Below are 72,089 nucleotides of genomic sequence, written 5' to 3' on the forward strand. Positions count from 1 at the left end.
CAATTCTGATTAATGTTTATCTTTACAATAAAACAATAGATTAGTTAAGGCAAATATAAGATTAATTCGGTTTATTGAATGAAACCTTTTATTAAAATTAAAAGTCGTTTAAGATTAAAGAATAATTTTGGACTGAAATTAACCAGTATTAAATTTTTTTTATCCTACCATGAAGTTTTTCAGAGCAGCTTATATTTCTTGTATCTTACTAAATTCAAGAAAAAGACTACTCACACTTTTAGAGCATATTATTTCTATCGGTTAAGTGATCTGGCGCGAGACTAGTAGGTCCTGGCTTCGAATCCCGCGAGGCGGGATCGTGAATGCGCACTGCTGAAAAGTCCCACAATGTAACGAAACGGCCTTCCAGTGCTTCCAGGTTTTCCACGGTGGTCTAGCTTCCATCGAATCATGATCTTAACTATATAATATTTCTGGAGACCCTAAAACTAAATCAAATAAGTTTTATTGTCGTAAGAGCTATGCCATTAAACGACATTGAATCATCCTCCAATGATACAGTTTTTCTATGAACATGAAGACAAATGACGAGGCGATATATATAGAGTATATAGCCTCTACCAGGGAAGTCCTACTCACTGCTTTCTCGTGGCATTACTGTTGTTTACGAAATTGAGAGGACGAAAAGCGAATGTTCGGCGCTTCAACCGGGTTGGTGGACACGACGAGTCCACCTAGGGGAGTTGGAAAACCCTCATTCCAAACCAATGGTGCACATGGGCTGGCTCCAGTATCCTGAAGGAACAAATGGCGTATGAATCGATCGTTGATCACCGGCTACCATGGGACTGCATCTCCTCATGTTGCTCCACTGCCTTGTGAATCAGACATTTAGGTCAAAGGCTCTGGGTGTGCCCCCCTAAGAAAACCACCTGTTTCGGTTTGGGCACGCGGACAGTATCACAGCACTCACACAAATCAAATGAGATTTGTGTGGCGCATATGTACCTGGTGCCCCTTTGTACCAATATTTATGTGTTTGAATAAATAAATAAATGAGTGAGGCGATAAAGCTATATTGTACTGTATATTTTCCAAAGGTTGTTATCTTATCATTTATGGTAGTGTAAAGATAATCTTCAAATATACTTCGAGCTGTTCATTTTGTTGAGAATAAAACTTTTTTAATAACTGATACGTTTGTTAATTATCAATACAGTCGGCATATTGTGTCGTCTAACATCTAGCATATATATGTATTTATTGAAGAACTTTGAACCATTTACGTGAGAAATCGACTTTTAAAAGTAACAAGTTAAGCAACAAATTAACCAGTCATTATCTTAAAAGTAGATTGTTAAATTCAATCCGATAAATCATATAAATATTCTCTCCATATTGGTTAGTCATCTTATAGCAGAATATTGGCTGTGATAATTAAAACAAAAAAAAACGTTGTTGTTTAGACTAATTAGAATAAAATAATCGATATTTTTCGTTTCACTTGGTATAATTAGCTTTATCAACGCCTTAGTAGGACTAATAATGACGGAAAAAGAAACAATGTTAATAAGATTACAGTTTGGTAAGGACAAGAGAATAAATTAGTAATCTACCTATTAGAAGAAAGAAAAATATTAAATGAGAGTTTTTTTTTTATGGACAACTACAATTAGGTGTTGATATGAAGAGTGAAAAAGAATACTATGAATATACTACTCTTAATTTAGACAGTAAACTAAAAAAATTTCACTGTTTTAGTGAGCTACTGACACTTCTTTGTTTTCATGTAAGTTTCTTCAGATACACTCACTGAATATATTTTTGGTTTAAAAGACAGAATTATTCATAAGTTGTGTTTTTCACACTATTATCTCAGTTGAGATACCACTGAAAATCAGGAAGCACTGGACAGCTGTTTCGTTTCTAAACAAAGGCTTCTCATCAGCGGCAACTCAAAACTCATTCAGGGATCAAACCAAAGACATTTGAGTCTTGCAACATATGTTTAACCTTTAAAACCAATGAGTCAGCGACAAACGGTACACTTTCAACTCTAATCAATTTGTTATCTAGAGTGACGATCATCTAACTTGACTGATTACATATATAAACCCTACCGGTCACGTATTCTCACTTGAATTTCAGGGAAATCTTTATACAAATCGCTAGTGGGCTAACTAATTATTTATTTCGAAAAAAACATTTGGAAAAAAGTAATTTTATTGAGATGTCTTATAATTCTGTTTCTTGTTTATAAGAACTATGGAATAAGAGATATAGTCAGTTAACACAAAAGTCAATTAATTATAAGCATTATCTAAGACGAGTTCAAATAAGAAAAGAGTCATATGAGCACTATGATGTTCGGGAAGAAAGTTTTCTGAGATTAGCAATAATTACAGTAGTAATATTTCTAGCTACAAACCATCACAGCAACTATGTCTAAAGAGAAGTACAATCTGTAATACTGAGAATTGTCTTTATGTATAGTAATTACTGCTTATAGTTATTTGACTACACAAAAGCTGAACAAATAAATTATTCTAGAATGATACGAAACAGCTTAGCAATCTAACACTCATTTAAACGGATATAGTAATCGAAAACATAGTAATTTATTTTAGAATAGATAGACTGTGACTAGCAGTAGAATCCAGGCGGTTCATTTCACCTTATCTGGGACTCGTCAGTTGGATATATTCCACACATTAAGATTTGAGTCCAGTACCTTTTGTTTCAAACCCCAACACATCATATAAATAGGCACTGAGTCCAGATAGTCACTTAGTTATTCAACGAGTATGATGTCTACGTCATTATTGGTAAGGGTCTGAATTATCATGTTGTTAATATTCACCATCGCATAATAGTTTCTTTTGAAAATACAAGCTAGATGCTCATTAGCAATACAACGTACATTCATAAAGACGAAAAAAATAGTGTGAAAATAGTTAAGTACGATCTGTACCGGTGGCCACATTGTAACTTGGTCGATAAGATTCGATCTGCACTAAGAAGGACCTGACATACATGACATTGATCACCACCCAGTGATCAATCAATTGTAAAACGATATTTACTAGTTATAGATCAGAGGAGGTTTTGTGGAGAATTTAGTATTTTCACAGTTGAAATCATGAGTCAATTGAAGCTAGACCACTGCTGAGGAGTCCCATAATAGGACGAAACGGCCGTCCAGTGCTTCCAGGTTTTCGATGGTGGTTTAGCTTCAATTGACTCATGATTTCAACTGTGAAAATTTACTAGTTAGTCAAACAAAAAAAACATTTGAAATCAATTATTTCTTCTGGATACTTTTATACATTATTCCTATTGATCCAAAGGAACTAGCCTATCAAATAAAAAACAGTTAGTCAGACAAAAACCGACAAGCAAAAAACAATAACAATTTTCGGTATATGAGATAAAATTCAAATTAAGTTTTGTTTTAACGACCATTAAGTCATTTCAACAACAACACAAAAAACGCAATGAAGTGAAAAAGCTTATGGGTAAAACATGAGTCATCAGCGTTATGGACTAAATGTAAATAAAGGTAAAGAAGAATAGGATATGTGTCTATCAATTTGTAGCGCATCTGATTTATGATGTTGAATAAAAGTTCAATATTAAGCAGTTTTGCCGTTCATTTAATGGATGAGTGTTTCATATAAGAGTATAATTCCTACAGAGGAGTTCATTTCATGTTCTAACTTTCATTTTGTTTGCTTTCTTCATCTGGTAAATTGGGATGCTCTACAGTAACATGCTTATAGAAGATATATGTAAACAGCTTTAGATGATTAAAGTCTCCAGTGAAAATTACACTCTTACATGTACACTGACCAATTAAGTAAACAGAAAAATGTTTGAAAATGTTAGATATCATACTATTGAACATCAAAAATAGATCACTAATCTCATACTAAAGAATCATAGGACTATTATTCATCAACGTAAATTTGAAGTTTTGTGAATAAGTTGAGTAATAACATGTAATGAAACAATCTAAGAAGTTTTGTGATGAAAATTACATAATGTGTGTGGTCATTCTTCAAGCTAGCTACTATTCCTATCTCTAGGAAGAAGACATGACATTAAAATAATAAGATTATACCTTATTGACACTAAACTAGTTAGGACATTGATTACATTAAGATGTAATGATTGTACAATCTCAAAAGGCTAAAGTAAACACATTTACTTTGAGTGAAGCATTATGCAATCTACATAAACTTGTATCAAAGCCATAGAAACTTAGTGACCATTGGTATATCGATAGATATTTTGTTCGTCATGAGAATATAAAGTATGTAATGTAATTTTAAAACCTTACAGTTTTTTTTAAACGAATTTATTGAAATACAAACCATATATAATATGCATCGAATTCATGGATTTGTTGAAAAGCCAAAAACACTCACATTTGTAGTCGCTGTAATTTGATTAAAGTTAGGAAATCGACTATCAGGTGACAACTTGGGGGAGCTTTACAAAACGGATAACTTCGGGCAACTCTCAAGGTGACTCTGTAAAACCATATCCAGTTACTAGCCAATAGGGATACAGGTGATATGAGTGAATAGTTTATTACAGAAAACAAAAGAAATCAGATTGTCTATAAACGTTTTATATGACTATTAGGAGATTCAAAATAGGTTTGGGAGTTACGATTAGGAACTGAGGTTAAGATTGTGAATTACAGTTAAGGTAGAAGGATGCTTTATAGCCCTATGAATGAATACTTAAGCATTTAATTCTATGATTCCGAATTATCACCTTTGAAAAGTTCATAAATCATGTCAAAATGTTAACTTAAATCTGATTGGCTCGTCGGTATAGTATGGTTCTACCTACAAATCAGTGGTTGGGAGATATTGTCCTCGCCTCGATATTTAAAGACCTTGAGTTAAGTTCCATAGGATCTTGTGGGTGTACACCATTGAGTCATTTCAAAACATAACTTTGACGGGAAAAATGACTTGTGGCCAAATGGAAGTGCTTAGGTCATTCGCCTATGATATACATTTGTTATTAGATACTGATCGATTGTAATCCTTAACATAAACAATATAGAAATCCAAATCCTTACAAACTAGGTGAAGTGTGTGTGCCATTAATCCTAATTCACGTGAGTTGATGGAAATTTCTCATTCAGATTGCACTAATAATGTCGTAAAGCATTATTCACCAAAATTTTATTGCTCAAATCGAATGTCTAATGTCCATAACCCTAATTCGCGTAACTCTGTAAAGCCTCCCACTAGTTGGTGGCACTGTGGGGCATGGAATTTCTCCCGTTTCTGTCCATTTAATAACTATAAATGAGCAAAATATGGAGTAACTAGCCATAAGAAAGGATTCTGCAAACAAAGCAAACCAGCCCATTATCGAACGCCGAAAAGGATCAATTTTGTTCCCGCATTGTCAAAATCTAACCCTAAATGCCGAATTAAGTATTTATTCATTAATGTTAGTGATCGTATTATTACTCTGCAGTTGGACTGGGTTAGTGAATCAAAAATATTTGATTATCCATTTAATTTTACTTATAATCCAGATTCAATAATGCTCGATCAGTCAACCAAGTATCTTCCTATCTTCATATGATGCACAAATGGAGACAGAAATTTTCTAGTGACTTTCAAAATGATCACAAGGTGCGAGCACGACCAAGAATAACTCCGAGTCCAGACTCATCCAAGAGTGTCTCCCCTGCTGAGTCAATGTTCGGAAAGAAGATTCCGATTTCACTTGATAGCATGTATTCACAAAGAAGACGAAATTATCAATCCAAGGCGAAGAGAATTAATCGTCAGTTTCCTAATGGGTTAGCAATGTATGTAAGAAACCTTCAACAATGGGTACCTGAGTGGGTAACGGGTGTCATCTTAAGAAGAGTCGGTGACGTGATGTATTATAATGATGTTATTGCCTGACACGACACGTAAACTATCTCCACGGTAGACGAATAAACTCAGATAAAGAACCCCCTAGCTCAAACTTGCCACCAGACTATTTAGTTGATACATTCAGTCTTGAGCGGCAAGATCAGTGCAGGAGAAGTGATGGCTAAATCCAATGAGCAAGACTTATTCTTCAGAAGAGAAAGGCGATATGATGAGCCAATCAGAAGTAAACTAACGAGAAAGTCAATCGATAATGATCGAAAAAGACTTGAAGGACAAGTGTATTTCATCAGCTAAAAATGGGTTAGTTTCCTAAGGGGTGAATTTTATCCAGTAGCCCAATGTACTTTCTTGCTTATTCAGTTGGGGGAGGGGGAGTTAGCGTATTGCATGTCGTGTATCAGTATCAAGTTCAATACACCAGCCATCACAACAGGAATCACCAATCATTTTAAATCATAATAAACATGATAATTTCAATAATTTGATCTACTGATTTTTCAATGAGATGTTTTAATTTTTACAATTGTCGCAAGGGGGTTTTGTGGAGATTTCAGTAATTTTATATAGTTGAGATCATGAGTCAATTAAAGCTAGACCACCATGGAAAACCTGAAAGCACTGGACGGCCGTTTCGTCCTATTGTGGGACTCCTCAGCAGTGGGCGTCCACGATCCCGCCTTATGAGATTCGAACCCAGGACCTACCAGTCTCGCGCCAGAGAGCTTAACCACTAGACCACTGAGCCGGCAGGTTTTCCATGGTGGTCTAGCTTCAATTGACTCATGATTTCAACTATATAAAATTTTACAATTGCGTGTTAACTAGAATTGAAAATTTTTAAATCAGCTTGTAAATTTTAGGATTTTTGCAATTGAAATATATCATTTGAAATAAAAAAAGGTATTCGATTTCATTCAGACAGTATTATTTCATATTACATAATTTCTCCGACCATACATATATATATATATATTTGATAAATTATTCATGTCTATATATGTGTGCATAATTGTCTCTTTTTCAATTTATGTACATCAATGTACTTTAGTTAAGAAGTGAGGTTGTAGTAGTACTAGTAGATAGGATAGAATAGAATAGTGTTATTTTTGCTTGATACTGTTAAACAGAAAGTAATTTGTATGCATACTGAAAATTTGTCTAACAAAGCCCAAATCTACCATTCCCTTTATGATTATCAATATTATTTTTATCGAGTTTATTGACGTATAAGTCGTAGATATATTACTGGTTCCGAAATAAAGTAAACACTTAAATCCAACAAAACGTTCAGTCTAGTATATTTGTTTAGTTGATAAGAAAACGAATTCTTGACATTAATTCAAAATTTTTAGATATCTGAATTAGAAAAGTTCTTAAAGTTGTTAGAATATTTCAAAAATGTCTGCTCTTTGAACAAATGTGGTATATAAGTGATATAACTATAAGGAAATAAATGAATAGTAGTTAATAGGACGTATGCGTTACGCCCTATGTGGGATGCATCCGTTAGATGAATCTAGATTCATGTGTTGAAATCGACATCAAGACACGAATCTAGTATATTTCGCTTCCAAGGCAAACGCATTATCCTCTGAGTTATTGATTTTAGATAACCACTGATTTGTTCAAACTCATACTAAGTAAGATATAATTATTAAATGGTTCATATAACATCTAATAATCAGTCCGTGTCGCAGAAAGTAATAATATGATAACTTACTGTTGTAGATGATGCTGTGACGATTTCCCCTGAATTTTCATATATAGATCGTTTACTTGTGGAATTCATAGCTTGAACCTCCGGGATCTGTTGTTCTGTTACCCTTATGTCATGATTTCGTGATGTAGCACGATACTTATCATTATAACTAGTATTTGTAATAAAATCATTATTTCTAGAATTACGAGAGCTGCTTCTCTGACGATTACGTCCACGTACGTTAGACAGTTCCAAAGGCTTAGACTCTGAATATTCACGTAGCATATCTTCATAAAGAGCCTATTTAATATGACGTAAAAACAGAAAAGAAAACATTCAAAAGATTATTAGTATGAGGGGGATTTGTGGAGGTTTCTGGACTTCAGTATTTTCGTGATTGATTAACCTCAGTTAGACAACCACTGAAGATTCAGAAGGTACTGGACTGGTATTGATGTGAGCTTATTGCCCTGGACCCTTGAATTGGCGAAAAAGGTTTAACTTCATAGGACTTACAGTATTGCATAACTACTATCCAATGTAATTATAAGTTAATTGCCTTCTGCCAGACTCCACTGATCACGGCTAATCACTAAACCTCTGGGATCTACCTCTCTCATTAGTGTGGAAGGTTTATATGGATTGTTTAATTTTAAAATTTACATCACGGACTGCCCTTATTTAGACAACCACTGGGTGCATAGTTCAATATTTTGACTTTTGGTCAAAGAATTTCAGTGAACTCAAATTTCCAAAATGAACCGCTATACTTAAAGATCTCTAAAGTGAACTCATTAATTTCCATAGTTGAAGTCATGAGCCAATTGAAGCTAAACCACCATGGAAAACCTGGGAGCACTGGAAGGCTGTTTCGTCCTATTATGGGACTCCTCAGCAGTGCGCATCCAGTGCGAATTTCGATTCAGATTAGATATAACTATTTCAACCTCACCAAGAGTTGGAGAACTCACACTGATCTCCCATTTAGATTGCTTAGTAATGATGGCAATCGGAGAGTAGTATGAAGCCTGCTGAAATAATCCCTTGAAAGTGTTCTTCTCCTTTATTCTAATCTCTTTGGCTGGTAGTAGACCACTAAAGTCCTGATAAGATCATTCAAAGCATAGTTCAAGTAAATCTTAATACGCTTTATAAACTTAATAACATTATGGAAACTCGTATCATGTAGCCTGCAAGTTGACATGGTGACAAATCAACTAAAATTTGTAAGAAAGGTATAACTCATCTCTTTAACAAATCACAGGACTTTTTTAATTCAGACATATAATGCAGCATATGACAAGCAACAATTCACATTCATATACCCGATGGCAGTGGAGCGGCTTAGTTTAAATAAGTGTATTTATCTAGGCTACTAAAACTGATTCTTAACCATGTCACCTAACATATCCAACACCTTTAACAGTCATCGCGTGAATCCCTACTATTTGAATCCGTGACATTAGGTTATGTCATTCAAATAGATTTTTATAAGTATTATTTAACACACGTCCAACAAGTTCTGTGAAAAACCGATTACTTCGAAACATTATTTGTATACACAGAGTTTTATAGGGTTTTTAGTTCCGATTATTTCCTGAAAGGACTTGTATTTGAGAAAAACAACTTATGAGCACTTTTGACTGGATTTGAAGGAGTAGTTTCATAATAGTTAGACGTCGAGTTAATGGAAGACGTTAAAATGGGACCTATATCTTCTCAAAAATCTTCGAGGTTGAAACTCAGTTATATATATTTATACTACTACCACTACTACCACCATTACTACTACTACTACTACGACTGCCACTCTGAGATTTATCTTGATAATGTCATCTTATTGCTTCAATAGTGTTGTAACTTAAACCTATACATCGATTAGTCAGGCTTCATTTTTCTGATGACTGACAGATTATGACAGGTAGGTCTTAATTTCGTAGGTTAACGAATGACCTGTGAAATAAAAACCTTACATTCGTTTTATTTTTAATCATTTTTATTTCATGTGAAATCTATTTTGTAAGAATACCTTTATTGTCATGAAATAACGTATATTTCTACTGACCAGTTATTCTGCCTTTCGGTATTCATTAGTTAGGGCCACTGACCAATCACTCATTAATTCGCTTTCTTCACTTTGCCACATTATCCGTCACATCATTTGAAATGATCCACTGCACAACTATTATACTATTCCTTCATTTTACCGGATATGAATGGGAAATGTTGCACTTATATTACAGCCGGTGTGATTTTCTCCTTTTCCTACTTTTAATTTGAAGAAAGATCGTTTTTCAACATAAACTTATCGTGTATGATTCTGTACTCACTTATATTATTTTATAATAAAACATCATTCAACATGAATATAATACTACAATTGTGCGGTTGCTTCGAAACAGAATGATAAACACACGCACATAAAGTCAAGAGAAAAAACTCACCTGTAAACGTACAATACCACGTTGTGCACCAGTTTCAGCTGCCTGAAGACATGAAACTCGATCTAGTAAAGCTTTATGCTCTGATTCCAACTGGTCTATACGCATGGCTTGATCATGCAATCTTGTTCGATCAAGTAGAGCAGCTTCCGTTAGAGAAGCATTGGTAGCTTGAAGTTTAATAATCTAAACAACAATTATAAAAGAACATTGAAAACAACCATCTTTTTATTTATTATTGTTGTTATTATTAGCTGATTAGCTAGAAGTGAATACCATAAAGTTTCACAAAGATTATTATCAAACTGTTACTTCAGCATTAAAAGTAGATAACTATTTAGTCAATATTGTATGAAATTTACTTATAAGTAAATGATTACTGTGATAGCTTAGACGTTAAAAGTATAAATTCTTAGATAAAAGGTTGTGGTCGCTAACCCCATGCCCAACCCTCCTCCTTCATCCGGGCTTTGGACCGGCAGTAACCCCAGAGGGTCTCCAGGCTATAATATAGATTATGTTAACTTTGAAATCCGCCATTGATCAGTACACAGACAACTACTTATATTCGTATATTATGTTTATTGATAGTTATAAGATATTGCAACTAACAGGTTGTCATATTCCTAATTATTCCCTTTGAGAACTGAAATATTTGCAACTGCCCGACCATTGCTCAGTGATTAGTGCCACATATTTCTAGCCTTTTAGAGCCAATCTGATTATATTAAGTAGGTTACAATGCGGCCACCGGTCTATTTGACTTGATATTCCGTGCACTGTGTTGTGATGGTGGTAGTTGACAGAAAACCATGGACCCAGGTCTTTTTAAATATTGCAAATAGAAAGTCCTCATTTTTTCTCCATCGAAACTCTCGTCTAACTGGCTTACTTAATGCATATTTAATTATGAATGAAATTAAAGCGAAATGGTTATGATCAATTTTACTTTTACGATTTTGATTGTAAAGTCAATGCAAATAGAATTGGTTTTTTAATCTAAAATCATTTTTGACCTTGATTTATCAAGTTGAATACTATAGAGGAGAAAAATGATTTTTGAAAAAGTTGAACCTAAAATTTATAGATTATTAAGTAGCCGTATATGATAGTGCTTTCTAAGGGTTCTAAACATATTTAAAACTAATAATGCTCACGTCTGCCTGCAACTCCAAAGCATTCATCGTTTCTGAACTTTCGTTTGTAGAGAATTCATGTGAATTTCGTGATATATTCATTTCATAATTTCCATTAGGTGAACCTCGAGAATCCATAGCAACAAGAAGACGTCTTCTTAGTGCAGCTTCAGTTCGACGAGCAGCAGAAAGACTAGTTTCCGCGGATCGGGCTTCAGCACGAGAACGTGCTAACTCATCAGTTAGTTCGGTTATACGTCTTTCGAGCTCACGTCGACGTCGTTCAGACAGACTGAGATGTGCGCGGACTAATTCTAAATCACCAGTTTGACGTAATTCTTGCAACTGAGCGCTGTAGTATGATGGATTATGTAATGAATTAGATTTTTCTTCATTTTGTTTATCCACATTTCCATACGGATCCATTGAGTAAAAATGACTTGGAGAGCTGTGTGATGTATGAACTGTACAAGAAAAGCGGATGAAACATCAAGAGGTTAAAGCTTATGGAGACAACAACGTGAGAGAGAGGATAAGGCAAAGTGGGATTACTTTAAAGTTTCTAATAACACTTAAAGAATTTGCACTTGATATATTTTTGAGAGTTTGTAAAAAAATTCGGACAACATGAAATATCGAGAAACTCGATAACATCTGATTGTTAGTGAGATGAGTAGAATTCTATCGTTAAAAATGATGAAAACATCCGTAATGCTGGACATTGATGATATGAAAGATAGCGGAGAAATTCACTCACTATATTTTGGGATATGTAAGATATCTATGAACTGCAGCAATAGTTAAAAGATTGACTATCAAGTATGTATAGTATGACAGTAATTGAAAAAATAGTAAAAAAGATAATCATCATAACAAATAACTGATTAGGAAGACAAACAAGAAAATTTCAAGTCATTCAAAACATATCAGAGTAACTCAATGAAAATTGTCACCATCATCATAAGCCAAAGTGAGTGATATGGTATCTACGAAGCAAATCATTGTGTCAATAAGCTACAAAAGCATGGAAATAAAATAATTGTCAAACAGCGTTTAGAGTACTAACAATATGTTTCATAATAATGGAACCAAGCATCTTAAATATTTATCAAACATAGGTGAGGCTCGTCATGGAATAACACCAGCTGAGGCACTACTGAAAACCATAGACCATTGGATAACTATTTTGCCCTACCATAGGGCTTCTCAGCAGTGTGTACTTACAATATGATAGTTAACAAAAACTAATAAACTTCAGGCCTTTTAGCGAGCGCTTAACCGTTAAAATGTCTGGGTTGATGTTCAATGGTACACATATCCAACCTTATTCGGTTTGCGACATAAGGAGACAATAACAAGATGCAATTTTTGACGTCTGTTTCACTCCTGAAATGTGTATTATTCAACGATCACGACTTTTTATCTGAAATCCAAGAACTCGTCCTCATGTAAGTCACTAATGAACTGGCCACAACGTGCTTGTCTTCAGGTTTGGCGGTTTTGTGGAGGTGGTTTCAAACTTTGGGTCTACATCCCCGGCTTAGTCGTGGATGCGCAATAGTACTATATGGTCTTCAATGGTATCCCGATTAAGATCATTCCGTATCAATTATTACCTTCAATTTAAAACGATATTTACCAAAACCTTCCATCAGATGTATCGATAAAATAGTTTAACTTAGCAATATCGACAGAATAACTAAGTTTCTCAATAGAATAAAGCTCAGTTAACTTCATAACAAGAAAAAAATAACCAAGTAGGGTTATTAGAAAAGAACAGAACACAGTATTCAACTCACATTCACCAGCATTTCCATTGACAGTTCGTTCTTCAACTGTAGATGCACCACGTTGTAACCTACAGAAAGATAACGGGATATTTTGACGAGTTTATTTTAGCTAGGTTAAATTTATAGTTTGTTTAGTACTAAGAGTGTGAATGAAATAATATAGACTACCTATGAGAGGGATCAAATAAATAATACAATTGCATTCGGAGATTGCATTAGGTAGATCGATTTATTATATGGTTTGAACAAAGACTAAAACATCAATACCTGTGTTTGGTTAGCTAATTTAATTAAGTATGAACAGTTCCTTAAATATATCATTCCTGTGAACTTTCATAAGATTACACCCAGTGGTTAGAGTAAAAATAAATTCTGGTTATCAGATAAACTTTGTAAGTTGATAATCAATAAGTAGTCAATTCAATAAACTTGATGAGTTATTTCGGTTTAATTTATTGGATTTATTTTAATACATTCTTTAGTCAAGAGGAATTACTACTATCGTAAATATTGACTTAACAAATTACCAATTCTTACATTTCCTTCTTTTTTTTATCTATAAAAGTCTCGTAATCTCCACTTCCTTAAAAAAAACCAACCCAGACTAGTGATTTACTAGTTGTTATGGTCTGAAAATAAAGAATAGAACTCTTTGAATAAACAACATGATTAATTGTTAACAGCCGTTTCAATGAATAATGAATTATTATTTCCATTCCAACATAATATACTAAGTAATATTAAGTAACCCAAAGATAACCGGTACAGAACTGAATTAATGAAAGGATTGATTTCTCATGTTAAAATCTACAGTGTTCGTAACCAAACTTAACATTGTTAAATTTTTCTATCTATTTATCATTTTATGATGATGACGTCATAATGTTCACTGTCTAATTTTGATACTGATAAACAATCTTCCTATACGCTAGCCAAGCCGGCTCTTCGAATGAAAAGACTGAGAAGAAAGTTTACTGACTTAACTGAATCGGAAATATATATATACCTTAGAAAATTATGACACCAATAGTGTATGTCTGTTTAATTTGATGGGCCGTTTCCATTAATTGTTTAGTATTATCAACTAATTTTGGTTTTATTGCCAGCCAACGTTCAATGTCATTAATTAGACTTTTCGTTAAACATCAAACTTTCTCTATACCTACGTAAATGACCTTTGTAGAAATGAATTGTGTATGTTAATCACATGATACGCACTATAGAGTTGTAGCAATCTAATCACATTTAATTGTAATGGCAAAAATAAACACACCCAATATAGAACAACATCCAACAACACCCAATATAACCTTTTTGAATTTTAGATGGTAAAATAAAAGTTTGAAGTAGTTTAGATAGTGATTGACAATGGGATGTAAGAAGCCACAGTTCGTTTTATTTGAGACTGATCAGCTGGATATACCTGAATCGCAATGTTAATGTTCATACAAAAAAAAATCGAACACAGCATCCAGCATGTTATTTATTGAGGTGCTAACTTCAGATAACCACTGGTTTGTTCTAGGAGGATGTTTCATCTTCATTTGTAAACATTTGGATCTTTCCATTTTTAATGAAAAGGACTATAAATAAACACTAATATTCGAAGGAAGATATATACACCTAATGATTCTTAGATAGTACGAATCGTGCATCTTGAATTCCACTGCTATACATTACTTAACTTTACTTAAAAGCTTCTGATTAGAAAACAATCTGTTCAACAAAAAAGTACATTAAAAAAGAGATTGATAAACGGTTGCAATCATTAATATCGACTAACCGGATAATAAAAAACCCTTACTCAAATGAAGATTAAAAAAAACAATAGTCTCGAGAGAGCAAGTAATACGATAAGTAAATAGTAAATGGTACGAGAGAAGTAAATGGCTTGTGAGTTGTTTTTCTTGCTGTTAGAAAACTACCTTTTAATTTCTTGTTTCAAGCTTTCAATTTGACAATGCAAATTTTCTATCAATTTTTGATCAGCATTATTCTGTAGACAGAGAGAGAGAGAGAAGAAATGGGGAAAGTATTACAAAATTTATGCAACAATAATAAAAAATTATCAAAATCAGAAAACCGCAATACAATTTTTTTTACACTCTAAAAAGGAAATTCAGACCTTTTTTCCAAGAGGAGGTAGAGTAAATCAAATCAAATAAGTTATGAATTTGTTAGTGATTATGGTAACCGTAAAACACGTGATTAGTAATTCATAAAATAATTATGATAGCAACAGTGATTTGTGAACCAGGTGAAAAATAAGTGAGGTTTAGGGGGAGTTAGTACTATCTTATAATTGTATGTTTAATGTGAACGTACTCACTAAAAGCATTTGAAAAAAACCTCGTCACAACATTTTAAAAATTGGATCAACGCAATAAATTTCATTAGAATCACGAATCGATCTAAGTTAGACCACCAATGAAAACCTGGAAGCGCTGCACGGCCGTTTCGTCCTAATATATGACCCATAAACAATGTGCACCCACGATCTCATCACAGGTAGTCGAACCCAGGACCTTCGGTCTCACGCGCGAACACTTAATCTCCAGACCTCTGACCTCGATTGTGGATGCGCACTGATGTGGACAAAATGGTCGTCTAGTGCTTCCACATTTTCAATGGTGATCTTACTTAGATCGATTCATGATTTAAATGGAATTCAACTATCTTCACAACCCTATACTGACAATGTGATAAATGACTAAATAAAAATGTTAATAAAACTGCAACAAAAGAAATAGTTGAGAGTAAGTAATATGAAATATTACTTACTCTCAACTTTACGGCTGTGAAACATGGCCATTAAGAGTAGAAGATACTCGTAGGTTACTAGTATTTGACCACAGATGCCTTAGAAATATTGCTCGCATCTGCTGGGATAACCGGGTAAGTAATAGTGAGGTTAGACGCAGGGTATTAGGGAACGATGGTAAATCAGTTGATGAGGTGATGAATCTTCATCGACTGAGATGGTTGAGCCATGTGTTACGTATGCCTGAACACCGATTACCACGACGCGCTATGATGACTAGTATTGGGGACGGTTGGAAGAGAGTTAGGGGCGGCCAAACCAAAACATGGCATCAGTGCTTGAAGTCACTAACTTCTAGTCTGAGCCATGTTGGCAGATGCAGACTACCTGGTTGGGGTCCGCGTGACTATCGTAACCAATGGTTGGAGACTCTGTGTGACATGGCTCAGAATCGATCACAATGGCGTAGGTGTATACACTCTTTATCTTCCCTTAAACCTTGAGACTAAAATTGCTTCATATCTCCCTTCCTATACTATATCCTTATATACAACCTATAATTTATATACTACTACCAACACTAAATTAACTACTATTAATCCGGTGTTGATCTTGTTGTGCTAACGAGGTATGGCAACTTGGACCGATGCATATATGTGCCTGGTCCTACGTTGTAGCTGACTGACTGACTGAAGTAATATGAAAACAGTGAGAGGATGAAAATAGTGACACCATGTTTATTGGATCAATCAAGTTTAAAAAACAGACATCGGACCCTGAAAATTCTTCTATAATACCAGACCACAAATACACAAAAAACATTTATTTTAGTGATTAAGACCATTAAGGTGTAAAGATACGTCTCAACGATAACAACGAGAAGATAAACAATCGCCCCTTGTAAAGACCGTAACCATGGCTAATGGTGTTCAGTAAAAATGTAAGATAAAGGTGCACATTAGGAGAGAAACCAATCTATTTCCTTGTCATACCAATCACCTCAGAATATGAACATTTCGTATTCGCTAACTGCTGTCGGTATTTCAATATATATTCTGATACTGTTTTATGTGATATAGTAGTAAATAGAACAGATGGTTCAATGAAATAAGCTAGCTTCAATTGTGTCACTACATTGTCTGGTAGCATATTTAAATTCTTCTCGAATATAAATGATGGATGATATAAATTGGCATCGTTATTCTTGCTTCCTTGGTACACATTCCCACTTGTACTGCAACAATGAATATCATCTAACATCAGGCACCAGATATACATTAGCTCGTAATTGATATAATTTGAATTTGACCAATTACATCGAACTTCTTCTAATTTACGCAAAAACACACGAGGACAACTTTTATTAGAATTATTTATATTCATATAATTTGTTCTTTTATTACTTGTCGTCGATGAAGTAATATTTAATATGTATGACAATTTATGAATAATAGTGCTACAATTTGTTGATTTTGAATTTGTATCATACCATTGCATAATAGCGGTTAAATAAACACGAGACCAAAATGTACCATTATTTAAATCAGTTGAATTAAATTTAACAGGTAACCATAATTTAATATTGATTGATTTTTGTTTAACTAATTGTTGTAAACCAGATTTAAAATTGTTAATTAAACTATTATGAAATAATAATGTCATTAATTCATCTTTTTGTTTTAATGCATGAAACCATAAATATTGAACAGATAATTGTTGTTGTTGTTGTTGTTGGTGATGATGATCATTGAATATTTTCACTTTATTATAAGGCCATAAACCTGTCATTAACCATTCTGAATAACACATTTCATAAATATAATATAAAAGATGATTGAAAATTTCATTATCTTCACGTAGAATACTATCTCCTTTAGATGGTCCAGTAATTGAACAATTTGTTGAACTACTCATTATTATACTATAATTAAAACCATATATTGATGAATGTGTTGGTTTTGATTCTTCATGTATTAAACAATATGATTCAAATTGTACTGACATTAATATTCTAAATATTAATATGAATAAATAAACTTTACTATGATGATTTGTATTAGAACATATAGTATTCAAACGTTTCATTACTTGAGGATTAATACAATTTAACAGCTGATCTAGAAATGATGTATTCTGGTCATTATTCACAATTGGTTGTATAATCATTTCCCATATACGATATTTTAATTGAATAAATAATTGTAATAATTGACTTGTTACATAACTAAGATCTGTAATAGGTTCAGTAATATTCTGATATAATGATGTTGTTGTTGTTGTTGTATAAGTAGATAATGATAATAAATAATTGATCGCATCTACAAAATTATTATAGATTTTTGTTATTGATTTTAAATCATTCGGTATTAATATTAAATTGGTATACAATGTTCGTAAATAGATTAAATGATACATTTCACTTGTACGACATAATGAACCAATTACTGTAGGTGGAATCAATTCAAATATAGAATCTTTATTCATTCTTACATTAGGTAATATAATCGTCATAGTAGTAGTCAAACGAAATTTGATCTTTTGTAATGTATGATTTGATAAATTAATTAAATCAATACAAGATATGATCCATTCTATATGAAATGGTTGTAATATGATTAAACCTTCACGAATAATTTGATGAAACCAAATATCATTAGAAGATAATTTTTCATTATAAAATATATTCAATTCATGGAATAGATATTCTTTATTATCATTCATGATTAATCTTTTGATAAATGATATAATACGTGTATAATGTCTCATTGAAGATTGTTCATTATTGTAATAAGTACATATTATGCATAATAATAAATTTTTACAAAATTGATAAATATTAATTTTATCATGTAATGATGGTTTAATAATAGCAAGTTGATTACCATTATCAGTAGTAGTAGTACTGGTAATGATGTTGTTGCTATAGCGTTTTATTTGAATAGTATTAGTATTATTATTACTAGAATTCTCTAAATTTAAATGATAATTCCAAATATCGTATGTTTGTAATATAAATTGTGTTAATGTAAATATATTTAGATCAATTCGGTTGGAATATGATAGTTTATTAAAATGTTTTCCAAATTCCTTTTGTAAAGTATTAAATAATGATGAAGCAAGTTCATGTAAATGACTAATAGATGGTTGTTGTTGTTGGTGGTGGTGACAAGTATTATACATAAGTGATCTATAGTTTTCTTTTATTGGTGAACTATGCCCAAGTACTTTTGAATGGGGTAAATAAGGTGTTTTTTTATTCATTTGTAAAGGATAATGTATAACTTTTGTGGAACTACTATTATTATTCTTTGAAAGATCAATATCATATTGTATACTATATAATATTAAAGATTCTAATTGTAATTGAAATGTATTATTTTCTAATTGATTCTGATCATAATCAACGGACGATGGTATAGTTTTATCATGACAAGTTTGTGTAGAACAATTGAGCATATTTTGTTGATTGGTTTGACAAGCTATTGATATTTTTGTATAATTTATTGAAGTAGGAAACTTAAATAATTCGTTTCTTAATTGTTCAATATCAGTAATTAATTTATTGACTGATTCATTTGTTGGATTATTTAGTTTATCAATGACAGTTTCTTTTTGACTATTAGTAGTAGTATCGGTCGTTGTTGTCAATAAACTTTTAGGATTTTCAAGAACTACAGTATCTCGACGTAAAGCAATTTTGGATGACTTTAAATGATCCCTCTTATTAATATTATTATTATTAGCAGGTTGTTCTGATGAAATAATATTTTCTTTATTTTGTTTAATATCATTTGTCGTAGGCTTATTATTAGACTTTGATTTAATATCCTGTTTATTAATATGATCGGTCATATTTGAACTTGAAGGGTGTTCCTGATTATCCTTTAGGGATTTAACTTTACTACAACTGGTATCATTAAATGAAGCTTCACTTTCATGTTTATCAGTAGTTTTACGGTCAATATTATTGACTTTCGAAAGATTTTCAGTTTCAGCAGCAATCTTCGAATCAGTGGATTTACTTGACACATTTGTCATCGGTTTAGTCTCTTTCTGTAAGGGTGCTGGTTCATTCGTCGTCAGATGAGTGTCAGAACTCTTTGTGTTGTTGTTCTTGTTGGAGGAGTCTTTTACAGATGTACTAGTGTTTTCTGGTATAGTTTTCTTGTTTTGGACATCTTTAGTAGCAGAGTTAGTAGTATCAGTAATATTGGGAGTGTTGACTACATTAGATTTTATTGAGTTAGCTGTTTTCGTTGGTATATTTGTTTCATGTGAGGAATTGGTCTTTATGTCTGACTCTTTCTTGCTTGATTGAGTGTCAGGCCTTAAAACATTGCTAATTGCGTTATGAGTAGTGGTTGTATTGTTATTAAAAGGAACTTCGGGTTTTTGTTCTGCCGGTCTTACAACAGAAGTTTTCTCATTTGATGGAAGAGTGCTAGAATCGAAAGTTCTGTCATTTGAATCGCTTTTTTCTTTTAACTTTACATTATTGTCTATTACATTACTACTGTTTTGGGGTTTACTAGTTGGACCACTATTTGTTGATTTTGTAATATTAACTGAATCTGTTGAGCTTTCCGCCACGTCATTTTTAACAACTGGTTCGTTAGTTATTTCATTTTTGACTTTATGGTTTTTATTATCTAGAAAATCACCAGATTGATAAGAAACACTAATTTTCGGCAATACAGTGGGATGTGTTCGTAGTTGATCATCATTTTCATTATTTTCAGTGATTACTGCTTCATCGGTACTGTTTCCTACAGCAATAGATTCGTATTTAGGGCTATTGGTTTTAAAAAAGTTCTCGACTTTATTTAATAACCCTGGTTTTTTGTTAGGATCACTAATTGAGCTCCTTGCACTATTTCCTTCACGATTAAAAATTGAAGATGGTCTATGTAATAAATTACGTATAGGACTTGTTGATGGTGAAGCTGCATTTCGAGTTTTCGATGGTTGTTGCTGTTCACTTTCAGGTTTTTCTAGGAGGCTGGTTGTTGTTCGACTAGCTAACTCTTGTGTACTATTTTCAGAAGGTGTATGACCTATATGAAATATATTTATTTTGTTTTTTACCAGAATTTATTTAATTCGACTTACATGACCTTTCAATCTAAATGAACATGATAGAAATCATTTAATGCATGGTTCTCCTTTTTAGTGAACGAAAATAAATAACCATAAATAATAATTACATCAAAAACATTTGAAAGCAAACAGAACAACAGGAGATCGGAGACTACATAATGATTAATAAGTTTTAAATATCTGGGTCCTACAGGAGGTCGGTTGCGAACTGAGTAGCTCGGTACTAACGTCTCAGACTGTGAAGCTGGATGATGCTGGTTTGAATGTCACAGAGACTATCAATCCCATTAAGGATTCAGGTACATGCTGATTTGGAGTGCTAACTTGGATGAAACCTAAGCCAAGGGTATCCTACTAACTGCCTTTAACCATTAAAAACACAATAGAGAGAAAATAGGTGCATGTATCGTTGCGTCAAAACCTATTGGTACTGATAATTTTAGAACTCTAGTTGTAGGAATAAGTTATAGTTATTCCTAGATAGAATACCTTATTTCCAAAGAATATTGATATTTTCTACCTAAGGTTTTAAGCCAATTCACACTGAATATTACTGAAAAATACTACTGAATCAATTGATATAAGATTGAAGATTTCAGAGGTAGATTATGCTTATCGATTTTGCAGAATACTAGTTTTATCAATATATTTCCTATCACTTGTTAATTATGAATATTTTCCTAGGGTACACTAAATGATAAACCTAAGGACTATAGAATTTACGCCATAGTATAATGATAAACAGGAACATAGAAACTCACATGTCTGTACTAATAAAGATGTCTATTTAGTATTCAGTCTTTAATTTTAAAGTCTAAATACAAAATTATTACTTTGATTAAACTACTTTTTTTTCTAGACATTTGTAAACTATTTGTCTGAATTATGGCTAGTAGTGAAATTTATTTTTGGAGGAATATTATTGATCAAAGTTGAAAATAAATGAAAACAACAATATTGTCAATGTACTCTATCTATATATAGAAAAGGTTGAACCGATCTACACAAACCCTTCGTACATGATATAAGATTCTAATGGGGTTTAGAAATGAACCACTGTTTTCTAATTTATACTTGAAGTGAAAACAGTTCCCTAACCAATCAAAGATTCGTGCACTTAATAAAATTAAGACTGTTGTATAATTACTAATGAGATGTTTGGCTATCTGAATGGAATCAGATTGATGAAGTTATTGAAACATTAACACGATGTTTGAAGTTCATAATGCACTGAATCAGATTGAAATGGACGAACGGACCATCATTTTAATAAATGAACTGAATAAAATCATCTTACTCAAGAAAAATTTAAAATAAGGTTTGAAACGATAAGTCAAATCATCTGTTTACATTACCAAGTTATACAACGCCGATGATTTGTTCAATGAAGCATAAAAAACTGTATTTAAATTACCCAAAAATAAAAGATCGGATTTGCCTTCACTAAGTTATTTATTTTAACCATTTATACTTAAGAGCAAACGTTAAAAAACAAATTAAAAGTACATGATAGTTTTAGACGGAGGTTAAGGTTTATCGTTATAAATGAAAGTAACTGTACATTGCGTGCCCCCGAATGCCCTGGTACGGCCAAGAGTGGAGAGAGTCCGCTCTCCCTCTCAAAATGCTCTCACATGGCCACGCGAATATATAGCCTCTGCCAGGGAAGTCCTACTCACTGCCTTCTCGTGGCATTACTGTTGTTTACGAAATTGAGAGGACCAAAAGCGAATGTCCGGAGCTTTAACCGGGTTGGTGGACACGGCGAGTCCACCTAGGGGAGTTGGAAAACCCTGACTCCAAACCAATGGTGCACATGGGCTCCAGTATCCTGATGGAACAAATGGCGTACGAATCAATCGCTGATCACCGGCTACCATGGAACTGCATCTCCTCACGATGCTCCACTGCCCTGTGGATCAGATCTTTCGGTCAAAGGCTCCGGGTGTGGTCCCCTAAGAAAACCACCTGCTTCAGTTTGGGCACCTAAGCAGTATCACAAACCTTACACAAATCAAATGAGATTTGTGTGGCGCATATGTATCTGGTGCTTCCTTGTACCAATATTTATGTGTTTAAATAAATAAATAAAGTATATTGCGTACATAATGTAAAATAATTCTTTCAAACTAATATGAGGTTAGACAGCTAACAAGGAATTTCACCATATACACATTACAATAAGTTATTCGGAATCAATATTATCACTTAACTTTGTCATTATGGATTATAACTTTACCAGTATTTCTGTTAACATTTTTTTAATCAGATAACAATATACCTCTATACCAAACTCAGAATTATTGAAGTTTCATCAACTAAATACCTATTTACATTTTCATTTAAAATCTGTAGTTCAGCTGATACACGGAGAAATATTGATTGAAAATGTCAAAATCAAGAAGACAGTTTAAAGCCAGTGTTACTTAAGTACTCAATTTAGTACTTATTACCATTGCTACTACTGTAAATATGAATACGAATATTATTGTTAAGATTACTACTAGAAGAACTATAACAAATGAGTGACATTTTAATCATAAGGTATTATAAATTAAATATCAGGAAGAAGCGCTGGAAGTGGATAAGAAACACTTTGAGGAAATCACCCAACTGTGTCACAAGACAAGCCCTCACATGGAATCCTGGAGGCCAAAGGAGAAGAGGAAGACCAAAGAACACATTACGCCGAGAAATAGAGACAGACATGAGAAGAATGAACAACAACTGGATAGAGCTAGAAAGGAAAGCCCAGGACAGAGTGGATTGGAGAATGCTGGTCGGCGGCCTATGCTCCATTAGGAGTAACAGGCGCAAGTCAGTAATAAATTAAATCATAATTCTAATATTGAAATATCAAAGTTCAATATGGATTGCATTGAACTAAATAAAATACAATAATTTTTCTTTCTAACTTGTAACTATATTCACACACTAAAGATAGTTGGTGATTTTCCGCTAATGATTTTTGTAAATTGTCCAAAAGTCTATCAATAACAAGAATATATATATATATATAGATATATATGATATGCACGTGAATATGTATGCGAATATACAGAAGAAAAACAAGTATTCAGCATTTATGATATTCAAAACTTAAAGAGGATAAATCAGAAATTTTTTTTTACGTAACTATCGATTGTCAGTAAGGGGATTTGTAGAGATTATAGTATTTTCTAACAGTTGAATTCACGAATCAATTTAAGCTAGACTACTATTGAAAAACCCGGAAACATTTGGCAGGCATTTTATCTTAGTATAGAACAATTGTGTCTCTTTTTTTTTTTTTTAAGAGACAACTAAAAGTATACACCGATTTGTTTGTAGAGCATTAAATCTTTTTGTTCATTTGAATAATTAAGAAAATTTATGTCTGTATTATGCAATGAGTTATAATCATTTAATTATATTCAGTAGGAAATGAATGAAATGACAATTGAGCATCCATATAATCATAAAACATTATAATGAAAAGAAATTAGGTATATTAAGAAAGGATGACAGTCATTAACTAAATTAATTTCAATAGAAATGTAAATTAATAGATGAAAGTTTATCATTTTATTTAGGCTATTTAATTTCTAGAAATTAATCTCATCTAAAGTGTTTTATGTAGTGACGATTTATTTTCGGACATTTTTTCTATCAATATCTTTAAAACGCCTTCATTTCAGCTAAAAAAAATCATTTGGATATAAGACACTACAGTGTACAAGTACTCTACGCATCCTTAATAAATTCTTAATAATTTTGTAGTGGAGATCCTGAATCAATGGAAGTTGGACCATCATAGGAAACCTGAAAGCGCTGGACGGCTGTTTCATCCTAGTGTGAGACTCCTCAGAAAGTTAAGCGCTCGCGCGCGAAACTGATAAGTCCTGGGTTCGAATCTCATGAGGCGGGATAGTGGATGTGCACTGCTGAAGAGTTCTATAATAGGACGAAACGGCCGTCAAGCAGTGCTTCCAGGTTTTCCATGATGGTCTAGCTTCAACTGATTCATGATCTCAACTATTAAAATTATTATAATATCCACAAAACCCCTTCTGATATTAAATTCTTAATAAACGATAATGATTTTATCAAATTTACTATAGATTATTTTCGAAGAACATTTGTTCATGAATGTATATTCAGAAAAAAATTGATTGGACTTTATCATTCAGAGATAAACAGAATAATAGTAATGGTTTGATCATATTCGACATCTAACTGACCTTTATTATAATGATGACAATAAAATTATCTAAGAGTCAGTTAGCAAAAATCATAAAAGTTTGATTAAATATGACATCTTGTATTTGATCGGATCAAATCTTAAAAATCAACTAGTAAGTTATTTATAAATTGGTTTATAATAACGAATATGTGCAGTGTATAAGCATACATCAAAATAAAATTAGCTAGTCTGCATCGATTAGCATATTGCAACCTATGTGACTGTTCACAATTCATATATACAGATACAAGTTAAAAGTAAATATGAAAGTAACATTCAACCTAATCGATAGATGTGCATATTTATACTTCTATACTGTGGACGAGAGGACTACAGTGACTATATTATTATGTTTAATGTGTGACATGAATATGTAAATAAACTATTCATATGAACACAAATATATTTATGTATGTATTGACACACATAAGTGTTCATTACATTACTATAACTAAATTGGAATATGAATGATATTCGCAAAATGAAAAATGACTATTCTTGGAAATAGAATTAAAAATAATTTTAATTTAACTATAAGAATTGAATAAATTGATCTGTTTAATCGAGGGAATATATGAGCTCTGGTAACCATGAGACGGTAAGCTTGAACAAAAATACACTAATCATATAGACTAAATATTATTTATCTTCAGTTGGATTTTACTGATTAGCACAGCAGCATATTAAGAAATTAATTATAAAGCATAACTGTTATAGATATATCGCATGCAAATACTAGACACATTTGTCACAGCCAGTGTATCCAATATCACTTTGTTTATTGTGTGCAAAAGATGTATGAGTAACTTACAGGTATAAAACGAGGTTACAAAAATGATAACGTTCACGGAGTTGATGAGGATGCTTTATATTTAATGTGTCAAGTAACAAACTATTCTGTAATTTACATCACGAACTGATCTAAGGTAGATGAACATCGAAAACTTATAAGCATCAGACAGTTATTTTGTCTTAGTATGAAGCTATTCGGTAGTGCGAGTCCATTGGTTTACATTTCCGAAAACAATCAAATAGGAAGATTATCCAATTTTTCAATCCTGTTGGTGAGTAGCTATCTTACACCCAACGTACTCAGACTCCATTAAATACAACTCGTTAGAACTCTGGGAAGTGACTGGAGTTGGAAATGTAAGCCGGTGAACGACGACTCTATGGTCTAAAAGCTCTCGCAAAACCTGGACATCCTGGATTCGATCCCCAGTTGAGTCGTTGGTGTGTACTACTGACGAATCCCATACAAGGATGAAATAGCTGTTCAGTACTTCCTGGTTCTTAATGATTATCTAACCGGAGCCAGTTCGTATTGTTATCACAAACCCAAATACCAATAACACAGTATTCATGCAATGTGAGCAACACTGTGTTTGTCTTATAATCTAGCCTGTTGTAAAATACAGTATCATAACGTATTTGACCGATGATTTTCTGTTTGAAATGGATGATGGGTACTTTTTATTTCAGCTTAAACAACAGCAGTTGAAACGAAAACGTAAATGTTTCCGTTTACTCATTGCACGTAACTGTTAAACTTTATAAGAATGTCTACATATTATATAAAAAAAAATTGAGCATTTTTAGCTACCTCTAGTTATTCACCTTCAAAATTAAATCGATTAGACTGATATCATAAGTTCTACTTAATCTTACAGTGTCAAAATATTGAAAAACCCATTCAGAGTGTAAATAAATGATCTGCCACCAATCGAAATATGAATATATGAAACGAAATGGCCAGTAGCTCAACTTACTGCATTCGGATTCGCCTGATCAACGCTAAAAAAGAAAGATCGAAATGTTTAGCTGAAAGAAGAAAACTGGTAATAAACTAATAGGCAGTACGAAAAGTATTGATTAACCATGCTAGCTATCATCCAAACTGTTGAAAAAAGCTAATGACATAATGACGATATTAAAACAATTTTCTTAGGCTGCCCAATGACAAAAGGGATTGATCTATTTCAACTTTTAACGTCAACAGCAGGAGGATTCAAATTTCATTTATAAATTATAATTCACAGCTTTTTTACATGTCAGCAGTTATATAGACTCGATATCTTATTGAATAATTCGTTGGATGATTGAATCGGAAGGCACCAGTTTTGAACTTTAGTGGGAAGACCAACACTAGGATAAAGAAGCATCCAACTGGTGAGTCCCAAATAGGATAAAGCATGTGTCTGAATTCCACTAACAACCACTATTTAACTCTGCTTAAAAATACTTATGCCTGATATTGTTTAAAAATCAGTAGCTGTGATGAAAATTTCCGGCTTCTGTTATTGTGATTAGTCTAACCCAACATTATCTATTGAAATAGAGAGGCAAGCAGTGATAGAGATGAATAGTAAAAAAAAAAGAAATCCTGAGAATGAGGTTCCCACTTATTTCTTCTTAAAAATGAAGTCATAGACAAATTCAAATTATAATTTCAATGAAATAATTTTTAAAGGAATATCATAAAACAGATGTGAGCCCTAAAAGACTGTACAAATGTTAGTAAATATGTTAGTAAATATAACCTTAATTATCATTCAGTAGTAAGCAACATAGAATCTGCACACATGAACCTCGATTTAAGTTTCCACAGCACACTAGCACAACGAGGTAAAATTATCAAAACAAATCCCAGATTAGTAGAAGCAGTTATAGTATCAGTGGTAATAAAAAAAGATTAGGCCTAAGCAATCTCATTGAGAAGAAAAAATGATTTTATGGAACAAAAAGTATAAGCTAATTTTAGAACTCAAGATTTGAGGTAAAACAAAGAGAGAATGCATTTGGGCCATTATGATCAGTTATGAGTCACGTTGTCCAATGTATTCAACCACTGGTTACGATAACGACACTGACCATAACGAACTAATCTGGACTTATCAAGATGATCCACTTCAACAGTCCATGGTTTATGGGCTGATGTCAGGTTCTGATTTAGCCACTAGAAAACATCGCTAGTCAAGGTAAAGGGTGGGTTTCAATATGTTGTATATAAATATATAGATAATAACGAGGTTGTAATAAATTTAAAACTTACTTATCACTTAGTTTTAACTCTGATGAAGTTGACATTGGTTTAATCGTTTCAGATGCTTTTCTTAATTTATTCACTGTTTGAATTAGATCATTATAGTTCTGACTTGATTTTTCTTTTTCATTTGTAGATGATGATAATTGTCCAGATGATGGTATATTACAATTGTCAGGGATTGTTTGGTTAATGGGTTTCAATGTTTCATTTAATTTCATTAATCAATGTTTCATATTGGTCACTAGTCAATAATTGACCACCTGAATTTAAAGTATCTTTTTAATTTGATAATTTTTCCATTTGTTCATTATTTAATTCTGTTTGAATGGATGATTCGTATATTTGGGTAGATTTATATCTGTTGTAACTCAGTATAGATGAAATTTTGTACAATATGTTTTTTTAATTGACTTATTTCTGGATCACGTTCATCTAAAAAGTGCCTGAAATGTATGAATTGTTTGTTGAAGAAGTATATCATCTACTTTAGGTTGTGCTCCTGTTGTTTTTAATAAAGGTGGTTGTGACTGAGAAACGGTAACCTGTTTCGTATCGTCCATTGAGTGGAGTACAGCAGTCTGGACGTTTATGATCATTATTAGAAGATGGAAAAAAATAAACCGGTGTGTTGATCAGAATTTATAAATGGCTAGCAATAGTATACAAGCAAACTGATGAAAATAAGGTACTACGAAGTAATCCTACACTGTCTACAGAATAAACTCCAGTGGATTTCGTCTATCAGAGTTGACAATTTCACCAAATGATTTACTTTCATCCACATAAAAAACTAAGATTAAATTAGGATTCTTTTTTACGCGTTTGGACTGGAATACAGTAACAGATTATAAATCAGTGGTCAATTAAGAATGGCATAAAACTAACAAGTCATTTCTTCACTGTTATTGTTAAGTTCTCAGTTAATCTGATCAGATTTAATGCAATATTTTGCGTTGGTATAAAGGATTACATATTAGAAGCATTTTCGTATTGTCATTAAAACTGCATTACAAATAAACTGTATACCGTTGTAATTATTGAACTAATGCTGACATATATTATAATGATAACTCAATGATGGTAAATATTTAGGTTACATAACAAATGCTAAGTATCATGTAAACAATCGAATCATGTTTCATTGATTACCATAAAATGATTACACACAAAAATAAAGCAATATTCAGACTCACTGTATTTTGTTCAGAATGATCTATTTCGAATGATACAGACTCAGAAGATGGGTTACAGCTGTTTTTCCCTATAAGATCTTGTACACGGGATTCTAATTTTTCTGAATACAATCTTGATGAATTCAATTTTTCTTCTAAATCTTTGACACGTTCTAACTGTTCAGCTAATTGAGCCTTATAAGAAATAGTAATATAATAGTAAAATTAGAGTTAAAAAAAACTTATCTGAAAAATAGAACTCACAATTAAAGTACACCGTTAAATAATGAATAGAGGAATAATGTGACCTGGAACTAGGCAATATCTTTTTTGTACACACATTTGCAAGTGTACACCTAAGTAAATTGTAGGGAAATCCAAACACACCTTTATAACAACGAATAAATAATCAGTAATTCACATAAAAGATCCGTATGGATTTTCACGTTAGTCAATATCAACTGTGACGAAATATAAACATATATATATAGCCATTTATACTTTAAGTAGATCACACTTGGAAAAAGATTGATTGACGTAAGTTCTATGTAAAATGACTTCATGACAAGATATTTCAAGTGAATGCCACATGTATGATAAGAGCATGAATTAAATAAAAATATGTATGTGGTTAACATCCTGAACTGATCTTATTGACAAAACTATTGAAATCCAGAAAGCTCTGAAGATGTTTCGTATTAAAACGGGACCAAATAGGAGTGAGCATCTATGACCTCTCAACCCAAAATCGAACACGGGACCTAAAGTTTTGAGTTCAACCTCAATATCAGTAAGTCAACATCCAATGGTCTGCGCGTTTAATTCCAATCGATTGGTAATATTGAACAATCATCTACCAATATACTAGTCGAGCAACTGTCTTAAACCTTGTATTCAGTCATTGTCTAAGATTAATTCATGATGTTAACTATAAAATTCAACAATCTCCTATATTAAGAAATATATTTTCCAAATCTACAAATTGATATTATATACACAGTTTCATTCATTAATTTAAAGAAGGCAAAAACAACGATTTAAACAGAATAATTTGAATTTATTTTATTTCCAAATCAGAATTTCTATTGTAGTTTAACAAATAGATATAATTTTAATGGTTGAAATCATGAATCAATTGAAGCTAGACCATCATGGAAAATCTGGAAATATATATAAGTCAAATAGGTTAGAACTTAGTATTAAAGCACATCAGCATGATGTATCACACATGAAAACATAGCTGAAAAGATTGGATAGAATTTCGCAAACATTAATAAGGTCCCAAAATGCCATGAAACTCTAACTGTAGCAAAAGATCACAAGATTGAACTTAAGTGGTTACATAAAAACAAATTAAATGAATTCATGGTTGTTCGTGTTCTCGTAATGATAGCGTTAGAAATATTTGATTCTCATAGTCATTTATCCTATTTTAGTTTGGCACATTTCACTCCCTCAGTCTTGTGAAAATAACTAAAATAACACTGCAATTTGTGGATAATCCAAACCGTATAGTACTGAAAGAACCAAAGAGTGATATTTAATGTACGATAAATGGATTACAGTATCTTGGTGTACTCTGTTAACCAGGCTATCCCAGTCCCGCCTGGAAAAATAGAATACAGCCAGTATATTGCACCTATAAAATACAAAGAACATTCACAAGAGAAAAACGAGTCTGTACTACAACCATTCATGAGAAATAATCGAAAGATTTTTGCATGTTGAAAGTTGTGTGAGCGCTGACAGTGCTGTTTCGGGTGAGAACAAACTGAAGTGTGATGTAGATAAATCAAAAAAATGGATAATATATGACGCAATGATGTTATGTTTACAAGGAGTTGCTGTATTTAAATTTGCTCCATGTTCATGAAACTTAGCCTCATAAAGCTAAAGATGTTTGGTAAATCCGTAAACGAATCTAAATCCATTGGACCAGCAGTTAACCGCTAACTATCAAAACAGTATGGAACAATCAACAAAACATCAAGGTGATCAGCATATTCAACTTTTTTCTTAGTAAGATGTATCATTCATTTGTGAAATCTCGCTCACTAGTGATATCACATTATACAACCGTAGTAGTTGAAAAATCCAAACATATTATAATACCATGCATTTGAAATATACCACAACAAAAATTAAGATTAACTGACTTAACAACTTAATCAAAGTGTAACTGACATATCCAAAACAATATTTAAATAACATCAGTTAGGGATCGATCCATGATTATCAGGAAGGAAAACAAAAACCAGTTTGTCATTTCATCATAACTGTTAAGGTGTACGAAACGAAGTGTAAGTAGATACATTCCATATATATTTTGGATGGAATTGAACAGAAAGAGAACTTTCTATGTTTGATAACACCATTTGGAGATTATTCACTTCATGTGATGCGATACAAATTGTCATACAAAACAGTTGGATTTACTCATGATCATGTTGTGGTGTTGGGTCTTGAATATTGCTCATTCATCTGCGTATCGATGTGTGCAAAACCACTTCCTTTTCTTTGATATTTATCATGGTTTTCATGTCATTACTCAATGAATTCTGTTGGCTGACTCATGAACGTCTAGTTGTATTGTGGTTTTGAGAATGAATGAGAACTAAATATCGGTAGCTTTAAATTGATGGATTTCATTTGTGGCCGAAAACCACATTGTTGCCTATCAATATAATTAAATACATAGAAAAGATATGGGTGTATTCCTATTTTCTTGATGAGTATATGACAGGTAATAATGGAATTGTGTAGTCATGGTTACGATGAGAGTATATATATATATATTAATTCATAGTTAAAAAAACGGTAAAAATTAATTAGTTGACCATCTTAGTTAACTACTACTGCCGTGATTCATTCAATAGCCGTTTACAATGCGAGATAGGCGGTTTTAGTTTTTGTACGAAACAGAGAGTTTTTTGAGCAAGAAATCCGCTAGTATCGGCAGATTTTCTGCTAAAGCTTTTGACCCTTCCAGAAACCATATTACCCTTTTGATGAACTAGATGTTATTTCTGAGCAGCACAGATTGGAGGTATTGCTTCTTCTAGTCATATGGAAAAACAAATGAATATGATCTAAAATTCCCGTTTAACGTTATAGTTGACACTGATTATTGATTTGTTTTATAAATATTTAAATGTAATTAATAACCCCTGAAAATAAAATTTTCCCAAAAATATTTACATATACTCTTCGTACGCCGGGTTTTTTTCAACTCAGTATTTGAGGACATGGTCGAGAACATTGGGAGCACAGTGCTGAGGTGTAATTGCGTACGGTCACCCTTCAGTCTACCAGTTCCATTAGGTCTTGTGCAGAAAAGACCAGGCTACAGCGTCTCGCTAGATCCCAGATTCTTTCAATTAGGTGTAAATAGGGATGTAGCTGATTTGTAATTAAGCAGTGAAAGTACTGACCAGTAATGTGAACATTTCCTCAAATACATATATCCATTACTTCACTCTGTTGGCCGTAAAAGTTTTCTGTGGTTTTCATTATCAAAGAACACTGGTGCCTGCATATGTGTAATGTAGGCCAATTTACTAATTTTACCGAAATAACCATGAATTTTAATCAAAATAAGTCGTCGTGAGAAAATTAGGTTTGTTATTGGATGCTGATTTCGACATAATGAATATGAACACTATATCAATGATTGTCTATTAAATCATGTGTTCGGAGTTGTTTAATCGAAATAAATAATGAAATAGAATACAGTTATTTTTACTGAATAAACTACAGAATGGTTAAAACGAAAACCAATTACAGCAGCGGTCTTATAAACTCCTTCGATATACTTGATATGTTAGTTATAGTAGTCAGATAATGAGTATAAATAAATGTTACCTTTTAATACATCTTTGTACTAGTTGTTTGAATCTTCTCATTAGTGTTTAAGACTGCAACATTTCAAACTCTATAAAACACATAACTAGAATAATCAGACGAAGATTGTTTCAGAAAACATAGTACTGAATAAGTTTTTTGATTTAACAAACTGTTTCATCATCATTGGATTAATATAGAGTATTAAGAAACACTTACTTACTTACTCACTTACGCCTGTTACTCCCAATGGAGCGTAGGCTGCCGACCAGAATTCTCCAACCCACTCTGTCTTGGGCCTTCATTTCTAGATTAAGAAACACATTGCCTAGTTATTTGAATTTATTTGTATGGTATATGCTTCTTATTTTCTCTCATAACAACATTGTTTAAAACCAAAAAAAATATAACCGAACAACATGTTCTTTAGCGGAATAATATCATTTTAAAATTATATAAACCCGATTCTAAAACGCTAATACACTGATGTATGTTTAAAGATGAAATCAGACTAAAGTTTACTTATTAAAGAAAAAAAACTTGGATCGGAAATTAATGATGAGAAAATGTTTCATTTTCTCACAATGTTAACAAAGACGCCAATTTGACTTATTATTACTTTGTTTGTTAATGTCTGAAATCATATTTACTGATGTATAAATATTGAATGACGTTGCACCTAAGCAAACAACTCAGTCCATAAGGTAGATCTTTAAAATTGGTACATGATTCTGAAAACATTAACTCAGAAACACGCGTCCTGGATTCCACTGCCAGCCACTATCCATCTCTGATTAACTCAGTTAGTTGATGTAAATAACCTAAAATATGAGATGTTGATTTAGTCAAGAAATTGAAATTCTAGTGGGAAGCAGTGACCAGTGGAGTTCAACCAAGTCTGTTGTAGAGATACCAACTGAATGAAGACAATTCGTGAACGGTTGCTCAAACATCGTGGAATGGTTGAAGTTAGACATTAACACCGTTGGATGCCGGCTCAGTGGTTTATCGGTTAATTGCTCTAACGCGAGACTGGTAGGTCCTGAGTTCGAATCTCGCGAGTGGGGGATCGTGGATGCGCACTGCTGAGGAGTCGCATAATAAGACGAAACGGCCGTCCAGTGCTTCCAGGTTTTCTATAGTGGTCTAGCTTCAATTGACTCATGATTTCAACTACTAAAATTGAAATTTGTAGCTACTTCATCCATAGTGTATTAGTAATACTTATGAAAAAAGTAACTTGATGAACTTAAAAAATAAGACGCAAAAACGTATTCATGCTGTGTTTCAGTGAATAGGTTGTAACAAAATAAGTAAATATTACATATAGCTTCGTTTTAACTTGAGTCATAAATTGTTCAAACAAGTTACAACACATTTTAACAGAGACGTAAGTTGAAAAGTTTATTTACCAGGCAGCTCACAGTATATATATATATGTATATATATATATATATATATATATATATATATATATATATATATATACTCGGTTGATTGCCATAATGATGACTACATTATCTCATTACTACTTGTCATTTATTCATGTACTAATTGAAAAAACTGAAATACACCTATATCTTTCCTGTACATTTGGCTATATTAATAGACAACAATGTGATTTTGAAATATTAGAAGTTCTCATATTGTGGTTTCGAACAACAATTACCAACGAATAATATTGTTTTCAATTAGATCCTCATCATACACTACTCTAATATACAATAATACTTACACGCATATCCAAAATTATTAAACCAGTAAAAGCGGATTATGAGTGAGTGCATATTAAAGTAAAGCCTGATGGGAATCTAATTGAAAACAGTACTATTCGCTTATATCTCTTATTCTAAAGTGATTTTAGGCCACAAATGAAATCCATCAATTTAAAGCTACCGATATTTAGTTCTCATTCATTCTCAAAACCACAATACAACTAGACGTTCATGAGTCAGCCAACAGAATTCATTGAGTAATGACATGAAAACCATGACAAATATCAAACAAAACGAAGTGGTATTGCACACATCGATACACAGTTGGATGAGGAATATTCAAGACCCAACACCACAACATGATCATGAGTAAATCCAACTGTTTTGTATGACAATTTGTATCGCATCACATGAAGTGAATAATCTCCAAATGGTGTTATCAAACATAGAAAGTTCTCTTTCTGTTCAATTCCATCCAAAATATATATGGAATGTATCTACTTACACTTCGTTTCGTACACCTTAACAGTTATGATGAAATGACAAACTGGTTTTTGTTTTCCTTCCTGATAATCATGGATCGATCCCTAACTGATGTTATTTAAATATTGTTTTGGATATGTCAGTTACACTTTGATTAAGTTGTTAAGTCAGTTAATCTTAATTTTTGTTGTGGTATATTTCAAATGCATGGTATTATAATATGTTTGGATTTTTCAACTACTACGGTTGTATAATGTGATATCACTAGTGAGCGAGATTTCACAAATGAATGATACATCTTACTAAGAAAAAAGTTGAATATGCTGATCACCTTGATGTTTTGTTGATTGTTCCATACTGTTTTGATAGTTAGCTGTTAACTGCTGGTTCAACGCATTTGAATTCATTTATTTGCTGACCATTTAAAATTATATGTATTTCATTACGATTTTAGGTGTTGTTTTCATTAGTAGTTTGTTAATAAATAAATCTTTCATCGTTCACTGCATATTGAGTTACATTTTAGTCGTACTGAATATGTATCAAATAGCTGTTATTCCACAGCTGTAACTAACGGTCGTCTTAGTAGCTGTAATCAGCCATTTTGCAATACATCGCCACTGGGTGAATCGGTAGACACTAGACTAAAGGAATAGGACAGTATGGTCAGCGTTTCTGAGGTTGAAAACTACTTACTGGTTGTTAGAAACAAGCATTTAGGTGAATACACACTGTTTTACTTTATTAGAATCATCCTGATTAACAGTATTGTCTACAAAATAAAATTACTAGATACGAAAGTGATTTTGGTATATACAATTAGGAGTTAACAAAATATGAAACAATTAAACCGATTGATTACAGCTTTCGGACGGAAGAAATCTGTATTAGTTTTCCATCAGTCGCCATTAGTTCTTTGATACTTTGATTTATTTACACACACAAATCTGACAATTTAAGTTTAATCACTCAAAGATATCAGATACAGGTTATTTGTAAACAGCTGTCTACACAAGATACCTAATGACCATTGATCAGATACCATCGGCAACAGTCTACTGCGCTACAGAACAAACTTTCACATGAAGAGAAAACTGGGAAAATACTCCGGAGGTGGATAGGACACATATCCAGGAAATCATCAAACCAAATCACGAGCCAAGCCCTAACTTGTAATCTTCAAGGCTGAAGGGAAAAAATGAAAACTGAAGAACACATTGTACTAGGAATTGGAGGCAGACATTAATAGAATGAATAGCATTTTGGAATAACTAGAAAGGAGAGTTCCCGAGAGAGTGGGTTCAAGATCTGCGGCCTATGCTTCATGATGTGTAACAGACGTAAATGAGTACGTTTTAATCAACACATTACTCTTTAAAAAATTCAGTCTGTGGACTGGATTATGGAGTACTCTTCTCCAAGTTAATTAAATTAAACTACGTATTATAAGATCAAAGCAGTAAGTTTTATTATCACATAAGCTTTAATCGTTAAAATTTATGCAAAAGCTGAGTAATTATTAATAGATAAAACTACTCCCATCATTCTATCTGCATAAATAAATGAATGTTCGATGGAATAACCCCAAAAGTAGATAATGTTTGTAAAAATTTGTTTTGGTAGACAAAATATCGATACCACAAAGTATTATACAACTAGTGTTACTACCAACATCGTGGATACGAATGTTAACCTATATGAAAGATATCACTTTTGCATAACGGTTATAAATCTTACACATTAATTATACTTCATTAGTGACGTCAAAGCTTTGGTGCAGATAAGACTACACCGTCTTAAAATAGTGATTTTCTAAGTAAACATGACAAAAGTCCGATGAGGATTCTTTCCTTATTAAGTTACGATCCATGTATGAGATGAAATACTTTCAATTTGAAAACAAAAAAATTAACTATGCAAAAAAGTAAAGTTTTCAAAAGTAATAAATTAAAACACTAACTTTAAGTAGTTTAACATCAGCAGCTATTGGTTTATCACTTTCAGCTAATGAATTTTCAGCATCATCAACATGAGATAATTGATCACGTAATTCAATATTGTCACGACGTAATTCTTTAATTAAATTATCCAGATGAATGTGTTTCGCAACAGCAGCTGCAGTTTCAGCTTTTTGATTGGATAAATCACTTCTGAGTAGACTTAATTGTTCTTTTAATTGACATATCAACTGACGGCTATCTGAGCTTTCCTAGATTAGAATAAAAGTGTGGTAAGTAAGGTGTTACATTTGATAGGTTTATAATTTTTTTAAATTACTACTTAACTTACAAATAAAGGGTTTAGAGTTGAATAAATAAAGGTAAACGTAAAAAAATGACTATAAGCCGTAAAAAGAGGATAAGTGTGAATATTGATGACACATAGAATTCAGGATTCGAATCTTTTAAATTAGCTGTCCTAAATTAAGTATTTACTCAATTAGTTGATGAACTCCACTGCGTAATAGAGACGAATACCTCTAAACGATTTGCTAGTTAAACGACAAGCAGAAAAATAACAGAAGAAAACTAATTAAAACGAATTAATAGTTCATCGTTTTCTCAGAGCACACTGCAACTACCAATAAAGCAATGTCAAACTACCAAACGTTCAAGAATTCTAAGATGTACATTATGAAATAAACCAGTGATATAAACACCTGAAAGGAATATAATGTTTAAGTAGGGACGTATGTTTATTCCACTCCTAATTTGTGGTTATTATGGAAAATTCCTATTGGTTTTTATGAACTTTATCTTGATTATTACAGACTATAGAATGGAAACCTCACCTTTTTGATCAATATCGCTACGTTTAATATTTTATTTTTAAGCTTACGTCTGTACATACTTAAAGGGTGAATTGCAATTCACTTTAAAACATCAAGGACGCCAGATTAACATTTCACTTTTCACCTATACTATGATGAAAATGAAAGGTGAACCATGTAGTGTAGTATGGATTAACTTCATGTATAATCATACTCTACCTTCAAGTCCTATATTTCTCTATTTAACCTGGGATTCAATGCAAACAAATAAAATGAGGCAACTAACCTCAGTTTGAGTTCCCTCATGTAAAGTTGGAGGAATTCTTCTCAATTCTTCCTCAATCTATAGAAAAAAGAAATAAAATAACAATAGGCGAACACGAAGGTCACATATGAATGGATACCATTAGAAAAAATATATAACTGAAAGCATAAAGATAGGAAAGTTTAACGAACCATAGCTTTCTGATTCTCAACTTCAACAATTTGGAAATCCAGTAATTCCAGTTGTTCTTTCATTTCTACTTTCGTTACTTCCAGTCTTTCAATTTTCTTTGCTGATTCAAATAACTAATATTAAATAATTAATATAGTTGTACAAATATTGATTTACCTGGTTTAGTAATTTCTTGTTTTGACGAATCAAATATCTTCTTTCCTCAGCTTCTCGAGGATCCTTTGAAAATGGAACATGAGAGAGAAATAAGGAAGGTGAGTTTCTTTAAACTATTTACAAGAGAATTCATATTAAAATAATAATACAGAAAAATACATTGAAAGTGTTGCATTCTACATGAGAAATTCCCTACACCTATAATGTTGTGAATAGTGTCAAAGAGAAAACATTAAAATGATCAATAAAATCTAACTAAAGATATGCGATTATCTGAATCGAAAAGACATTAATTACGTTAAAAACCAATGCATGTCACCTGAATAAAGACATGTAAAGAAATAGTAATAGATCAAGATGTGAAGAATGATTATCAACATCATGAGTAAAGAATTATATGAACAAATAACAAATTCTATGCAAAGCATCTGCAAATTAACTCATTGCACAAGTAATCTCAGGTCAAATGTCAACGGAACTCTAGTTAGTGTGATTGACAGATACCGCCGTTTATTAATATTCTTAGTTCCTTATAGGCGACTAGTAAATCACTCAGTTTCCTTCCGTTGTTTTTCAAAGTTATTGGTTAGAGAATAAATTCTTATTTAATTAACAATCGGTAAAAATTATAGTTAGACTTGTATTTCACTTGAGTATTATACCATAATTAAGTCAATATTATGTTATTCGGCTTTCTGTGTCAAGTGAATATTGACAGAAAAGAACACAAAAGTAAATATGTGTGAAAAAAAATGGGTAGTTAAGATGAATCTATTATGAAAGGTAGAAGATTAAATCAATATGATGAAAATAAACTGTGACCAATTGTAATTTTCGGGCATTTCTTTTTACTTCTTATGGACAATATATGTTAATGAAATGAATAAGTTTGACATATTCAAAGATTGTAAATGCTATAGGTCTGTTTTTTTTAGTATGTACATATGACAATTTCCGTAGTAAACTGTTGCGAGGTTAAAAGCAAAATTAGTTAGTAAAATAATAAATATAATAAAGTCAGAAAAATATTCGGATTGAGCTAGGTTTTTCAAATGTTTGCTCCGAGTTAACTTCAGCCAGTGAAAACTAGCCTATGACAGTAAGGGACATGTGTAGGTTGCAAGCACTTCGCCATAAGTCTCTGACTTCCAATTATTGAACAACTTACGAGATGAGGTTAACTTCAAAATTTACAAATTATTATTATTATTTTATTTAAACACATACATATTAGTACAAAGGGCACTAGATACATATGCGCTACACAAAATAATGAGAATGGGAGGAAAAAGGGGGAAGATGCGTATATATAAAAGAAGAAAAAAAGGATGGAAAAAAAAGATAATGATGAGGGGAACTGAAATATACAACCAGAAGAACTCTCTCAGTTAAGAAAGTTATAACCACCCTTTATGAAGAAAGTAAAAGAAGGTTACAGCAGGCACGCCACTGGCTTCTATTCTGAGCCATATCTGATAACGTCTCTAGTCACTGTGTTGCACCATTTCTCGGACTCCAGTCAGGGAGTCAGGAAGGACCAACAGAAGCCAGCACTTTGCAGCTTTCTTTCATATCATGACACCATGTCATACATTGACCACCTCTCCGCTTTTTCCAACCAGTCTCAGCATCGGCAAATAATGCACGACGTGGAAGTCTCTGGGACGACATTCGTAGAACATGTCCAATCCACTGAAGTCGGTGTTTCAAGATGGTGATACCAATTGAATTATCGTCTCTGCGCCCGAACACACGATGCCGAACCTCTGCATCACTAACATGGTGTTGCCACTGGATGTCAGCAATCCTTCGGAGACAACGATGATCGAACACAGAGAGACGTCTAACATCCTCAACTCGGAGAGGCCAGGTTTCACAAGCATAGAGCAAAACTGCTCTCACCAACGCGTTGTAGATCCGACCTTTTACAGCCAGACTAACATCACGAAGGCGCCAAAGATGGCCTAGATTGAAATAAGCCGCTCTGACTTTCATTATACGTGCATCGATCTCATCACTCACGCCACCACCAGCTACCTAGATACACGAACTTCTCAACTATTTCAATCTGCTCACCATCCAGGGTGAGTACAGGATGAGAATCCTGCCAGTCTTGTAGGAGTACTTTGCACTTGGAGGGTGCAAAGCACATGCCGTACCTGCGGACACTGATTGCCAACTGATTAAGTGCGGATTGCATGCCTTGGGCATTATCGCACAGTAAGACAATATCATCCGCATACTCGAGGTCGAGAAGTCGTTCTCCAGGCAGCAGATCCACTCCGCCATTACTTACATCCATCAGAGCTGTTTCCAGAATGTCATCGATGGCGAAGTTGAAGAGGAATGGTGAGATTGGGCAACCCTGCCTAACCCCACTGCTTGAACGGAATAAGGGAGAAAGGTGGTTGTATGCCCTCACTCTGCCCATCGGCCACTTAAACGACTTTCTTCTGTGCCTAGACGCCCGACCTGTGCATTCAAGTCTCCGGCTAGTACTACAATATCTGTCGAACGCGCTTTCTGGAGAAGAACAGTTAACTGGTGGTTTTAGACGCACAGCGGGAAATAACATCAAATGAGATTCTGACTTAGTAATTCAGGATAAATAATGGTATCAAAGGTTGTTTAAGTTCCAAAACTCTCTATATACCACATACCTGACTGAATATCTAAATTTTTTACAGTAATTTCTAAGCCAAAAATAATTAAGTATATTGAGTTTTTCTTTCTTTCTTTTTTTAAAACTGTATTCATATTGTTTACAAAGAAAATTATTCTCATCTACATAGACATTTTCCGATAAGAGAACTGAATAAACTAATTCAGAAATATTACTTTTAAATTGTATCAATATGAACTAAAATAGACTCAATCTGTACTTTTTCCAAAGAATTTATTTATCTAACCAAAGTTAGGTGATAATTAGATGAAATTTCGATACTTCTCATGGCTATAAAGATAGGATATATGATAAGATGAAGTTAATAAAAACACCTTTATTATTTTCAGCTAGATGGCTTTGTGTATCGGTATTACTGGGGAAAAAAAGACTCAACATAATCACTATATTAAATTCCATTCTGAGTAATGAAAGCGGTACCACACAACCTAACTATAACTCGACTCGTTCATAATAACTGAAACGAAGGTGTTCATATTGAAGCCATAAAAGAATAGGTTGTAACGAAAGCTTGAATATCATTTACGATAAAAATTCCTATTTTAGACATTATAAATACTAAAAAAATATTATTACATTTATAAAACAGAATATAAGCATAACTTAAATGTGATTTTCTCAACTTACAATTTTTCGCCGCTTGAAGAGAAACAGAAAAATAATAAAAAACAGATCAGTTAAATTCGTTAGATACTTGATGAACAACGTTTGCAATAACAGTATAAACATTGGTCGAATAGGAGACTGAGTACTTATAAAAAACTGCAACACATTATCCCTATTATTTAAACGTTCAAAACATTTTTGTTTTACTGGGGCAATTAATATTTTGACCTAGTTGCAAGATCTTAAACCATTCATCTGAAAGTTTGTGTCATCACCCTGCATGAAATGTACACCAGTGCCTTTAAACAATATTGCCTCTAGAAAAGTTCAGTTTTTGTCGAACATTGAGGAGAATCAGATAATGAATAACAAAAATTGTTGTAATTTGGAGAACGTAACCCCAAAGTGTTAACTGTTATTTGAAAATAAGTGACTCGTCTCCGTCTTTAATCGTCTATCTGATTAGTTTCGAAAACTACAAAAACCCATAGTTCACGAGATATTTGATATTAGTAACAATTATGGCATACTGGAACATTTTATTAGAATCTTTATAAGACCCATACCTTTTAAAAATCTATGGGCATGACCTCATTGATTTCCTGAATACATTAAAAAATATCACTACAAATTATAGTTTTACAACTCTTGACATTAGAACAATAAGAGCATATCTTGATAAAACCCAAATTTAGGATAATTACATTTGACCACTTCCGAAAGAAAATAAAATTTATCTCATCGTCGAAGAACTTGTTGATGACAGTGATGTTCAGTTCAGGCTTATAACAATAATTCCTCATTTTATCAATAAGAGGAAGAAATTGATATTACTTATACTTTGGCCTTCATTAAAGGATTCCATCAATCGACATCAATTTCCCTACAAATATGAAAGAAGTACCTCAGATGCTACAGTTGCCCGTATCATAACATAGTGCACATTTCACGGAAAAAAGATTTATATGTTTTATACACGATTCTAGACTGGGCTTTGACCTTCGGCTATTTTTTCGATCCTGTATTATCAGAAAAGTTTGCTTGTATAAACATCAATAGCAGAAAAACCGGGTGGTCTTGTTTTATTTTACTTCAAAAGGGCAGTATACCATTTGTGAAGGGAAATATTCGATTCTTTTATTAACCAAAGTTGGTATGTTTCAAATAGTTGTTCTTTTCCTTCCCTCTTTCGCTTCTCAATTGTACGGTACCTCATCATCTACAAAAGGCACCTTGATAGGTATGTGCCTATAGTATGTATACCAGCCTTTTCCTCTTTCAATTACTCTGAAGTGAGTGAATTTCTAAAGTGTGTTGAATACTGATATATTTGGAATGACCTTACACTTAATCTTTTCAGATGTCAAACTATTACTTTTAGTCTACTATATGATGAGCACTTGAACGTCCTGTAAGAATCGCATGACTTTTACACTATTGCATATTCTGTTATAAAAACCCATGCTAATTATCACTGATCTAGGCTTAAACTTCACCCTAAATTTCTCCTGTTTTTCCCACTCTTTGTTAATATTAAATAACCTTTTTAGTCTAACCTAATACTGGAGGTTGTGTTTTCGTCATAACACAACGACTGTCTTCACGATTCATCAATTCCTGTACATTGCCCATTATCCTTTACTGTCCCTCACTACTTTTCCTGGACTTTTGAAAAGTGATTACGCCGTGTTAAATAAAGGACTGAGTGCTATTATTAGAGTGATTGGTGAATTGTTTGACGCTATTATGAATGTGGTTGTAGATAGACGAATACAATTTTGAAAAACAACCAACAAGATTTATTCTATCATATGCAAACCATCCACTATATTCGCATCGTTTCCCCTGTTTAGCTTCTAAGTGTAAAAGTATAAAGGCTATACAATACCGTATTTAGGACATATATTATACAATGAAAAAACGTAACAGTTAATCTAACGAGAAACATATGCTTTTGAACGTCCATACATATCATTCAGTACAGTAAAGATTGTTCTTTTGTATAAAAATCCCAATTAGTTCTACATATTTCTATTTATTTATTTAAGGCGTATCTCTTTATAAATTATGTAAAGAATAAGAGGAATTCGTCAGAATATTTCATGCTAGAAAGTCTATATTGTAATAAACACAATAGATTGAATAAATCAATTAATAACAATAATATTGTTCTTATCATGATAGTTATTCAGACGTTATTACTTACTGTTATATCCCGAAGAGAATTATGAGTGGTAACTTTTGAGGACTATTTATAGACCAATGTGATATGTATATTTCTTATTGTATAATTGTTAAGTAACTAAACTATTCATATTTGTATCCCTCTTATTATGAGCTTCATTTTGACCCATAGACTATTATTATACGATTTACCATTCCTGAGTTATACCCAGTCTATTAATTACTGTTCCCCCTATTCACAACCACATTTGGCCAAATCTTGTACAAATATTATTTCCTATTTTATGGTACGATGTGGTCAGTTTGTTTGGTATATAAACTAAGTATGTTTGAGAATAATGATTCATATTGCAGAGGCTGTTATTGGTGTTCTGGACTTAACTGGCTGGGCTAGGTAGATAGTAGGATCGACTAGTGCTCTAGACTGCTCGTATGGTTTCGTGTGTCACTGTTCCAATCGATAATTCACTGCTCTCTAATTGGCGGTCTTATCACGTTGGACATTAACAGGACATCCACTCGGCCATAAGTTATAACAATTATTCATGCAACATTTAGGTAAAAGCCTACTGGTTTTATAGCCACTGAGTCTACTGGATATAGTTCCTTTTAGTTTTATTGTCAAACATCAAATAAGCAGAGAGTGGAATAGTCGTGCTGAATGACTTTAACTGAAGAACGTTACTTCAAGCACAAAGACAAAGATGTATTCCTCAAGAGTAGTGCAAGAACTTTACATGAACCTATTGAGTAAATTCCAATAAGTAACTTTATTGTAGATCCTCCCTGTTGAATATTTATATATATATAGGTGACAGAATTATGTCCCCAAAATTTTCTATCATTTGACCTATGGACCTGTCTTACGGTGTCGATTGTGACGAAAGTTGTACTTATGCTACGTCAGTGAACTATCTCTTTGACTATTTCACTCAAGCGGTCAGTCAATAACCTTTTCACCCACATTTTATCGGCTCAGCTATTCTGCCAAAAAATAAGTAAACACAAAGCTTTCGTCTTCTTGTAATATCCTGATTAGATCTACATTATCTGATGAAAAAGTAGAGCTTTTATGTATACAAACCAAGCACAAGCAAAATGTCTATTTCCTATGAAATCAATAAAAAAATACTTACTCGTGCCAAACGGATCTCAAGAGCTTGTTTTAAGTCTTCTATACACATCATAGCATCTAATAGGTCGGATTCCAAGCGATTGCGAGCCTGTAGAACGGATAAAGTACTAAATAAACGATGGCTAGTGAAATTTTTAAAATCACCAGTCTTCATTTTTTATAACCAGTAACAATCAACAACGTAATAATGTACAGGGGAAGTATTCATAATAAACAGATAAAGTGTAAGTTAACTAATCAGAAACTGTTTTATAAATAAATAGATGGAGCCAATTTTACACGGTAGAAATAGTTAATAGCCTAGGAACGCGAATTTTTACATGTGAAATATTTGTATCAGTAAAACAGAGGGACGCGCACTGCGGCATTGGTCTTACATAGATTGTTTAGCTAATAATTGTGCAAGGATATGATTGTCTTATACTTCAGTAAAAAAACGAAGCAAACAATTCATTATTATTATGACACCCGCAGATAAACAGATCCATTGAATTTGCGTGAACTATCAATCATGTCGACTAATAATATGCACTCAGTTTGTAGAGAATAATGATATGATTTGTTGGACGATATCAAACTTCCGTACTTTGAAGAAATATTCTGAAAATGCACCAGTATACTTTATATCCATAGAGTCATAAGGGAGTGTCAAAATTGTATAAATACCAAGGTTGTTTTTGAAATGGAGGCGTCAGCTATCAAACACTACGAACAGAGAGTATGCAATAACTTCATTTCACTTGAAGACAAATTTTTTATGCGTACTATTGTTAAACATCGATTCTGGTACACCTAGACTAAGATTATTGAACCCAAAACTTGAGAAAATATAAGATAAAAGGATGACAGAGCATTCAAAACGTCAAAACTTGAGATTTCCAGTAAACTGAACGATGAGAATGAGTAAAGTAAGCGTTACGCAGTATTCCCAGGCGGTTAACCATATAGCTGGTGATTTATAATCCACACTGTGATAATATCTCACTAACTTCAGTATTACTTTCTCCTTATCAATGGTTTATCACTTAAAGTAATATCTAGCTAAATCACAGAATAATAAGAACATTTCCTGGTCTTGATAAACTTCGTATGTAATCAATCTTGTGAAGAAAATTAAAACTCTAAATCATAAAGTGCATGAATTTAGTGTAGCTATATAGTTAAATGATAACGGACAGAGAAAAATAGGAGTATTTATCAGATTCAGTACCTAGTTTTCGAAATACACGTTGAATTCAAGCTGTAACTGTATATAGCTAGTTTTAGACATGAAATTAGGAATTGTAAAGCTCTGTAGAGTGAGACACTTAGGTTACGATTTCAAGTTAATTTGCTAAAATTCTTTACTCGGCACTTTGTTATCCACTTTATTACTAACTACAGTAAACAGAATTATCAAAATAGTAGATTCAATAAATTTCATGGATTATCTGCCCAATCAAACATTTTATTTACGGAGTAAAGTTGAATACTTCTTTTTAATTAATTGACAACAACCCGTACTCTGATGAAATTTATTCGAAAAAAACCGTTAGTTTTGGTGAAACATTTGGTCTTCTTCTATTTTTATAAAACGTCTAAAGCTGAATTTAAAACGAATTTCATCTTTATTTTAAATAGTTGTTACTAAAATGACTGCTTTTCTAGATTTGTTTTTGATTTATTTGCCTTTTGTTACTAAAATAAAGAACTAGTTTTCACTTCCAAAGAGCCACTTATGTTAGATAACAAATTACCTCATACTAATCAATCCATCAATAACGTTGAGATTCCCTGTTTGCTAAAGCCTCCGTTATATCTGAAGCCCGTGGTTTGATGTCCCAAACCGTGCAACCAATCATTACTTTTTTGGAATTTCCATAAAACAATGGCACAAATTACACATTTTTAATATCTGTTTATCATGAATGCAAACATTATACTTAAATGATTCAACTGAAATAAAACTTCACATTAGGACGTGATTTTGTGTCGAGTTACTAGAATTACTATATTCCAAGCGTTTTCATTATGAACTTCCTTAATAAACACGCAAGGAAACTAGTATGCCACCATTATTAATCACAATTTTATTGTAAAAGCAAGTGTTTATCGCCTCAGGGATCTTCTTCACTTAAAATATATTTGTGATCCAACGATTTAAAGGTAACTGTTGTAGATGGCTTCCATGGGCCGCACAAATTTTGATTAAGTATTTATACAGTTCAGCTGCGTTTATGGCTAATGGCTACCTGACTAGTGCTGGTCAAGCCAGAAAATTTTTGATCTAGTCAAGTTCACTAAGCATCAGAAAATGTCCAGGAAAAGAACTTTATTGATCATGTTAAACACTTTTTTGTACCTTACTATCTTGTTTTTGATATACTAAACACATTGTAGCGACACTTGGATTAAAAAGGCTATGAAAAGACATATTTAGAAACAATTGTTTATATATACTGATATACGCGCATAATCACTTGGAGTTCGGCGCCACTTTCCCACTTGTTCAGTGCCTCGAGTTGATTTGGCGATTTATAGCCATTTATCTTTACCGCCATTTGAATGATAGCTGCCTGTTGTCTGTTTCTTATATTCCAGACAAAAAACCTTATAAATTATCAACTAAAGTCTAGTAAAACCAATTACTTCGTATAACTTCACGCAGAGTATAATTTTATAAGTTACATGCAGAAAGATACAACACTTTAGAGTAATAAGTGCTACATCTAGGTTAATTCGTCAGTATCTGGTTCATTATTACGCATTAAAAGTTCAAAGTTGAGTGCTGAAGCCTTTACACTAAAATGTTCAATTTTGTATGTTGTTTATGGTTTTTTATTTACATTCGTAGACTCTTTCAAGAAAACAACAAAGGAAAAGCAAATAAGCAGTACCACACAGATAAAAAGCGAACACAAAAAATATGTGAGAGGAAAAAATATTTATGTGGGTTAGCATCAATGTCATCTGGGGATAATCCTACAGTAAAGATATAGTAAATATATATGATACTGAAAGTTTTAAAACCATAGGAAACTAACAGATATCTTTGAAGTCAGTAGAGTTTGAGACTTATGTGCGACCTTATAAGGGAAGTTGGAATGGCATAAACTAAACAAACGACATGTACTAACTTATATTAAATATAATTTAATGAAAAAACTTAACGTGTATATATTTCAGACTTGCAGAGTACTATGAATCTTACCATTTCATTATTCTTGGTCATTATAGATAGAAACCTTTCCAAACGTAGCTTTTCATTCATAAGTAATCTGTAGTTGTTCATAATCTCTTGCTTTGACATCTATTATGATAAAAGAATATACTGAAATCCTAAATACTACATTTTCATAGTTTTTGGCTATTATTGACCACCGTTTGTCCATGCTTTCATCGTTCAGAACTTCATTTACTTTTTTATCCTAGAAAAAGACATTTTATTTATGTGTATTTCATACTTCGTCAGAACATTTCACAAATGGATCATTGGCATCAAGAGCAGTAGGTTCCTGAAACAATGAAGAAAAACTGCAAAAGAATACCGTTGACTTAGCACGACGTGACTTTTTGACTGTGTGCGCAGCCAAAGCTTCTCCTCCCAATGGTCTTCGAGAAATATCCGGACTCCTGAATCTCTCCTGACTCTGTTTGTACTTCAATTATCTTATGATGACAATTTACTTGTCGTAATGGGGCTGATGGTTCACACGTAAAGTCCATTACATAAGAGGTTTTATAAAATTTGCATGTAGAATTGGTAGATATGAGCTTAAGATGTAATTGCTAAATCAAGCATGACCTAACGAAAGAAAATGGAAGTTTCAAACAATCGCCATAAAAATGAAAGTTAGAGCACAACTAAATAACTTCCACAGTTACATTCATTTTCCAATGTATCAATCCTGTATCCAGTACTTCGTGAGGATATACTGTAAGTATTTATAAACTATAATTATCTATTTTTTCGGTTTATTTGGTCCATCATAGAAGTATGTGTGTTCATTGTTCAAAGGATATCAGTGTCAATAGGAGCAGTAGCAGTCATGTCATTGGACAGTCGTGTTGAAAACGGTACGATGGAAATATAAATCATAATAGATAATTTTCAGAAAATACAAGCTTTCCTTTTCATAAATACCCATATGGAAAAGAATCACGGATAAAACGATGTCGTAGTGCAAAAAGGAAGTTCTAGACTGAGTTTTCGTTGTTTAATGAGTGGTTCTTCAAAGACTACCCCCATCGAAGACTAGTTTTCCTATATGAGCCTATGAGACAAGAGTCTTGCCAGTATCAAAGTGACCATCACAGAATTTTTGACTGGTTCAGGTTTTGCATCAGTCAGTGTTTAACTTTATGCTTGATATGTAAGTAGCAGACGCCAGTTTTTTATTAAGACAGGACACCATTTAAACCTTTTAAATGTGTTCATGAAAGTTTCGCTTGTGTGGAACTGATAGTCTTAGTGTTGTCGGGTTTGAAATCGTATAAAGAAATGAAATATCTATATACGGCAACAATGCACCGGCGCAGCCAATAATGGCAACGAATTTTCACTGAATTTTTAACAGCACCAGGTGGCAATCGAGATGAACATTTTGGTTCGCTAATGATGACATTCGACAATTAAAAGTGGCTGAAAATATGTGGAGTTCTCAACAGTTAAGTGGTCTTTGTAAGCCACCATGACCTCTGTAACACCTTTTATGTATGCTTTTGTAAAGTGTGTGGTCAAGTAACGCTGCTGCAGCATTTTGTGTTTTGCGGTCTTATTTATTATTATCAGGTTATACTGAGGGCATCACACGTGGAATTAATGTTCCGATATTATTTTCAACTATAACACAAAGAATGTTCGTACATAATAAAATACAACTTAGCACATTCAAAAGGCCACTAAAGTTTTGACTCAAAAGAGTAATTCAAAGCCTAGGAAATAATGTTTCGACAGAACTGTACTTCGACTTACGCAAACCAGAATCTAGGCCTGGTCTTAGCTGATGGAGGTACCTTCGTATGATTTGACGTGCTCACCTTTTCTGATCCGTTACACTAGTCTCGTTAATAATTCGGGTTAGCGTCACGGGATTTTTATAGGACCACTATGTAACATACCAAAAATTTTAACTGCCAAGAAGGGATAAAATTGCTTATTTGAAAATCCTTATCATTTTGCTATTCTAATACATGGATGAAGAATATCCTTTTCAATAGCTTCTCTTCAGATTTTGCAATTATATATCCATGTTAATATTCCTAATTGTCCAGGTTAAAGGCAAAGTACACTGTTTAAAATTCTCTTGCGCAAATTCAGTAGCTCGTCACAAGAAACGCACATAACAACCAAATTATTGTGCGGTTGTCTTAGACTAACCTTTTTAACGCTTTGGAAATTTCACATCACAAACTCTATTACCCTGGCAAGACTTGATATTGTCCAATTACCAAGTAATTTATAAGTATTATAGTCCCATACTCTTCTGCTTAATGACCATTGTAAGCTATTATTTTTACGACTTACAGAGCATTATATGGACGTCTGACCTTCAATCCATGATATTTTTCTGTCTGTCTCCTCACTTACTTGCCCGTGCTTGTTGAATCATGGGCTATCAATCATTAATCTCCATCAAGCTTTGCCCTGAGCAATCCTTTCCAGTCGTCTCTAGGAGCTATTCATCCATTCCACGTCTGCTTCCAATTATCGACGTAGTATGTTCTTTGCCCTTCCTCTCTTCTATTTCATTTCAGGATTCCAATTAAGCGCTTGCCTCGTGATTCATTTTATGATTTCCTCAATATATTTCCTACTCTTCTTCAAAGTTTTTTCCTGATTTTCTCTTTTGTTCGAAGTCGTTTTTTCCCTTCCACAGTAGGTTGTTGTTGATGATATCTAGTCAACGGACATTGAGCACCTTGCGCAGACAATTGTTTATAAATAATTGTACGTTTTTGATAATGGTTGTAGTAGTTCTCAAAGTTTCAGCTCCATACACTACAACTGTTTTGACGTTCCTGTTAAGGATTCTGACTTTGATATTGGTTGACAGTTGTTTAAGGTTCCATATGTTCGTTAACTGTAGGGGTGCTGTCCTTTCTTTGTTAATCTTTCATTTACGTCTGCTTCGGATTCTCCTTGTTCGTCGATGATGCTGCCAAGGTACATGAGCGTTTCCGCCTCTCCCAGAGCTTCTCGTTCAAGCGTGATTTGGATGATTTTCTCAGTATTGTATTTCAGATTCTTGCTTCTTCCTTCGTGAATATTGTCATTATCAAGGGAATCGATGCTCGACGATGAGTAACACTCAACTGACTATTCAACAGTGATTCATAAAGTCGCCGTTTGGTCAGCACATTATCGATCCTTACGATAGTCACTCTGTTGGCCTCGAAGTTGGGTATTTAGTGAATATTTCATCCTGTAGAACAACAATCTGATGAAGCTATTCCCCGTTATGGATAGCAATGTGATGCCTCTGAAGTCTTCACTCTTCTTGAAATCTCTTTACTCTGGCTCTTCGATGCGGCACCTCTGTTTTCAGTCTGTCAGAATTTGTTTTCCCTGGCAAACCTTTCTGAAGAGTAAGTGACGAATCTTTGCGGCCACTTCTGTGTTTGACTTCAGGTATTCGGCTATTACACTACTTGATTATTTTGCCTTTTCGCCCCAGATTTTTCTGACAACCGTGCTAATATCTTCTATCGTATGTAAAGTAACACCTGCAGGAAGTTCTGTTTGTGCTGCTTCAATTTTTGGTGGGTTCGCTGCTACTAGTTTATTCATGAGCTCTTCAAATTTCCCTATCCACCTGTCTAACTGTTTTTAAACCCTAGTGACTGGATTGTCTGCTTTGTTGTTGACTTGTTTCTGTGACTTACTAAATTTTCCTGTTAGCTTCTATGCTGTCATTTGTCTTATCTTCCCTACTCATTCCCTCTTCTAGGTCTCAAACATATTTCCGCCCATCCATTCTAATCCGTCTCTTTAATCTTTCGTTCAATTCTATGCATTCGGCCTCTGCTCTTTTTCAGTTGTTTTTGATTGCTGTCTTCATATCTTTCCTTTGTTAGATCTTGCCCAGATGCATCGATAGAGAACTACTCATTATTCTGGTGCTTATTACAACTCAGCACCTCATGAAAAGTTAGTTTTCGATTCTTTGATTCCTTTCCAGTTTTTCTCTATAGTAGTTTCCTCTGATAACAAGGGGTATTTGAATTATAGTATAAAATAGCAATCCCAGAAATAACGCAATTGATTCAAGAAGTAAGAGATGGACACGAATGAATGTATTGTAGTTGGAATTCGAAATCAAGCAGTCATGAAGTGCAAAGAAATCGTTGGTTCATGTAAACATCACATTTTCTCTTCTTTGCGTAGAAATTGTAAGACGTGAAATTAATTACTGGGAAATATCTTGAATGTGTAGAGATTTTCAGCGTCTTGAAAAAGGACAATAACAAACTTCAATGGTAATGCTTGCCTAATTCGTCTTTTGCTTCAGTTACAGCTTGACCACCGCCAGATGGCGATTCAAAGCTGTGCCAGCTGGTCGCCTTTTTAATATTACTCCTATAAATCCCGAACACTGCTGATACAAATGTGGTCAATCGTATCCTCAACAGTGTCTACACACTGAAACCCATGAAGCCTCGATTAAGTGTTTGTAGTGACCTACTTATATGACGAGAACACGGCTGGTATGTTGGAAACAATTATTATTATAACCAATTGTACCAATTGTACCAACTGTACCGAAAACACTTTTCCTTCCGTTGCCTGTGACCTTGAACGGACTCGCTTGCTTTCGGCAGTTCCACTTGTACTCTTTCGCACGTCTCAGTATTCTTTCGATACCACGAGACCACCAACAAATATAGCTTATTGCAACCATTAACAGCCTTCTGGTTTCTGGCCTACAGAGGGATCCACGTCAATACCTGGCACGTAATCTTCATGTAGTGGTGATCATAGTCAATCGCGACTCGGCACAGTCTACATGTTTATAAAGGAAAATGATGACACCTGTGTGAATCATGTATTTCAGACATAAGCAGTCTATATACAAGCAACTCAAACCATATTGTACCATAAAATAAAAAAAATCTTTCAAGATCAAGCCAAAAGTGATTGTGTGCTGGTTATTGTTAGTAAAAAATTTGGAATAACTTAGGGATAGTAAATCGTATAATAGTAGTTAATGGGTCAAATGGAGGCCTAAAGTAAAAGGAATTCGAATATACATGTAACTAGCTACTTAAATGTTAAACAAGAATATATATGTATATCATACAAAATCCATAGACGGATCCTAGCAGTTACCATTCACTTCTTATTCGACCGGATATGACCCAATGCACGTAGATTTGCTTGTTCAAACAAATTCATCATTGTTTCAATTGAGTACTGTCTGGTAATTCCGAACTGAAAGATTTTATCTAAGCTCCACTTCGTGTCTTTGATTTTTGCAGTAGTAATAGAAGTTGTGTTTGTCTTCAAGGCGAGCTATTCTTTGCACCTCGATCCCATAGTCAGAAAGTTGTGAAGCACTAGTTGTTCCTGAACTATTCGGAATTTTCTGGATCCATGATCGATGGTCCACATTCAGTGATGAGGAATCCACAGTTTTGTGATTGAAGATTTAGTATATCTAGTAAGAAAATTACGACACCCAAGAACAGGTGGTTTGTGACCTGTAATACTCGAAATAGGAAATTTATCGGGCTCGATTATTGCACCTTATTCTTATGACTTGTAGATTACCAAGGTATTTGATTGATGTTGAATGATTGGGGGCCTAATATAGTTAGGTGGTAGTGGTCTAATTAACAGTAAACTTCAAAGTCACACCTCACGGTCAGCACCTAACGCGTCTTTCCCCCTCTCCACATCAAGGTATTGTTGCTGCTTTGAAGACCGTATGACGCAAAGGACGTTATTACAGAAATATACTAGCTAGAGTAGGTACAAGCGAAAGTGTGGACGACAAGGCTTGGGTCAGTCCACGGCGTACGATCAACTGATGGGCGTTGATTGTCCTTGAACCAGACGTGGATCGACAAACTGTAAGTTATTCAGTGACCTAACTGCAGGATGATTTGGTCGGGGCTCAGTGACATTTCACTGGCTCCACAGACTTCAACAACTGAGATGATGGAATCGATACTACTAGTGTCGACAGTAAAATCATGGAAAGCATCAGTGAACAGATATATTTGTTTTTGAATATGAAGTGACTTACTGGAAGTTGTAAATAAAGATAATATATGAATTTCAGAATCACAAAATTAGCATTATTTCGGGCAAAATGAACAGTATGTTTACAAACCGCCTGAATGTGTCCCATTTTACCACACATAAGGCATCTATCATGACGAAAGATACGTGGTTTGAGTGAAATTTACAACAGGCTAAACTGTGATAATTAGAAGTACTTGAATTATTGTACGAACTAGGAATTCCAGAAATAATGTAATTCAAGTCACAAGGAACTAGGTGAGCAGAAAAGAAAGTACTGTATTTGGGATTCGAAACCAGGCAGTTGTCAAGTAGGAAGAAATCATTAGTTCATACAAACATTACTTCCTCCACAGCTTGAATGAAAACACAAATCTCGACAACCACTTGTAACTCTTCTCCCTAGGTTCATCATTTGTCTGTCCGATTGTGTATCGGATGTAGACTCTGTATGATCCGGGTCCTGGTAATTGCATACAATTACCATAATGGTTTTGTACTGAAACCACTGATATCTAGAATTCGATCCATAGATTTTCCAATACCATCCTCCCCACGAAATATTGTTGGATCTCCACATCTCCAAGTTCTAAATGACGTGGCCTCATTTAAAACATATATCTCACATTGATTAGAGGATTCATTAGAAGTGACTTCATGAAGAGTATAAACAACAGTTGATATGAAACCGCACAAAATGTAATTAAAATCGAGCTCACTTATGACTTGTGTTTCGCATTGAACAAGTTTACCACAAAAAGCAAACGCATTATGTAGATAAATAACACTCGATATGACATCAGGATTTGATTTTTCTGAAATGTTTTCCTCGAATTTATTAAGAACACCATTGGAGAATAATAGATTAGCAAAATCAGCGATTATCGAAACTGCATCATATTTTCGATCATGATTTGATTCATTTAACATATTTTCCTCAGGTTTGTAAGAAATTTCATCAGAAATATGTGAGTCATTAGGATAAACCATATCTGGTACAATACATTCAGAGATCTGATCAGGATTTGGTGCAATCGACATATCTCCTACACATTTGTAAATAATTTCATTAGAAATATATGAATCATGAGAACAACGCATACCTAGTAAAATAATATCATGAATCTGGTTAGAGTATGATTCATTCGAAACATTCACATTAATAGGATCAGAATTCCTAAGTTTAGCATTACTTGCCGCGAAATGAACAGTAGGGGTACAAACTGACTGGATGTGTCCAATCCTTAGTCCATACAACTACCACATAAATTGATACCTAGCTGTCCTCCGTTTTCAGTGCATCAACCCAAGAATGGCTACATGTTCAGTTACAAATTATAAGAAAATATATCCATTTACTAAGTTTTAGAATTTCGATTGATAAGTCAATACCAATTTATTATACTACCTTCCTTCTAACCATCCCTATGTTCCTTTGCTACACTCCACTGCTCCATTGTAATTTATCCGCATATTTTTCGATAACATCCAGTCTAATGAAAGCAGTTTAAGTTAAGTCTCATCTGTTAATTTACCATACCTTCTTCACTATAAATGGCTTAGCATTGTCAAGAATTTATAATTGATTATTCTGGTAACCGGTTTCTGTTCAAACTTATCACGATGTGACACTGAACGCATATATATGAAACGTCTGTTCTCATCTCTTACTGCAAACATGCGTTGAAATAACTCTATTGTAGTACCAAATCCTTTACCTGGAAGTTCTGATAGCTCAATTCTACAACATTACTAATATGTCACTTGGTGAATTCAGAAAATAGGTAAAAAGCGATAATAATGTGTCATGGTTGGTGTTTTTGTCTATGCATCTTTAATACAATTTAATGACAAAAATAGCTTTGTACTTCACTTGTTCCATTCCCAGCAACTTACGAATCTCGTTATCAATCTCCACGGCGCACCTAGTCCCACGTGATATTTGATTACGTTGACAGTTACTAAATTAAACATTCCAGCCTTAATACCATATTAATCACACTCCAAGACTCTAATTTACTAACGATTGCTGAGTGATAATAAAATGGCCATGAGAGACTTCCATTACTTACTAGGGTCACAACCGTGACATGAACATGAGTAATTAGGATTTGAAGTTAGAAGTCAGGGTTAGGAATTACATTTAGAGTGTCCATCACGAATTAATACCAGCTGGAATGCCAAAGTGGGTAAGACTAGACCAACCGACAACTAGCACTCTAAGATTCGATGTTAGATGCTGAAATACTTAGATCAATATTAGGTTCATTTGTTCAAAGGTATCAAGGATCTTCCTGAGTTTATTTGTAGGCTTTATACCTCAGGTGCCTACCAATAGACACTTAAAACTTCATAAGGTAAGTCAAATGTAGAGCCAGTGGAATACCACTGGGCCCTAGACAAGTCATCCGGCAGTTGGGGCGCTAAATGTAGAACATCCCACCAGTCCTCTTTAAGGTCCAGGACAACCGACGCACGCCAGTTAACAACAAGTCATAGACTAGCCCATGTATTAGTGATCGTACTCGGTAATGACGTCGTTTTTGTTATACAGATGGTTGGTTGGTTATACCATCCCCATCTAACTAGAGTAGGCCCCCCAACCATTCGACACAAGTCATCTACGTTAGTGATGTACATACATAAAACAAAACCTCCCCAAAAACAACTCCAATAAAATCAATTATAACTTAGTATTATGAATAATTAGTTCCGCATATGATTTAATATAATGGTTTCACGGGTTTAGTTTGTGCTGTGTGTTCTCAGACAAATCTTAGGTTATCTAGTTTTGTTTGTTAATAAATAATAGTTGTTATATGTAAGGATTTATTTTATTTCAACACATAAATATTAGTACAAAGAGGCACCAGATATATATGCGTCACACAAATCTCATTTGATTTGTGTAAGGGCTACGATACTGCCCGGATGCCCAAACTGAAACAGGTGGTTTTCATAGGGGGCCACACCTGGAGCCTTTGACCTAAAGGTCTGATCCACAAGGCAGTGGAGCATCGTAAGGAGATGAAGTCCCATGGTAGACGGTGACCAACGATTGATTCATACGCCATTCGTTCACTCAGGATACTGGAGCCAACCCATGTGCACGATTGGTTTGAAATCAGGGTTTTCCAACTCCCCTAGATGGACTTTCCGTGTCCACCAACCCGGTTTAAGCACCGGACATTCACTTTTCGTCCTCTCAATTTCGCAAACAACAGTAATGCCACGAGAAGGCAGTGAGTAGGATTTCCCTGGCAGAGGCTATATACGTGTGGCCATGTGAAAGCATTTCGAGAGGGAGAGCGAACTCTCCCTACTCTCGGCTGTACCAGGGTATTTGGGGGCTTCTGTAAGAATAACTGTGATAATATTTTAACCTAATCTATTTAACCAACTAATAAAGAAAAACAAAACTAGAAATAAAAACAAGACTAAAATTTGCAAAAATTACTAGTGTATAACATACTGTACAGTAATATAAGTTTACAATTATTTAAACTACTCTGTTCTTTACTGAATATACATACCTTAAAGGAAAAAAAAACAAAAAAAATAGTTGATCTCTTTCAAAAAAATATGTAACAGTATACAAGGGAATAATTAGATAAGATAGAATAAATCTATTAGGAATCCCAAACGTTTATCTAAATAAAGTTGAATTGTATTGAAAATACTATAGTACTATAGAGATAAAGAAAATCAAGTTCCGAATTGTGTACTTCATTTTAAACATCATTAAATGGATTTATTATTTAACATTATTTATCTGATTTGGATATTGCAAATGTTTTCTTCGCTTCATCATTTATTGAACATATATGCTAAATGTATAATGTAAAAGATATTATATATATGAATGTACAATGAATGAATTACATTATACTTGAATATTACTTAATTAAGTAGTCTGTTTTTTCCTTGTGAAAAAACAAACAAACAGTAGGATAGATATTGATGGAAAAAGTGTAGACATTTTAGTGGATTATAAAACTAGTGATTTTATACTTTGATTAGTCCCGACCGTTGCTGCTACCTTGACGTGGTGGTCGGGCTTGCCTATCGTAATGAACCAATCGAGCTATACTGGCTGGAACAATCGTTCCCCAAGGTCCTATCATGCCAGACAGGTCGGTTGAAGAGCGGTAAGACTAAAAGCAGCAAACCCAAGGTCCGAAGGCGAAGTCGTACTGCTGACTGTACAGAGGTGTGACGGCAATAAAGTGTTTCCTTCAGACAACCAGTATAACAGCGATGCTCCCTTCCCACAAGGAGGGGTGTGGTTAGAAAAGGTCACCCCATAAAATACACACCTCACCTTATCCCGCAGATATCCGTCTCCGGCGGTAAGGTCCGAACAAGTATGGAGCTAACACAAAAATTACCCACAAAAAGATTGTGTGTGACCGACCTCAACCAGTTGTCCCTTGGGTACTGCGGTCACGCTCTCAGGTCATTGAGACCATTTTTAACCCAATTTCTTTTTCAGGTACCTCTAGAAGAACCCTTCCACGGTGTGGGCAACCGGGAAGTGATAACCGCCCTCATACCTCTAACAGCACTCAAGACCGCTGTATTCATAATCAATCCTTCTGACTTCGATTAGTGAAAGATTATTGTCTTGATTGAATTAGATTTAAAGAATAAGACACGGTTACAATATCACTAAGATGTAAATGTGTTTCATGTTCTGTCAAATAGAATGTCTACTTGAATTCATTGTTACAAGAAAGATCTATAAAGGTATTTATGACTTATATAATGAAAAATAAGTGAAAAGGTGGAATTGGCAGAACTAATCAACAGGTGGATTATCATATACTTTAATTGTATTTAATAAACATTTGGTTTATAATATTTTTATATTCTTGTAATTATAAGTTTTCATTTAACGCGTTAACTAATGGTTTATCTTTCATTATACATGAATGACAATTAATTGATTAGGAACTTGTGGTTCAGTTTTGTATTATGAGTGACTTATTGATATAGAAATTGTGATTTCCTATTTATAATAGATCATGGTCCTGTGATTGCATTCATGTGTTGATTGGATAGGCCGTAAACAGAAAGAATTCATGTGGGTCAATAAGTGTCAAGAAATTTAGTAGGGATTGATATAATTGGCGGGAGCAGACTCAATAAATTAGTGACCCCATTAAATGGGCCTATAGAAGTGAAGTTAATTCAACGACCTTATATTGTACTTAAGTACATATACTATTAAAATCATAAACTGATCAATCTTAGATTACCATTAGAAATCTGGAAGCACTGGACGATCATTTCTTCCTAGTATGACAATTCACATGCGTGAGTATCCACGATCCCGCACGCGGGACTCTAACCCATAACCACAATAAAATGTCCACAAATCTATACTGATATATAAACTACTTAACCGAGTAGTATATTACCCTATGGCATTACTGATCCAAGTTGGAAATAAGCTTATATTCATTAATTTTTAGTATCAACATTGAATGCAGTTACTAACTACACACAACGGCGTTGTCAAACTATCAACACTAGCCGTTGGACAGAACAATCACAACTGTCAACTTATATTTATAGAATAACAATACTACTACTACTACGTCAAATATGATCACGTCCAAAAACGATTAGAGCATTTTAGTAATAAAGCAATTGAAATACAACATTCATTTATTGATGTTCAGAAATTATTGATATCAAAGGTTATTAATACATTTACAAAATTATATTTACTCACTGGTATATCCCGAAAAAAGTCATTGTAGTCGATAGCATACCCAACAATGAACCGATTTGGAACTTCGAAACCAACAACTACATGAAAATAATGAGAAAAAAAGCTATGATTAGGTCTGTTGAATCCATTCCATGAAGTCTTCCTAATCAAAAGATCCTATATACACAATGGAATTCAATAAATAAGAGTAAATTTGTTATATTACAATGCATAACATACATATTGTATGAAAGTGATTCAAATGATAACAAGAAAGTGAGCTAAACGACTTTTATTATCTATGACCAAATAATGGGTCTAATGAACAACAACAACGTTACAAACAATTCCAAGTATTTCGGTCACAGTAGAAAAATTCAAGATGCATAAGAGAATTATACTAAGCGACGATAGAGCGAAGACGCCTCGTGTACTATGACATGTAAAGTTAAATAGTCAATTAAACCTACAGATGGTTATTTATTAATTAATTTACGTTTCATTGAATTCAGAAGTGAACTGAATATCAGTAATTCAATTCATGAGTACACAACATCCTAAGGACCAAAAACCTGTATTTAGTTAGTTTAAACTACCTTTCGGAATTATCATCAATAATAGGTTACGTTACAAATGTTAAACGAAAGCTGAAACATTGCAACCAAAACATGGCATCAGTGCCTGAAGTCACTAACTTCTAGTCTGAGCCATGTTGGTAGATGCAGACTACTTGATTGGGATCCGCGCGACTATAGTAACCGATGGTTCAGGACTCTGGATGACATGGCTCAGAATCGATCACAATGGTGTAGGTGTATACACTCTTTGTCTTCTCTTAAACCGTGTAATAAAATTGCTTTATACCTTTCTTCCTACCAACTAATTCTTTCTCCCTGTATCATATCATATCCTTATATTCAATCTTTTCTTTTATATATTACTACCATTAAAGTAACTGCTTCTATGAATTTGGTGTTCATCTTGTTGTGCTAATGAGGTGTGGCAACTTGGACTGGCATACATATATGCCTGGTCCTACGTTGCAGCTCTGACTGACTGACAATAAATGAAAACTGAAATATTGAAAATTGTTAGAAAGGTGCAGATATTACTACTTAGCAAATTACTTCCCTATGTTGATAATAACAGTTTAACCTTATGACTTTATAAATTATGTGTATACATATACTGATTAATCAGTGTCCAGTACTATCCAGTTCTGACTATAAATCAGTGAGTGAATAAATCCTGCTTCAGTTTGGGCACCTGGGCAGTATCACAGCCCTCACACAAATCAAATGAGATTTGTGTGGCGCATATATATCTGGCGCCTCTGTAGTGAACAGAACACGACTTGGGACAATAGAATGTATTTAAGCAAAAATTACAGACTATTTCATCAAATTCTGATAACCATACAATGAACAGTTAATTTGCAAATTAACAACCAGTTGTCTCAATCTTCACTGTTCCTTCTGTAAATATCAGTTCATCTTCTCTAATTCCATTGTTCATGTATTTTCCCACCAATTGCGCATCATTTCATTTCTTTCATTATCGGTCTTCTGCCGAAATACATTCTATGTCTGACCAACACCATATACTACTTATATGGATATAAGTAGATCACACTACACCCCTTTGAGTGAATAAATCACATAAAAATCAAGGTATTCAGAGATCATTTTTGTTTGATTTTGTTACACATGGTAAATCTTTATTTATAGTTTTTGACTTCTTTTTAAAGTCAAGTCACATATCTGTTAGTCTTTGTTTAGTTATGACAAGTGTTTTAGTTCAAATAACAATACTCTTCTATGGAGGAAAGTCAGTAACAATTAGAAACAAATATGGATTGATCTCAACGAATAAAATCCGTCTAGTTTCCTCTTTCATGACGTCTTTATCACCAAATTTACATAAACAACCAGATTATCTAAAATAAAATGGATTGTACTTCATATATTCCAACTTTGTCGTAATATACAGGGTAACAATGAAGTAATCATTGTTTATGACAGTAATCTGGTTGAGTATATGATCTTCAATAAAATTTCATGCATTATTTTACAAAGAAAGTGTAACAATACCAGATATAAATAATATGGTGGAGATTAGCACAAAATTGTGTATTAATCTAAGTGTTCCCATTTCACACCAGGATATATTGAAGGTGGGTGAACAAGAATGATAATTATTGATGGATAAACAACACTGAAAGGGATGTTAGTTATGTCAATAATTAACCAATCAAATTGTTGCTTAAAAGTCCACTACGTCAATCAGGTTTGATGCGTCTGTAAATTATCCCTATTGCATGTGACCTGACAATTGAAGGACATTATTATCTTGCTATATTAGTATGACTAATAATTTTTATTCACTTCGATAAGACACGCGGTACTGGTCGATGTGTTCGTTTACAACTCTAGTGGAATATCTGTAGGACAAATTAAATCCTACAAGGGATAAGTTTAAGTTCTGGAAAGTAAAGGAAACAATATAAACCTGTGTGCCCTATTGTGACTGATTTTAAGTCATTTAAAGTTTTAAATTACTTGAACATTAGCACCTAGGATGATACCGCTTAAAAATATCTACAACTTGAGACATTGTCGGAATCAGAACACATGAGGAACCTATTATGATTTCATCAGTCAGTGCTTTTACGAACTACTTTTAATCTAGCTAGCATTATACGTGGAAATGAACGTTAGGTTATCTAATGTAACAAGTGACCCAGCTTTTTCAAATAAACCAAGCCCTTCACTTTACTGAACAACTTTGTGTTTAAAACTTTGTGAATAGTCAGAATAACGCTTATTCAGTAGCTTTGCTGCACCTAAACAATGCTTCTAAAATAATTAAGGTTAAATCCATTAAATCTACGTATACCTATGATTGAAAAGTGCCTCATAGCCATATTACAGGAAGAACTCCAGTACAATAAACTTACCCACTGACAACCAGTTCGACACCATAGATCATGTAGATTGGCAGGCTTTGCACACAACATATTCCTTGAAGAAGCGACTTACACCAAGTTACGAAACCTTCAACATTCATATTCAGTTTTTCTGCTCATTGTGATTTTAGAAAATGTAACATTTTCATTGTATGGAGCTAAACTTTTGTTAGAGTCCAATCCAATTCCTACTTATTCAAGTATAGCGATGGATACAATTAGTCATCGTATTCTCTCTCTTTAAGTTAAATATCGGTTTAGAACCACTCTGAGGAACAGTTACGTTTTGGTGGATACTAGACCCATCTCCTATATCCTTAGAATTTTGTTTACAGTATTGATAGGGCTCTGTATCTTACTACTATTTCTTTAACAAAACTGTACCATTTGCACAATCTCAAGGTCGACTAAAGGATTTTTAGGAAGAATAATTCGTAAAATACTTGCGGTAAACAAAGTTCAAAAGAAACGGTCAAAATGGATATCACTAGTAGGTAGCGCTGGTTAATTTTCACCTCCAATGAGAATTTTCTACAAGTATTTAAGTTACTTTGGTAGCTTGGTTAGAAATGATATAGTGAATTAAAATAATACGATACACTAGAACATCCAAGTCCCAGACGCTAGCAAATAATTAAGACATAATCGATAAATCCTTGACTAGACCTATAATCTAACAGGGCTACAGAACCTTAACTTCCGTCTGAAGTCGTATAGAGCGAAGCAACCAACGATTGAAACATGTAGGAAAGGACCAAAACTGATTAATATACTAGCTAACACTATACTCATAATAATATGAAGACGAAGTGTAGAAGAGTTACGATGGAATTATAGCCCAAATTAGTGGTGATAGTGTTTGAAAATTCTTCTTCAGCTTTCTCGAGAGTCAATGGAAGAATATATGTTTTTACTTCTACATAGTTATTGTAAGAAATAGGTGATAGATATATTCCCTATCAATCAAAAAAGCTGTAGGGACATAACAAGTGAGCTGGTATTTAACCTAAAACACTCATGTTAAAACTAAACTTACAATCTGGTTGGAACTCGGAACAGTTTTGTTTTCTTTTTACCAACAAACTATAAAACAAGACAGAAGACAATTTTTAAAATATGCTGTCTTTATAACAAGTTTCTGAATATATTTTTTGATCAAGTATTAAATGATAATATTAATAATGTGACGGTTTACCTCAACCAATTAAACACTTTCAAAATACAAGCACTTACTCCCAGTGGGAGTGCGAAGTAAAGCATTTAAAAGACAAGTTCTAAAGTATTATTGACCTGAGCATGCGAATGATTAGAAATCAAAGACAGGACCGTTAGTCAGATGAATAAGTCTTTTTTCATATGGAAAAATAAATGCTTATATACTGAGTATGAATACAAGATAACCACGATAAAATGTCAAAGGCAACTAGAGGGTATTAGCCTGTAGGTCAATCATTCTTCAATCAGTTAAGACCTGACTGTTAGGATTAATCTTTGAGCTTAGTAACAAATTGTACATAACCTATAACTAGCTGAGCTGATATAGTGTGGAAACTTAGACCAATAAACTGTAGTGAACTCCTTTTATGAAGAGAACGCGATTAGCATAATGAAAACAGTTATTATTATGACCAACTGTACCAGAGATTGTTTTACTGTACCTGTTTGCTCTAGTGTACCAAAAAAAACACTTTTCCATTGTTTGTGACCTAACGCCGATTCTCGTACGCTCAGTGGTCTCGCTTGTAAACTTTGGCACGATCTCGGTATTGTTTCGACACCACGAGATCGCCAACAAAAACATCTTACTACAACCTTTAACTGCCTTCTGATATTTGGCCTTCAGAGGGATCTAACCTAGGAACTGGCACGTAGTTTTCCTGTAGTGGTGATCATAGTCAACCGCGACTCGATGCTAACTACAGAACATGTGAGCCAGGTTCTATAATGCTTATGATTCACTGTACATAACTTATGGACATGTATATGCATACTTATATGTCTTTATTGACTCAGAAAGAGATACATAAGAAATAACTTTAGTCAGACAAGTAATTCACCAACTCATAATAGCCTAAGCTTTCGTTTTTCACTTGTCCTTGTGGCAGTATTATTTGATTGGTTTCGCAGAGGTATGTGACCTGTTTGGATTGGTTTAATCTATCGGACAAAAAAGAAAATAACAGTAAGTCAAGTTTGCAAAAGCCTACAACCCAGGAAGAACCATGTATACTCGTAATAATACAGTATTTGCCAAGAATGACATTACAATGTGAAGCTTTCTGATCTGAACATTAAGCACTAGTTTGTGGAAAAACCTGTTGAACAGTTTAGCTTGGTCAAACCTTAGTATCTCATGACATTTTTATTAATACCACCAATAAGGTATCACTAATCCATGAATGTACAACTCTATCATCTGTATTTATGTAGTTTGGTACATATATTAACAAAATGGTAAAATTATTCAGCAATGTTTTTTTTAATATTTCTTCAAGTTGAACCCAGCAATCAACAACCAAAAAAGGTAGTCAACAAGATCGAGTGAAAATTTGGAATCTAATGAGTAAACTAAGACTAAAAACAAAATCCAGGTGAATACACAGTAACTTTACAGTACGCTGTTAATATCCTCGATAGTTCAGGAAATTAGAAGTACGGTAATATTAGTGTATCTATTTTAAGTCATTTTTTAAATAAATGAAAGATGAGCTGAAGTAGACTTCACACTCTGTGGGGCTTCATTAAGTTTTATTTTTAGTTCCGCTGACATAAAGCAGAAAGCAAAACTACTTTTAGATAGGTAGGGAAGTAAAAGGGAATGAGGATAAATAAATATAAAATCCTGAAGTGAATTTCAACACAAATTGATTAGAAACATAGTTAACGGATATTCAAGCTTTAAAGTGACGCCATAAAATAAAAATCTCAAGTGACCACAATACATAGCCAACGTATGTCAACACAACCATCTTCTTGTACAATAAATACATGCAGTGAAGTGTATGAAATTGGCGAGATAATCTTAACGTTTCCACTCATAATAATCAAGCTACAAATTAGAAACCAAGTAATAAATCTATCCAGTTGAGATTCTCGGTAGTAAAACAGCATAATTTGTATGTAAGGTCTTACCCAGAAGTGTTCATATCTTATATACAATAGTGTTATGATTTAAGATAACAATAACTTGAGGGTTCAGGAATCTCCCTTTGAACTTCGCACCATCTTCGGTTTGGGCAGCTGAACTATAACATTAGCAACACCACAATTTAGTTCAAAGATGACCAAATAAACCTGTACTGTCTGCAAGCCCCAACCCTACCCGAAAGATGAATTAGATTTTACGTTTATAAAACTCCCCACATGATATATCAGAATGATCGACATAAGGAGCAACTCAGAAAGTCAGGATTTATCATATCCATCCGTTTCCCCGTAAATAATATCAGTTAGGCAGTATATAACATTTCGATAAATTTGAATCTGATATATCTGCTGTGAGTCAGAAGTAAGAGTATCAGAGCGAAACCAGTCAGAATTAACATTTTTACTATATCCAATCAGTAGGATGAGCTCAAAGTAACACGAGAACAGCAAAGGAGTCAAAATTGTTGTAACAGTACCGAGAGTAAGAAAGACTAAACATAATAAATATGGTTACAAAAAGAATTAAAAGAAATGTATAGAGGAATACTGGAACAGAAGATCTAGAGGAAGATAAGGATTGAATGTATCTGCGCTACTGTAACCGATTCTGAACCATACCATTCAGTTTCCGATCCCTGATTGTACAGACTCCAACCGTGTGGTTGGAGTCCAATGGTCAGTGATTTCATGAACACATATCACATTTCCATATGCCCATCCTTAGGTTACTTCTAACATGCTCCTACGACAACCAACACTAAGAGTCAAAGTAGGTGAGGGTTTGACATACTTACCAAATCAATTGATGAAGATCCACAATTGTATCGATCGATGTTCATATCTACCTAGCTCCGTACGTCTAACTTCACGGTTGCTTATTTGGTTGTCCCACGATACACAAACACTGCTTCGAAAACATCTATGATCAAGAACATGAAGCCTATGAAAGTCTTCTATTTTCACTGACGTTTCAGTCACCAATTAATAAGTTATGAACTGTCGAACAGTATACTTACTGTTCGATTGACGAATGGACATCTCGCCTATACTGCAACTGACGCAAAGCGGCGTAAGTCAAGATGGTTTGCTGAATCAGTATGGAAATTTTTGTAACATCGATCAACCACGTATGATGTAAATTAAAAGATAGTTGAAGTGGTCAGTGTCCTCAACTACTTCATGACCTATGACAGAGGTTAGGGGTGACGTAGACCAACTATGAAGCAACATTTGATACTTAAAAGAGAAACGTATCCCAAACATTCTGACTTTGTTGCTCAAAGTGTTCAGGCGATTGAATTATGTTAGTCTTCATTTCATAAGACTATGTCAATAGGGTCCATCATTCCGATGGGTGAGTTTACGAGAAGATTAATCCGTAGAAAGTTAGGTGAAAAAGAGTTCCAAGGACATCTACTACGAAAACCAATGAGTTCAGATAGTGGACAGGTATGACAATCAACACATAAGTTTGGCATTTCTGATGTTCGTTTGCTATTAGCGCTAACTCGACCTAGCGTTTGAATAAATAGCTTTTACAAGCCTCATATACTTCTTCGGTACATTTCTTAGTGAAATCTTCCACAAAACTTTTTGGTCTACTAAGTCGAGAAATATAGCTATTGTCAGGTGAAAACGTCAACCTTTAAGGATCTAAAAGAGAGTAAATGATTAAGATATCCAAATCCAACCCTGAAATCATTCTTCTCTTCCTGTGTTTGCTATTTACTGTGTCCAGATAGGCGTTATATGACTGTTAAAGGTAGTATTTTAGATACTATCTTAGTAAAATTTATTTCGTAGTTATTAAAAAGCCAATAGTTTAACTAGGGCACAACAGGGATTTGGTTGTCCAGTATTCAACTCATTAATTCCATCAAAACAACCTAGTGCCTTTAATTATCATAAAATTCGGTAAATTATAAAATAAGTGTAAATAAGAAAATGTTGATACTAGCTTAAATAAAAAAAACCAAGTGTCAGTTGTTCACTAGAACAAACTGACCTAAGCAGTAAGAAGCAGGTCGATGAAAACTTATAAACCTAACAAAGTACTTTATGCACACAACACAGATGAGAGTAGAAACGATAAACGACAAAAATTAATCAACTCACCAAGCAACAAGTACGGAACGAGGTTCAAAAGATTTAATATAAGGAACCAGTCTGCTGAGAGTAGTGCCTGAGTCAAGTAAATCCTCAACTATGAGAACATCCTGAAATTAATTTTCATAAGGTCTTATATATGATTACCTTGTCTTTAAACGATGTCAAGTTAGTGTAAGTATGAAATTGAGGTTCATGCCCTACGATATCGTTCTGAAACTAGAAATCACACCAAACTCACCTCGTATGTGCTAGAAACAATGAAGTCCATGAAGATGGGTATACTTTTACTTCGTGTAACTGCGCTGTTATGTATTTTTTCACTTAGATCGGATGCAAACTTGAACCCGCCTTTAAGAACGCACAAGAGATTTATAGCAGTTGCATTAAGCAACTCAAAAGTTTCTAAAATATCGATTGACATTTTTTCGAGCCTTTAAAACTTGATAAATTTGTACTACATCTGACATACCTGTCCTTGATCATACCGTTAGGTACTATTATACTCTCTATGTAGGGTGTATACTTACTAGCCAAGTTAAAACATTTCTCAGAATATCCAGGAAAGTCGTCATCTATCTAAATAAAAAATCAATGGACTTTGATTCACTAACTAACAACTACAAAATTCTTCCTGTATGAAGGCTGCATTTCACACAGAGATTAAAATCAGACCTGGGTTCAAATTACCGCCCTCCACCGCAACAACCTTGAAAGCCCAAATTGCTGCGGGGATCTTATATTCCTCGTAATTCATGTGTATTGACTAGGTATATCTAGCTTATATTTATGGTGTACGCACATCAGGCGTACTATATTCTTTAGAAAACACTATTAATGATAAATATGCCGTAGAAGGCAAACTAGCGCAAGCAACCGAGCAAAACCCCAATATGATAAAGCTTATTGCACAGTAAGCTTGACTTGCGCAAGTCAATTAGAATGCATGTAATGCATAGAAGTAATTTATTTCATGAAAACTCAGAAAGATCAGGGTTAAGATTAGGATTTAGGAGTTCCTAACAGGAGTCAGGGTTAGCCAAGAGTAAGAAGTGATCAGATCGGACCTCTTTGGAGTCATAGGAATGAATATTCACACGTCCAGATTCTGATTTTAAATGCATCCTCTACTTACCTCGAAATATTGAAAAATCATATTTTGTTTTGTTTAGTATCCCACGTTTATCAATTTTAAATGCCTCGGTAACGTGACTTTGGTAGGCATTTCTAAACCCATAGCGCTATATGAGCTGTCAGTCACAGTATTTTGAGTTTCGCGCGAAAGTTCACGACCAACTATCTGAAGTCTGACTGGCTAATCATTAAGATATTCTAATGCAGAGACTTAACTTCAATAGGTATCAGATCTCTTTACGAATGACTGTCCTTTAAGAAAATCTCTCCTTTCTTAACCGTTCCTTTTGTACTCTAAAATCATACTACCTGTTGGTGTGTACAGTACGGAATATTGGCCAGTAGGATAAATATGACAATAAGACAGATTGTCTGTATTGGCATCCTATATCTCAATTGGTTTAAACTGGAAATGCCTTTCAAAATTTCTTTTTGTAATATTTCACTTAAAACTGGTTCACATGCGAGTTTATATTTGCAACAGGAAGACTGAATAATACACTAATAGTCCGTTAGCTAATAGACTTGTGACTAGAAGAGAGTTTGTTATTTGATTGCACTGTATCATCAAATTTACATACAGTGTTTTTTTCTAGGCAGGAAATGTTGGGTTAATAATCTTGTTAACTTAACAAGGCTTATTGTCTGATTTGAGATTAGACGAGCATTTTAAACTGAATAGCGCCCTTTCTCCATAACTTTCGAGTCTCCCAACATATTCCCCTATCTGTTTGGAAGAACTAGTGACATCTAATTTGTATATATATTCGAGTTTGGAAATCCCCGTTGAAACACTGATGTATTTGTACCATGGCAATGACACCAGATATAATGTTCATAGAAATGGATTAAAATAGCAACCGTACAAGCACTTCAACATTAATCGTTAATAAATGAACACACGAGATGCACCGATTATAGTATTATTAAACTTATATTCTGATGACCAAACAGACACTTAACCAATCCAGTGATCAACAGGACTAGAATAGAAATTAACAGAAATTGTATTCAAATATTTCAATAAATCAACAAGAGACTGAAATAGTTATCAGAGTATAAATAAATATGGACTCGACTTGATTGTTGTTAGAACGGAGCCAGTATAAACCTGAGTTAACCTTAGTGCATTGAACAGATATGAATTATGAGTAGCACATATAACAAATATATATGGTCAATGGAACTGGTACTAGATGGTTGTACAGACATGCAGATTGTTACATATAGGAAATGATAAGTAAGAATTTATAGTAACCCATATGAACAAATGTACAATGACCAATGGAATTTAAGTGAGATGTATGTTGGTCAATCACATGATAGTCTAGTCTTATAAGTAATCCCATGGTGTATAGATTTGTATGAATCGTTTAAAGCCGTCATATCTTTGTCTTGTCAATACACTTTAACTCACCACATTATTACCAACAGGGTACTTCTTTTGGCGTCTAAATGAAACTCTGGGAAGCTAATATAATGAAATATTTTTCGTATTATTAATCTCACTGGGAGAGAGCGAATGGATTGAGAACTCAAACAACAATTTCCCTGAATATGTATTTAATTAGTTAAACGAGATCAAAGTGGATTACAAAGGTATAGGCGCCACACTGAACTAAAATAGTAATAGGATAAAATCAGTACCAGAGTTAGACCTTTCTGTAATTATAATAGGATTGAAATGACACCGGTACTAGAATTACTTGGAATTGTAATAATCCGAGATTGTGGTGTAATCAAATAAATCCTGAACTGCACTAGACACGTTTAATATGAATTGAAGTAGTATACTGAAATGTGTCCAAAGTGCCCATCAAATAGAATATCTCAAATAATAATCGACCAAAGAAATAATGAAATTAAAGTAATAGACAGGCCAACAAAAGCAAACTAGGAAAAAATGGTAGTAAAATAACCCATAGGGTCGAAATAATATATCTGAAAATCTCATGATTGATTAGATCTTGTATTCCGAAGTGGGTTTACAATTATGTGAGGTTGGCTTGTTCACCAGAGGTGGGGAATCTGATAGGTGAGTGTAACTGAGTATACTCATTATCTCTGATTTCATCTCTGCAGCTTCCAGTTAAAGACACTAGAAAGTAGGTCATATTGGTCAGCAAACTTTGCTTGAATTTAGTTCATTTAGTCACGCCTTTAAAAGTAGAGATGTCTAGTCTCGGAGAACTCGATTGTTTATGTTCCCCGACTGTGATATTGCCATCTAGTGAGCAATATTGATGTCGAGCGTAGAACGCTGAATAATGATGGTAAGTAGATCCATAGGGTTATGAAGTTACGTCTATTGATGTGGTTGCGTTATGCTGGTAAGAAAAGAAGTACGTTGGAGACTAAAAGGGAAAAATATGACCGAAAAACAAACAAAAAATGCATAAAATGAAGACAAAAATTCCATACTACTGATATGAACTGTCATCAGTGTCCTGTACAACACTAACAAAAGAAGCAAGTTGCAATAACATTCTATTTGTTAAATACTGTAACAACTGATGAGTCGAAAAATTA

At 33.6% G+C, this 72,089-nt stretch overlaps 2 protein-coding genes across 2 annotated transcripts; both read right to left on the minus strand.

Moving 5' to 3' along the window:
* Positions 1-7,557: 7,557 nt before the first annotated feature.
* Smp_198230 (hypothetical protein) lies at positions 7,558-48,974 on the minus strand (the record flags this gene model as incomplete). Its single annotated transcript, XM_018791178.1, has 21 exons — positions 7,558-7,875; positions 10,020-10,202; positions 11,174-11,616; positions 12,952-13,010; positions 14,868-14,938; positions 16,703-17,373; positions 17,485-18,408; positions 18,586-20,757; positions 20,813-20,825; positions 29,262-29,435; positions 37,239-37,487; positions 38,335-38,391; positions 38,505-38,618; positions 38,662-38,724; positions 41,972-41,983; positions 45,271-45,357; positions 48,460-48,558; positions 48,599-48,676; positions 48,713-48,763; positions 48,797-48,898; positions 48,936-48,974. 21 exons carry the CDS (start codon positions 48,972-48,974, stop codon positions 7,558-7,560), a joined length of 5,979 nt encoding a protein of 1,992 aa, XP_018645690.1.
* An 8,964-nt stretch (positions 48,975-57,938) lies between these two features.
* Smp_168500 (hypoxanthine-guanine phosphoribosyltransferase,putative) lies at positions 57,939-69,077 on the minus strand (the record flags this gene model as incomplete). Its single annotated transcript, XM_018791179.1, has 8 exons — positions 57,939-58,319; positions 60,230-60,306; positions 64,210-64,256; positions 68,436-68,536; positions 68,574-68,639; positions 68,668-68,860; positions 68,899-69,005; positions 69,045-69,077. 8 exons carry the CDS (start codon positions 69,075-69,077, stop codon positions 58,257-58,259), a joined length of 687 nt encoding a protein of 228 aa, XP_018645691.1. The 3' UTR covers positions 57,939-58,256.
* Positions 69,078-72,089: the final 3,012 nt, after the last annotated feature.

Source organism: Schistosoma mansoni (genome assembly GCF_000237925.1).
Source record: "Schistosoma mansoni, WGS project CABG00000000 data, chromosome 4 unplaced supercontig 0032, strain Puerto Rico, whole genome shotgun sequence".
NCBI lineage: Eukaryota > Metazoa > Platyhelminthes > Trematoda > Strigeidida > Schistosomatidae > Schistosoma > Schistosoma mansoni.